The sequence below is a fragment of the Hibiscus syriacus genome, unplaced genomic scaffold, assembly GCF_006381635.1.
Source record: "Hibiscus syriacus cultivar Baekdansim isolate YM2019G1 unplaced genomic scaffold, ASM638163v2 tig00111248_pilon, whole genome shotgun sequence".
Lineage (NCBI taxonomy): Eukaryota > Viridiplantae > Streptophyta > Magnoliopsida > Malvales > Malvaceae > Hibiscus > Hibiscus syriacus.
Genome location: NW_024063034.1, coordinates 1 through 71095, shown reverse-complemented (window position 1 = coordinate 71095; position 71095 = coordinate 1). Strand labels below are relative to the sequence as shown.

The following is a 71095-nucleotide window of genomic DNA, read 5'->3' as shown; positions in this document are numbered from 1 at the left end:
CTTTTAAAAAAATTCAATCCGGTCGAGTCAGAATGGGTCAAAATCCGTCGAGTTCAGGTCATTCCCGTCCTTAGGCCTAGCCTAGCTGATACTTGGTAAAAACAAATAAATAAAACATTTTAATCTTTGGCACCTTATCTTAGAGTTAGTGGCTGAATAGTTATCTCATTAGCAATGAATTGGTGCATTTCGTTATACTTCACCACGTGCTGTTCGTCACTAACAAAATAATAAAATTAACCATAATGTAATTGGATAGCTCTCTCATTTTAACTTGCGAATATAAAATACATATTATTCATAGTGTGCCCAGACACACGTCATGCATCGGTGCCTTTTCTGTATATTTAAATACAAAGTACGATCTACTCGTGCTGCTTGCTTCGTCATCTGGTTCCAAATCCAGCGTGTGGAACTCTTGGGGGAAAAAAAGTGACATCCATTATCTTTTTTCCATTGGCAGTGCCAGCGGTAGAATAATTGAAAAAACCAGTTTTAGCAGCCGTCAGCTTCCAAAACCTACCCAACCGCACGTCACTCGTCATCTGACCAGTCACCACCATTACCGTTCATGATAATTAATGGAAAACCAACAATGTAAGATCCTCATCCCCTCGTGCATTGCGATATGATCTTTCCGCCGCCCACGACCGCCCACGTGGACGAAAAGAGAATCGGGATGGGCTGGTTCATTCCACCGTGCTGCATGATTTGATGTCAAAGTATAAATAGGGTTGGAAGAGAGGAGTTTCGTACAAGTAAAATCTAACCAGAAAAAAGATAGGACGCAGGCATATACAGCTAGGGAAACTAAGACGACGACGGTGAGTTATGAGGTCGAGAGTGATGTTGGCAACGTTTTTGGTGCTTAGTTGCGTCGTGTTCGACTCGCTCGGCGTCTCGGGTGATGTCGGGACGGCAGCTTCCTATGATCCTCCGTACATGCGTAAGTAGAAACACTTTCTTACTTAAATTAGGTTTCCATTACGAAACGAGTTAAGTTTAAACTTCGAATGTTGAAAATTAAACGTGTAATGATAAATTAATATCTACTATTTGTTTAAATTATTATTTTAGTCATTATTTTTTAATATTTTAACCTACAACATTTCAATTTTCAAAAAATATTCTACTTTGGATATAAGATATTAGTTGATTAACATTATTTGTATGTTACTAATGTAACATTTATACATATACTTAATTATTGATATATTATATGTCATTTCATTAAAATGATGATGTTTCATGTGATTTAAAATGATGATGTAGTATGTGTCATATCATTAATTAAATACATATAAAAATATCATGTTAATAACAAGAGATGATCGTTAATTAATTAAAGATTTTCATTTAATATATGTTATATCAACTGCTCGGATAAAAGAGAATATAAATCAAAGTAAATCCATTGAAATTTTGACAAGCCTTCGAGCTCGATAAATCATCTGATTTTTGTTCATATTTAATCCGTGAAGCGACGAGATGCGGCGGGAACAACGAAGATCAGTTCCCTCCGGGAGAGTTCTTTGCGGCGGTGAGTGACGGGTTATGGGATAACGGCGCATCATGCGGGAGGAAATACAGGGTGAGGTGCATCAGTGGCCCGAAGAGGCCGTGCAAGGCTAGGTCCATAGTCGTGCAGGTAGTGGATCTCTGCTCCCAGGACCCTTGCCGCGCCACTTTGCGCTTGTCTAACAAAGCCTTCGACGCTATCTCCAGGATCGATACCAAAGTCAACGTTGAATACGCACAGTACGAATCCTTCGAAAATAGTATTTGCTATTCTAATTAATTTAAGGGATAAAACAATGGATAAAGTACACAAATGGTCTCCTGACTATAAGACACTACTTTATTGAGTCTCTTGATTATTAAAAGTTACAAAATGGTCCCTCAACTATAGGGAGTTCCTCTATTGAGTTTCTCGACTATTAAAAGTTACAGAATGGTCACTCGACTATTCATTATGTTACAAACTCATTCTTTTTTCGTTGAAAAATTAACGGTCATCTGAGTTTGACGTTAACATGTTAACTAAAGTATGATAGAAGTTTGATATTATGAGATCAGATTTTATCATATCTCAGTCAACAAGTTAACGTACAGCTCAGACTGTCGACAAAATTTTTTAACATAAAAGTACGAGTTTGGAACATAATGAACAGTCTGATACTTTTAAAAATGTCAAATTTAAAAATTAAATGTTACTTTATCCTTTAACCTAGTCATATGTAATATGAGAGATTAATACATAACTTTCTTTTTGCAGGATTTGACACGGTCCACGGATACATGCTAATATTTGATGCCTACATCAACCTTTAGATTCATGAAATAAAATATTAGATGTATTTAATCATACTCTAATATGTTATACCAATAATAAATATATATATCAATGAGATTTACGAAAAAAATTATTGATATTCATCTTATACATAAAACAACAGACGTCTGTTTATAGTAGATAACTATCAATTTGTTTAACAATTTGGGATGAATATATCAAGCCCGAGGTTAATTGTATCCCATTATTTAAAAAATATTAATTTAATATATTGTGTTAAGGAAAATAATATATATATATATACCCATTAATTTTAAAATTATATTAAAATTTTATACTTATATTTTTAAATTTTTAAATCCGTCACTGTTAATGAGTGTAACCATGATAGTTGAGCGATGAACTATTTTTGTGTTGTGGATAACTAAAGAATCATTCAATATTACATGATTGTCTGATTGGGTTTTATCCTAATTTTCGGACCAGACATTGCATGTGAAATCATGGGCAGTTGTTTGATAGGCTAAGCTGGAAAGTTTTTGCCACTAGTGGCCCACTGTTATTTCACTTGATTAATATTATTTTGTGGCATGTAAATATTTTGTGTAAAATAAATTTTATAAAATATAAAGTTTTAATAAATTATTTATCTAAAAATTATTTGATGAACAAAACAAGGAGTAAATTTTATCCATCTGTTTTCACAGTAAGAAATGTGAAGATATTTACTAGAAAAAAATGAGGAGTCGATCTCATCAATCTATTTTCAGTCATCCAACAATCTTAAATTTGTGTAAAACTAAAGAGTCTTATATTGTGTAAGTGGATCTAATGAAATTATATATAAGTAGGGATGGATCAAGGGGTGGATGCATGCAATCACCCGTGAAATTTTAAAATTATCATTTTTATATTTTCTCTATGAATTCTCTAATGAAATTTGTTTTCTCTTCTGTAATTTTATAAGTTGATCACTTTCTAAATTTTAAAAAATATATCACCCTTAACATAAAATCTTGTATCAATCCTTGTATGTAAGTAGGCATGTAAACGAATCGAATAATAAACGAACCGTTCGTGAACCATTCGACGGAAAATCCGTTTATGTCCATTTATTTATTAAACGAACGATCATGAATAAGATTTTAAGTTCATTTAATTAAATAAACGAACACAAACAAAAGACTCATTCGTTCATTTGCGTTCGCGAACGTTCGATAATTCGTTCGTTTATGTTCAACTCAATCCCCAAACATGTTTAAAATATTAATACATAATAAATTTTAACCTTAAACACATTAATATTTTAAAATATAATTAATTTTATGCACCAATAAAAAATAGCCAAATTAATTAAATAAATTATGAACCCTAAAATTATTTTAAAAGAAAAAATATTATCAATTATAAACCTAGTTAATTTTATATTTTTTAATTATATATGTTTACGTTCGTTTGTCATTTTAATGAATTAATATGAATGAACACGAATAATTTTTTTTTATTTATTTCGTCATTCGTATTCATTCGTTTGTTCGATTAAAACTAAATGAACAGACATAAATATATCATTATTCGTGTTAATTCTATTTATTTACAAACCTATATATAAGTGTATGTATCTGGTCATATAATTATTTTAGTTTCATGATTGATTAAGCAAACAATGTGGACCTCGAGGATCCGACATCAGCTGGTACAAAAACGATTTCTTGCCGACTCTTCCCCGTCATTTTCACCCAAAAACTTCTCCTTTTTCCCCTTGTAAGTTTCACCTTTCTTTTAGACCTAAACTCTACATTTATTTATACATATATGTATAATATTATTATAAAATATGATATAAAAAAGAAGGTTTACGAGTCACATTTGTCCTTGTAATATACCTGATTTATCACTTTCGTTCCTATTATATTTTCACATTAATTTAACATTCAAAGTTACATAATTGTATCATTTTATACACTATCCCTACCTTAAAGCCTTAAATTATAAACCCTAAGTTAGAGTTTAGGGTGTAGGGTTATTGCTATAAACCCTAAACCTAAACTCCAACTTAAGGTTTATAATTTATGATTTTAAGTTAGGGGTAGAGTATAAAATGACGTGATTGAGCAAATTCGAGAGCTAAATTGATGCGAAAGCGATAGGGACGAAAATGATAAATTGGGTCTACTATATGGACAAAAGTTACCCTTTTACCAAAAATAAATGATCAATTATATTACATGTATGATACATATTAAAGTGTTATGAAAAATAAAGTATAAATATTATTCGTTCTATTTATAATTTGATGAGAGATATAATTGTAAATAGCTAAAAACTTATTCAATATTTAATTTCATAGAGAGGTAATGATTCTTAATAAATAAGTTAATTTGTATTTCTTTTATCTAGTAAAAAAGTTTTACACAAAGGAAAAAAATGTATCTTCTTAAAAGATTTCAATCTTATAAACGTTATCCAGTAATGGATTTAGGTATACCTCCACAAATCTATAATCTCATTCTTTATAATCTCATTCTTAAAAGTTAATATTGCATTTTAGTACCCTATTCAAAATTTAACGCTAAATTTTGATTTTTTTTTAAAGTTTAGGTACTAAAACGGATCAAAACTGATAGTTTAGGTACTAAACGAGTTGAATTTTTAACGGTTGGGTATTAAAATGAAACAAAGAATAAACGATAAGTAGGATTTTAAAAATAAAATAAAAATTTAGGTACTAAAACAGAACAAACCGATAGTTTAGATACTAAAAGCATAGTTTACATTTATATAAAATATTAAAACTCCCTCAAATAATACATCAATTCAAACCCTAAGTTTCATTTTTCATCTTTAATTGTCTTCAAAACAAATCATTCAATATAAAACAATCTCCTAAAAATAGTTAGATCATTACAATAAAATATGGTAACAAAATATTATAATCAAAACTTGACATTATCTCACTCATTAAATCACAAGAATCATTATTAAATTCAAGTTAAACTAGATTAGATCTCATTTTGAAGACAATTTTTGTATTTTTTGGGTAAAGTACACAAATGGTCCCCTGACTATAGGATAATGTTTTGTTGAGTCCCTTAACTATTAAAAATTATAAAATAGTCCCTCGACTATAGGGAGTTTCTTTGTTGAGCCCTTCGACTATTGAAAGTTACAAAATTGTCACTCGACTATTTATTATGTTCCAAACTAGTTCTTTTTCGTTAGAAAATTAACTCATCTGAGATGGATGTAAACATGTTGACTGAGATATGATGGTCGTTTGAGATCATGAGATCAGATTTTATCATATCTCAGTCAGTATATTAACGTACAACTCAGACAATTGTCAAATTTTTAACGAAAAATGATGGGTTTGAAACATAATGAATAGTCGGGTGACCATTTTGTAACTTTTAATAGTTAAGGGACTCGACAACAACCCCTTATAGTCGGAGGACCATTTTATGACTTTTAGTAGTCGAGGGACCTAATAAAGCAATACAATGTGGAATGCACATGTAACATCCCAAATCATGGTCAGTGACTAAATTGCAAATTTTGAAAGTTTTGTGTTCAATTTAGAAATGAAATTTAAAAGTCTTGGGATTTAAGTAAAGAATTTTAATATTGGATTAAATAGCAAAGATGGATGAACTAAAGGGGCAAAATGGTCTTTTCATGGGAAAGATTTTTATCTTCCCTTTTTGAGTATTATAAACGTGGGAAATATGAGAGAGTTCCAGACTTCTCTTCTTCATTCTATTCTTTTCCACCGTGAAGCCATAAGCAAAGGTAAGTTTCTTCATTAGTTGATTATTTGTTCAACTAAAGGTTTGGTTATGATTATTGGATGATAATTAAGCTTAAGGAAAGCTTAAATCATCTTAAAAACAAAGGATGGTGGAATTAGGAGGGATTAAAGATTAAGAGTTTTTGAATGGAATTCTGGAATAGAGTTCTTTACTCAAATTGGAAGATAAATTTGACTTGTCAATGGTTGAATTAAGAGATATGAAGTGATGGAATTGAATTTAGAACAAGAAGAAAAATTAGTGTGATTCTTGAATTCTATATAGAGAATTAGATTTTGAAGTTAAAGATGTATTGAATGAGTAGTAATGAGTTTAAGCATGTATATGTAAGTTAAGAATAAGAAAGGGGATGATATATGAAGTGTTTGAGAGGAAATGAAGTAATTTTCGTGCTGAAAAATGATTTCTGGGTTAGGGGGAATCGGTACCCATTCAAAGGGGTACCGATACCCTCTCAAACGACAGAATTCCAGAATGTCATGAGGGTATCGATACCCCCAGTAGGGAATCGATACCCCCTAAAGGAAAATTATGAATATGGGTTTAATAAGTTCGTTTAAGTTGCTAGTATCCAATTACAAGGTGTAGGTATCTAATAATTGCCTTAAAATGTACATTTATGTAGATTCTGAGCATAAGGCAATTCTGGAACATTTGGCAAGTAAGATTGATCAGGGGAAAGATTAGAGATCGAGATTGACTAATGAGACCAGGTGAGTGCATATTCAATAATATATGGTGTGTGATGGGAATAAGACTTGCGATGAGTCTATTTCCTGAAGTGTTACATATGAATTCATGATTAAAGGCATGGGTTGAATATGAGTGTATGTATATTTGATTATCTGAATTGATATGTTTTGTATGTGCCATGTGGTTTATGTAAAAACACGATTAAGTGTTAATGAGAAAATATAAAATAAGTTATGAAATTATAGGAATTTAGAAGATAAGTCAAGAGATGTAGGGAAATGGAAAATAGATGTTTATAAAGAGTCATAGGAGAACAAATATAAGTAATATGATAATGAAATATAAGACTATGTGAATACATGGTTATGAGATAAAATATGCAATAATAGGAAAATATGATGAAAGTGAGTTCATGAGAAGTGATATGAACTAGGTAAACATGGGTAACAGTATATGCATAATGGAAACATGAGTTGGACAAGTACATAGTGGTATGATTTATTATGAGAATTAGTATAATATAGCTTTTTGATTTAATGAGAGTTAAGGGAACTAAATAAGATTGAATTATAGAATGAAATGGAAATAGTATATCAATTAGGAAACTTGAATATAAAGGGACGATACGAATATGCAAGATAAGTTATATACTAAATAGCTATGGAGCGATATGAAAAGATTATAATGATATATGTTTAGAATACGATATAATTTATATAATCTAAAGGAATACAAAGAAATGGAGCATAAGGTAGATGATATGATATCAGTTATTATATACCTATATGATATATGTCATCAGGTAATATGAAAAGACTCTGAAAATTGATATAAGCTATGAGAAAGTGTTCTAGGTGTTTCTATGTGTTATATGAAGCATATATGATCATATGTGAACAAGATATGATAGGTATGTTTATATGAATATCTGAGAAATGATCTAAGCTATATGATATGATATATGTGATTATATGCACTTTGGGATATATGTTATATGATATGGATCTATGTAACTACGTGAGAAAATATATAAGCTATGTGACATGTAAATGTGACTCATATGAAAATGTTCTATGAGTAATTGAATTATGTGTTATGTGAAATGATAAGTATAAAAGAAAATGCCCATGTTATGTGTCTTGAGAGCTAGGGGTATAGTTGGCATACCAAGAGTCGAGGGTCTACGCGGTCCTTCAGGATATATATGTATTCTTTGGAACATGTGTGAAGTCTGGTGAGACACATACTTGATCCTTGGCATATGTATATGATTCTTAAGGAATGATATGTGGTCCTTCGGGACATATATGTATTCTTTGGAACATGTGTGAAGTCTGGTGAGACACATACTTGATCCCTAGTATATGTATATGATTATTAAGGAATGATATGTATTCCTTATGGACATTATTATATGGCACTACGGTGCAATTCTATGCGGCACTTTGGTGCAATTCTACGTGGCACTTCGGTACAATTATACGAGCTGTGGTGACAGTATAGTGCACAACCTCTATAGACTCATATATCTATAGTTCTCACATGTGTACATGGGCTTTGAAAAGAGAACATAATTTGATATAATGATATGTGTATTTCTCGTGACATGGTAGAAGTGTATATATGTCATGGTGATATGCGATGCTATATGTTTATATATTATATGATTATAGAAATTAGTAATGTATTGTGGTTTATTAAAATATATATATATTCATTATATGCTCATATGACGGAATTGAAGTAATGACAAGGGAATTAGTAAGGATAAACAGGTTGGTGATATGAGAACAATGTATGTGATATATGTATATGATGTGTGATATGATGTGTGCATGATATGATATATGTGTGATAGGGGTTATGGTATCTGTTACCTAATATACATGAATATATGTTGATGTATATGTAAATGAGTTGTATAATTTGATAGCATAAAATAGTCAAGCATGATTAGTGGGTATGAATTTCATTAGATGTGTTTTCTTTATGCCTCACTAAGTCATCGACTTAGCGTGTGAGTGTTTCACACGCAGGTTACAAAAAGTGAATATGGAAGCTGTGAGGAGCAATACAGGTCAGCATCTCCCTTACAAGATTTCAGATCAGAAAATAGATGAGTTAAATGATTTTTGTTATTTTGAATATAGTTGGCATGTACTAATTGATTGAGTTAAATATGCTCTGATCGATTTTGTATATTGTGGTCAAATTATGTAACTAAATTGCTTTTACTCTAAGGAAAGTTTTAAATTTTCTTTGAATTTTGTCAAGAGTCAAAGTTTGAAAAGTCAATGTGACACATCGGACTCGTATCCGGGTCGGGTACGGGTTGGGAGTGTTACATTTAATGGTATGAGAGCTAAGGTTTAGCCGATTCTCGGCATAAACCGAAGTCCAAAGTGTCATAAAATGTGTACATGCCAACATAAAGTGAAAAATTTCTGATCTGATAGTGTAAGGAGTATGTTGTCTTGCTAATAGAATAAGAATAGTTTAATACAGTAGAAATCTGATCGTGATAATTTTGAAGTAAGTGAAAGGTGATATTACTGACTGTGATAGCTATTCACCTGCCCTGGCCAAGCAGGATGAAGAGCGGACACCTCAGGAAATGCCTAGTAAGATCAAAAGTTGATTTCAGAAAGCTGAAATCATATCTGAATAATGATAGAAAGTTTTCATTGTTTTGAATCGGAAACACGATATGGAATAGTTTTGTTATTTTGTGGATAAGATAGAATATGGTGAAAAAGTGTCACTATAAGATTGTTAAAAAGATCAAAGGATGTGGTGAGTATTTGTATAAGAATTCAAGAATAGATGCATCAGTGACAAGTGTATAAGAGATATGGAGATAAAGTTTATGAATTTAAGGCAAAGGGATAATATTGTGTATAAGCAAGAGTGTGGCTATAATAAGGGTTTGCATTCTAGATAAAAAGAGTTAGCGTTGACTAACCAGATTATGTTATGGAAAATGTATGTGAATTATAAGATTTTGAGATATTGTCATAACAGAAAAACCAAAGATGAGGTGGATCTGGATACAGTTGTATATTTGGATCATAATAAATGTGGATTTGATAAGTTAAGTAAACTATTGCTGAGATAATTCCGACTGGAATGAATGTATATGAATGGTTCGATGAAGGTTTATGTTTTAGATTGGAATAATTGGTGGTGACTAACAGAATTATGTGATGGTAAGTGTATCAAAGGTAAATGATTAGAGGATGATGTCAGGGTAAATTAATTAAGTAGGGTGTGAATTGAGACACGATTATGTGTTTTGATCACGGAAATGTAAGGTAATAGAGGAAACAAGAGAATAATATTGTATATGAATAAGAGTGTGGGCTGGATAAGTGAGTAAATTGCACTGATTGGATTTCAACTGAGAAGATGAATATGATTAGTCTGATTAGGGCTTATGCCCTAAATTGGAAAAGTTGTGACTGATTAATTGTAATAGTATGGATAATAAAGTTCTAAGATTTGAAGAAAATATAAAGTTAAGTTAATCAAGTATGATGTGGATTTGGATATGGTTTTGATCATATAAATATGATGTAGGCAAGGAAATAAGTATTGGTATGTTTAAAAAGGATATTTGAGGAAGAAAATACAAGTACAAGAGATGGTAAAAAAAATGAGATTCTGTATAAGTAAAGCAGATTATCAAATTTATGAAGATGCGATGAAGATCAATAATCAGGGATAAGTATAAACGATATGAAAAGAGTATGAGAGCCTGAAGAAAAGATGTGATCTATGTTATAAGGAGATTGTGATGTTGGAAGGAATGAAAGAATAAAGAGATAGGAAAAGACAAAGATGGAGGTTAAACGATCAAGTAAGACAAGAGGTATATTGAGATATAAGTTATAAGTTGATATTGAAATAATACAATTTTCAATTATTAGAAGAATGAGAATGGGTGATTATTCTTTGAACAAATACGTAAGGGTTATATGAAAAGATTGGGTGTGTATAATAATACTTACAAGGATTAAGAAATGAGCAAAAGCTTGATTTATGTGCAAAGCACATAGAGAATGATGAAAAAGATCAATTGATCTATAATAGTGAGGATTAAGGATTTGGGGTTGCTATCTATATAATGAATAATATTCTATGAACTTATAAAGAGGTGGACGTATATGAAGAATTGAGTATGGGAAAATGGTAAGTTGTAGCGGTGGCAGGAAATATTAAGGGAAGCAACATGAAAATATTAGAAGACGTGATATTATAAAGGCATGCAGTGAAAATTCGAGGACGAATTTTCTTTAAAGGAGGGAAGATTTGTAACATCCCAAATCATGGTCAGTGACTAAATTGCAAATTTTGAAAGTTTTGTGTTCAATTTAGAAATGAAATTTAAAAGTCCTGGGATTTAAGTAAAGAATTTTAATATTGGATTAAATAGCAAAGTTGGATGAACTAAAGGGGCAAAATGGTCTTTTCATGGGAAAGATTTTTATCTTCCCTTTTTGAGTATTATAAACGTGGGAAATATGAGAGAGTTCCAGACTTCTCTTCTTCATTCTCTTCTTTTCCACCGTGAAGCCATAAGCAAAGGTAAGTTTCTTCATTAGTTGATTATTTGTTCAACTAAAGGTTTGGTTATGATTATTGGATGATAATTAAGCTTAAGGAAAGCTTAAATCATCTTAAAAACAAAGTATGGTGGAATTAAGAGGGATTAAAGATTAAGAGTTTTTGAATGAAATTCTGGAATAGAGTTCTTTACTCAAATTGGAAGATAAATTTGACTTGTCAATGGTTGAATTAAGAGATATGAAGTGATGTAATTGAATTTAGAACAAGAAGAAAAATTAGTGTGATTCTTGAATTCTATGCAGAGAATTAGATTTTGAAGTTAAAGATGTATTGAATGAGTAGTAATGAGTTTAAGCATGTATATGTAAGTTAAGAATAAGAAAGGGGATGATATATGAAGTGTTTGAGAGGAAATGAAGTAATTTTTGTGCTGAAAAATGATTTCTGGGTTAGGGGGAATCGGTACCCATTCAAAGGGGTACTGATACCCTCTCAAACGACAGAATTCCAGAATGTCATGAGGGTATCGATACCCCCAGTAGGGAATCGATACCCCCTAAAGGAAAATTGTGAATATGGGTTTAATAAGTTCGTTTAAGTTGCTAGTATCCAATTACAAGGTGTAGGTATATAATAATTGCCTTAAAATGTACATTTATGTAGATTCTGAGCATAAGGCAATTCTGGAACATTTAGCAAGTAAGATTGATCAGGGGAAAGATTAAAGATCGAGATTGACTAATGAGATCAGGTGAGTGCATATTCAATAGTATATGGTGTGTGATGGGAATAAGACTTGCGATGAATCTATTTCCTGAAGTGTTACATATGAATTCATGATTAAAGGCATGAGTTGAATATGAGTGTATGTATGTTTGATTATCTGAATTGTTATGTTTTGTATGTGCCATGTGGTTTATGTAAAAACACGATTAAGTGTTAATGAGAAAATATAAAATAAGTTATGAAATTATAGGACTATAGAAGATAAGTTAAGAGATGTAGGGAAATGGAAAATAGATGTTTATAAAGAGTCATAGGAGAACAAATATAAGTAATATGATAATGAAATATAAGACTATGTGAATACATGGTTATGAGATAAAATATGCAATAATATGAAAATATGATGAAAGTGAGTTCATGAGAAGTGATATGAACTAGGTAAACATGGGTAACAATATATGCATAATGGAAACATGAGTTGGACAAGTACATAGTGGTATGATTTATTATGAGAATTAGTATAATAGAGCTTTTTGATTTAATGAGAGTTAAGGGAACTAAATAAGATTGAATTATAGGATGAAATGGAAATAGTATATCAATTAGGAAACTTGAATATAAAGGGACAATACGAATATGCAAGATAAGTTATATGCTAAATAGCTATGGAGCGATATGAAAAGATTATAATGATATATGTTTAGAATACGATATAATTTATATAATCTAAAGGAATACAAAGAAATGGAGCATAAGGTAGATGATATGATATCAGTTATTATATACCTATGTGATATATGTCATCAGGTAATATAAAAGGACCCTGAAAATTGATATAAGCTATGAGAAAGTGTTCTAGGTGTTTCTATGTGTTATATGAAGCATATATGATCATATGTGAACAAGATATGATATGTATGTTTATATGAATATCTGAGAAATGATCTAAGCTATATGATATGATATATGTGATTATATGCACTTTGAGATATATGTTATATGATATGGATCTATGTAACTACGTGAGAAAGTATATAAGCTATGTGACATGTAAATGTGACTCATATGAAAATGTTCTATGAGTAATTGAACTATGTGTTATGTGAAATGATAAGTATAAAAGAAAATGCCCATGTTATGTGTCTTGAGAGCTAGGGGTATAGTTGGCATGCTAAGAGTCGAGGGTCTACGCGGTCCTTCGGGACATATATGTATTCTTTGGAACATATGTGAAGTCTGGTGAGACACATACTTGATCCTTGGCATATGTATATGATTCTTAAGGAATGATATGTGGTCCTTCGGGACATATATGTATTCTTTGGAACATATGTGAAGTCTGGTGAGACACATACTTGATCCCTAGTATATGTATATGATTCTTAAGGAATGATATGTGGTCCTTATGGACATTATTATATGGCACTACAGTGCAATTCTACGCGGCACTCCGGTGTACATGGGCTTTGAAAAGAGAACATAATTTGATATAATGATATGTGTATTTCTCGTGACATGGTAGAAGTGTATATATGTCATGGTGATATGAGATGCTATGTGTTTATATATTATATGGTTATAGAAATTAGTAATGTATTGTGGTTTATTAATATATATATAATATGTTTATATTCATTATATGCTCATATGACGGAATTGAAGTAATGACAAGGGAATTAGTAAGGATAAACATGTTGGTGATATGAGAACAATGTATGTGATATATGTATATGATGTGTGATATGATGTGTGCATGATATGATATATGTGTGATAGGGGTTATGGTATCTGTTACCTAATATACATGAATATATGTTGATGTATATGTAAATGAGTTGTATAATTTGATAGCATAAAACAGTCAAGCATGATTAGTGGGTATGAATTCCATTAGATGTGTTTTCTTTATGCCTCACTAAGTCATCGACTTAGCGTGTGAGTGTTTCACACGCAGGTTACAGAAAGTGAATATGGAAGCTGTGAGGAGCAATACAGGTCAGCATCTCCCTTACAAGATTTCAGATCAGAAAATAGATGAGTTAAATGATTTTTGTTATTTTGAATATAGTTGGCATGTACTAATTGATTGAGTTAAATATGCTCTGATCGATTTTGGTTATTGTGGTCAAATTATGTGACTAAACTGCTTTTACTCTAAGGAAAGTTTTAAATTTTCTTTGAATTTTGTCAAGAGTCAAAGTTTGAAAAATCAAGGTGACACCTCGGACTCGTATCAGGGTCGGGTACGGGTTAGGGGTGTTACAGCACACCTCAAGATTTCGTCTAATTCGAGTGTGAGTGTTTGATACAGAGATATTTTTCACATGGATATGTTTGATTTCTCAAGTATCTGAAAGCTTATAATCCCATGCCTATGAATATACATTAAACATTAGTACAGAACAGATACTGCAATAAAAATTAAGAGCCACATACTACAATTCTACCTCTCAAATCACATTACTAAGTAAGAAAAACAAAGAAACCTGATGAGAATGAAGAAGCATATATGAATAAATAAGAATCAAAACTCCATCAATGGAAGGAGTACTTACAGAAATACTTGTAAACATCTGAAAGAGAAGACACAACAGAAATGAATAAATAAACGAAAGAACAAATAAAATAAAGGGAATGGGAGATTCTTCTTCCTCTCCTAGCATACATCAATTGGTGCAATAAAGCAACAGATGTGAATCCCACCCCCTCTTTATATTACTAAGAATGGCCCTAAGAGCAGCATACCAAAACTCAAATGCATCCAAAAGAGAAAAAGAACAAAAAACCCCTTTTGATCATCATCCAAACCACTCTTATCTCCATTTATAATCCTTATTAGCAACCCTCTCTTTCCATAATGTTCATCTGATCAATTGCCCATTTGTTCTAAATTAAGGGACTCTTCAGTCTCACTTATCATTCCCCTCACCTTGCTTTTCCTCCAACAACCTGTCAGCTTCAACATCAGCTTGTGCAAGTTTCTTCTCTGCTTCTTTGGCCTTCAAAGCCTGTAACTTTGCATGGTTATAGTAAGCAACACCAAGAAAAGCAAGACCATAACCGAACAAGTTAATCGGCGTCACCGTGTCCTTAATAACAGACCAAGAGAAGGCAATCAAAAGCCAGTCCTTTACAACACCAGCTACATTCATTGTCAAAGCAGAAGTCTTTCCAACGAGAAGGAAAACGGCAAGGTTCAGAGCAAAAGCACAGAAGGAATTGGTTCCGAATACAACGAAATCGAATTCGAAACTCGACGTCCGTTTTAAAACAGGGTACTCAACGAAAATCCAAGGCACCAACAAGAAAACCAAGCAGCACGGTGCAACATAATACAGAGAAGTGATGGGGTTCAAGGTGATGCCTTTAGAAGTAAGCAAGATTTGGATCATAACCAACCTGGTGGCCTCGAAGGCAACCGCACCGAGCTGAAGCATAACACCACATGTATCGAATCTAGCTTCACCATAAGCAGCGATGGCGACCCCAAAAGAGATGGACACCATGTTGATCATCGTGTCCGTCTTAAAGCTCTCTTTTTTGAAAAGAACGCCGATGGAATAAACGGCCACGGGCATCAAGGCCTTGAGCATCTGAATGAAGGAGACGGAGAGGTAGATGTAGGCGGAATTGGAGAGCCAGAGGCTGAGGGAATAGAGGGCGCCGATGGGGACGACGGAGGAGAGGTAAAGGTGTCGGGACATGGAAACGGGCTCGACGCATTTGAAGAGGTTGATGAGGAGGAAAGCGAGGGAGGCGCAAAAAGACATGTGGATCATCGTGAGGGAGATGGGGAAAGGCCAATTGTAGAGTTTCTTGTCGAGGATGTATTTGTTGTAGACGATGACGGTGAAGCTGAGGAAGATCCATATGGAGACGTAGGTGTATGAGAGGATGATGTTCTTGATGACATTGTCGCTCAAGGAACCAACTTTGCCCATTGTTGGTTTGTGGGAGGTGATGGGGAAATGGTGAATGTGAAGGAGAAGAAGAGGGTGAAGAAGAAGAAGGGGTCAGAGCGGATTGTGCGAGTGAGTTTGAAGAAAATGGAAAATAGAATTATGGTTTGAATCGAGACGTATAGGCAAAGATGATAGCTTTAGTTTTGTTGGTTTTTGGCAAAAGTCCCACATTGGTTGTGTATAAGGAGGAGGGGAAATTCTTTTGTTATAAATAAAGCCCTTCTCCTCCTTAGTTAATCATCCCACAAATATAAGCCTTCTTCTATTTTAAAGGCTATTTGTATTCTTTCTCTCTTTGTAATATTTCCTCTATTAGTGAAATATTTTGGTGTTCTCTTTTATGTCTATTTAATAGCTATTGTCGGGTATAGTTGTTGTCAATTATTGTCCTATTAAAATTACTTGTCTTGGTAATTCTGTCTAAGGAAAGTGGGTTTTAAGAGGGACCATTGTGACCCCTCCTCTTTCCTGGGAATCTACCTTGGGGTGATTTTTAGTACAATCGTTTTCACACTAGTCACCTAGATAATAGTTTTCACGGTGAATCTGTTATTGGTGGAAATTAACCCGAATTTCACAACAATTGGTATCAGCGCTCTTGGTTTATTTTAGTATGCTCTGTGGTTGCGGCTTAGGCTGATCTTCCACATCAGAAAAATTTCCTTGGGATAATTGACATTCTGCATTGGCAGCTATTAAATAGAATTTGTAGCAGAAATGGCAGACGCTTCTTCATCTTCAATTTTGGCAAGAAATGCTGTGACAAATGTTAGATTTGCAGTGGAGATTTTTGATGGCACCGGTCATTTCGGCATGTGGCAAAGCGAGGTTCTAGATGCCCTATTTCAGCAGGGTCTAGACATTGCTATTGAAGGAGAGAAACCAGATGATGTTGAGGAGAAAGAATGGAAGAGGATCAATAGAATGGCATGTGGTACTATTCGATCGTGTCTTTCTAGAGAGCAGAAGTATGCATTTTCTAAGGAAACTTCTGCAAGTAAATTGTGGAAGGCACTGGAGGAGAAATTTTTGAAGAAAAGCGGTCAGAACAAACTCTACATGAAAAAGAGACTGTTCCGCTTCAACTATGTACCAGGTACCACTATGAATGATCACATTACTAGCTTTAATCAGCTGGTGACTGATCTGATGAATATGGACGTGACTTTTGAAGACGAAGATCTGGCTCTCATGTTGATGGGATCACTTCCTGATGAGTTTGAGTATCTTGAAACTACTCTACTTCATGGGAAGGTTGATGTGTCTCTCAGTGAAGTAACTGCTGCCTTGTATAGTTATGAATTGAGAAAGAAAGACAAACAAGAAAACACAAGTGTCGAAGCAGAAGCTCTTGTTGTTAGAGGCCGTTCCAAGAGTCAGAATAAAGGAAGCAGAGGGAGATCGAAGTCAAAGTCCAGATTGAGCAAAGATGAATGTGCCTTTTGTCGAGAAAAAGGGCACTGGAAGAAAGAATGTCCCAGGCTAAAGAATAAAGGCAAACCTGAAAGGGGGAAGGCTGTCTCAGAATCAAATGTGGTCGAGTATGATGATGGAGATTCAGATTTCGCATTCGCTGCTACGCCATCAACCAGCTGTTCCAGTTCATGGCTGTTAGATTCAGCTTGTAGCCACCATATGACCCCCAATAGAGAATGGTTCTTTGATTTTAAAGAACTAAAAGGTGAAATTGTCTACACAGCAAATAATTCCCCTCTTGACACACTTGGGATTGGTTCAATTCGCTTGAGGAATCAGGATGGATCAATCAGAACCTTAACAGGTGTCCATTATGTACCAGATTTAATGAGAAATCTCATCTCTGTGGGAACCTTAGAGTCAAAAGGTTTAGAAGTGAGGGCAAAAGATGGGATTATGAGGATTATCTCTGGTGCACTGGTGATAATGAAGGGAATCCGAAAAAGAAACAATGTGTATTACTTTCTGGGTAGTACAATTGTTGGGACAGCAGCAGTGGCAGCTTCTACTGATGAACAGGAGTCAGAAGCAACCAGGTTATGGCATATGCGCTTGGGGCATGTTGGTGAAAAATCCTTGAAATTACTGATAGATCAAGGATTATTGAAGGGTGCTCGGGCTTGCAAATTAGCTTTTTGTGAGCATTGCATCAAAGGGAAGAAGACGAGGGTGAAATTTGGAACAGCAATCCATGATACTAAAGGTATTTTGGATTATGTTCATTCAGATGTATGGGGGCCTTCCAAGACAACTTCATTGGGAGGAACACACTATTATGTCACCTTTGTTGATGATTTTTCCCGGAGAGTTTGGGTGTATCCAATGAAGACAAAGGACGAGGTGCTAGGATTTTTCCTTAAATGGAAAAAGATGATGGAGACTCAAACAGGCAGAAAAATCAAACGTCTCCGTACAGACAATGGTGGAGAGTACAAAAATGATCCATTTCTGAAAGTCTGTGAAGAGGAAGGTATTGTTAGGCACTTCACTGTCAGAGGTACACCACAACAGAATGGAGTGGCAGAGCGTATGAACCGGACATTAGTGGAGAAGGTTCGGTGTATGTTGTCTAATGCTGGGTTAGGCAAAGAATTTTGGGCTGAGGCTTTGGTCTATGCTTGTCACCTTGTCAACCGCTTACCATCGACTGCTATTGGTGGTAAAACACCATTAGAGAAATGGTTTGGAGTACCTGCTACAGATTATGATTCCTTACATGTGTTTGGTTCCACTGCATACTACCATGTTAAGGAGTCAAAGCTGGATCCAAGAGCAAAGAAGGCGATTTTTATGGGGATCACCTCTGGTGTGAAAGGCTATCGTCTTTGGTGTCCAGAAACAAAGAAAATAATCTTCAGTAGGGATGTTACCTTTGATGAATCTACCATGTTGAGAAAGGTGACTTCAGAAAAATTGGAGCAGACAGATGGAACTCCCAAAAAGGTGGAGTTTGAAGGAAGCAAATTTGTCCCAACCAGTAAAGAAAATGATGTTGACTCTCCTATGGTAGAAGAAGAGTCAGATGAAGAAGAGGTTCAAACCCAAGAACCTCCACAGCAACATGAATCAATTGCACTCAGAAAGGGAAAGAGGACCATTAGACAACCTGCTCGTTATGCTGATATGGTCTTTTACATCACCAATTGCAATTGATGACGTTCCTGCCACTTTTAATGAAGCAGTTCAAAGTTCAGAACATAAAAAGTGGAGGATTGCCATGAATGAAGAAATACAATCCCTTCAAAAGAATCAGACGTGGAAACTAGCTAGTCTTCCCAAGGGAAAGAAGGCAATTGGGTGCAAGTGGGTATATGCAAAGAAAGATGGATTTCCTGACAAGAATAACATCCGCTACAAAGCAAGATTGGTGGCTAAAGGCTACGCTCAAACGGAGGGAGTTGATTATAATGAAGTATTTTCTCCAGTTGTAAAACATTCCTCCATCAGAATTTTGTTGGCTTTGGTAGCGCAGTTGGATTTGGAACTAGTTCAGATGGATGTAAAAACTGCTTTTTTACATGGAGACTTGGATGAGGAAATCTACATGACTCAGCCAGATGGATTCAAAGTTGCTGAAAAAGAAGAGATGGTGTGCAAATTAGAAAAATCGTTGTACGGATTGAAGCAATCTCCAAGGCAGTGGTACAAGCGATTTGACAAGTTTATGATAGGGCAGAAGTACACAAGAAGCAAATATGATCATTGTGTGTATTTACGTGAGCTAGAAGACGGATCCTATATATATCTTCTTCTTTATGTTGATGATATGCTGATAGCTTCCAGGAGTCAGACAGAAATTGTGAAACTAAAGACTCAATTGAACAGGGAGTTTGAGATGAAGGATCTTGGTGAAGCGAAGAAGATTCTAGGCATGGAGATATCAAGGGATAAGAAATTGGGGAGGCTTTGTTTGTCTCAGAAAGAATATCTGAGGAAGGTACTAAAACGTTTTGGCATAAATGAGATGTCAAAACCAGTTAGTACACCTCTTGCTCCTCATTTCAAGCTCGGTGCATCCATGTCACCTAAGGATGATGCAGAACGGGAATACATGTCAAAGGTTCCGTATGCAAGTGCTGTTGGTAGCTTGATGTATGCAATGGTGTGTACGAGACCTGATATTTCACAGGCAATTGGGGTTGTGAGCAGGTATATGCATGATCCTGGAAAGGAGCATTGGCAAGCTGTGAAATGGATTCTGCGGTATATTCTGAACACCGTAGATGTTGGTTTGGTCTTTCAGCAGGACAAACAAGATGGTCAGTGTGTAGTTGGGTATTGTGATTCAGACTATGCAGGTGATTTGGACAAGCGTCGATCAACTACTGGTTATGTGTTTACATTTGCAAAGGCACCAGTCAGTTGGAAGTCCACCTTACAGTCAACAGTGGCTTTGTCTACTACAGAGGCAGAGTATATGGCAGTTACAGAGGCTGTGAAGGAGGCAATTTGGCTTCAAGGGTTGCTTGGTGAATTGGGAATGGAACAAAAGCACATCAAAGTGCACTGTGATAGTCAGAGTGCTATTCATTTAGCAAAGAACCAGGTTTACCATGCAAGGACGAAGCACATCGATGTTCGATATCACTTTGTACGAGAGATTCTAGAAGAAGGTGGAGTCATAATCCAGAAGATTCGGACCACTGAGAATCCTGCTGATATGTTGACAAAAGTGGTAACTGCGGTCAAGTTTAAACATTGTTTAGATTTGGTCAATATTGTTACAAATTAAAAGATTGTTTTTTTTTAGAGATGTGTGTGGAATTTGCCAAGGTGGAGATTTGTTGGTTTTTGGCAAAAGTCCCACATTGGTTGTGTATAAGGAGGAGGGGAAATTCTTTTGTTATAAATAAAGCCCTTCTCCTCCTTAGTTAATCATCCCACAAATATAAGCCTTCTTCTATTTTAAAGGCTATTTGTATTCTTTCTCTCTTTGTAATATTTCCTCTATTAGTGAAATATTTTGGTGTTCTCTTTTATGTCTATTTAATAGCTATTGTCGGGTATAGTTGTTGTCAATTATTGTCCTATTAAAATTACTTGTCTTGGTAATTCTGTCTAAGGAAAGTGGGTTTTAAGAGGGACCATTGTGACCCCTCCTCTTTCCTGGGAATCTACCTTGGGGTGATTTTTAGTACAATCGTTTTCACACTAGTCACCTAGATAATAGTTTTCACGGTGAATCTGTTATTGGTGGAAATTAACCCGAATTTCACAACAAGTTTGGTGGAAATAGACCATCTCTTCTTGGGCTTTTTCCCATGTTTCTTTCATGGGTTTATATATAGGGTAAATACATATTTAGTAATTAAACTATCAGTTTTAGTATTTAAATTTTTATTCTTTTCAAAACCATGTTTAATATTTAGTTTTCATTTCATTTTAGTACTCACTGTTAAAAACTTAACGTGTTTAGTACCTAAATTATCAGTTTTAGTCTATTTTAATACCTAAATATTTATTTTTTTTCAAAACTTAACGTTAAATTTTGAACAAGTATTAAAATAAAACAAAAAGTAAAATTTGTAATGACGGATACTAAAATGATTAAAAATTAAATTTTATGTATGGTTTTAAAAAAATTGAAAGTTTAAGTATTAATATGGACTAAAACTGATAGTTGATGTACGAAATGCGTGATTTACCCTTATATATATTATATTTCATTTTTATAAGGGAAAAGAAACTACTACATGCAAATTCAGCCCAAATCAAATTTTAATAAATTTACTTTAATTTACCAACTAGATTGGTTAAGTAATATGCAGTTTAATTTCATTTAAGTATGTCTCGAGTTCAAGTCATTGTGAATACAGAAAATCTCCGTTGGGAGACTCACCCATAAATACTAAGTGTGGGACCTAGAGCAATCAGATTAGTCAAGGTGAAGCCTTAGAAACCGGAAGGTTAATTTTTTTTTACTATAATTCAAGATAAAAGAGAGACATTTTGTGAGGTACAAATGGAAATTTTAATGAAATTCAATCATATGATAACATCGTCATACTAAAACTCTTTTATCGACAAAGGCAATGTTCGGCCTGTCATGTTTAAATAAAAGGACCAAGGTCATACGTGGGATAATATGGCTAAAATATTGAAATTCATTGGTTTTTATTTGATTTTATAGAGTTGGATTTTTTTAAATTAAGTTTAACGACTCCAATGGTCAAAGAGATGCTTATTATCGTTAAAAGTCTCAAGTGAATGATTATTATCAGTAGGGTCTGGAGTTCGAACACAAGCAACTATAAGGTATTTGAGCGTTTATATAAGCTCTTATATAACAAAACTAAACTAGAATGTGATAGCAAACACTATTCTACTTTTATTTCATTTATAATTAATCTTTTTAATAAAATAAAAATAAATTATATTTGACCTTAAATCAGATTAAGAGGTTAAGCTCCAAATTACATACATTAAGATTATATAATTCTAAAAACAAATGTCCTCAATTAGGCTACAATACTTCCTCAATTAGGCTACAATACTTCCTTAAGCAGCAACAGCACATGATATAGTGCATCTGCTGATTTTAAAAAAAAGCGTTCCACATTACTTCACACACATCGACCCTCCATTTATGATGGCACTACATGAACAAATTGATAAGCATTAGTAATTAGGTTTAACCTTCGACCGGGTCCGGACCAGTGCCGTGGCTGGGCGGTGAGAAATGGGCGACCGCGCAGGGCCCCAAAAAAGTATATCTATAGTGGCATTTTTCCAATAAACGCCACTATAGATGAACTTATTGCGTCGTTTTTCAAAAAAATGTCACATTGTTACGGCTTTTATTGAAAACGCTGCTATAAATGGACCTATTGCGGCGTTTATAAAAAACGCCACTATTGTTGCCCAAAAATCGAATATATCTAAAAAATAGAGGGCCCTTTATAAGAATTTGTACAAGGCCCCCGACAACCTAGCCACGGTCCTGGTCCGGACACGTCGAGGTCGGACACTTCGGGGTCGGAGAAAGTTGCCATTCCTAAGCAAGAACATAAATGTTCTACTACTTGTATCAAAAGCAGATTAAAGCATAAAAAGAAACATACTGTAAGTAGAGGTATCAATCTGCTCAGTATATCCACCTCGAACCTCTCCTGGACCTGCAACGGGTGGAAGATAATCGGTCTGAGGATGACAAATCAATGGACAGAACAATGGTTACAAGTTGTGGGCCTAAACCTGATTGAGCACTTCAGAATCTGAAGCAGATGAAACAAATGTAATTGCAAGACCCTTGGTGCCAAACCGGCCAGCTCTACCAACCTACCACCAATGAACCAAGAAACATCGTTCAGTATATGCAAAGAAAAGAAGCAAGATCGGTATGCGATCGAAACAAACAATACCCTGTGCAGGTATGTATCGGCAGAATCCGGCATGTCATAGTTGATGACGATGTTAACACGTTCAATGTCAATTCCCCTTCCAACCAACTCTGTAGCCACAAGAATTCTTTTATGCCCCTCCTTAAAACCCTTGTAGCGAGTTAACCTACATAGCATTGATCAGCATTACAACCGAGGGTAAGAGATTCGGATGCTTATATTTATAAACAAAAATAATATGAAAAGCCAAACCACATATCATATTTATTCAAGAACCATTAACAAAACAGAAAATCATGTTATAGAAACATCCACAATTCTGATATACAGCATCCATCATAGAAGAATACACAAGCCAAGCAACTGAACGAAATCTTGAGGGATGATTGAACGAAAGAGGGTCCTTATGTCACTAGTTTTACAAGAATATAAAATACACAAGGGGGCAGAAATTAATTATGCATGACATGTACAATTTTTAAAAACCTTTCTTCCTGGGACATGCCAGAGTGGATGCATATAGAAGGAAAATTGCACTCCACAAGTAACTTGTTTAACTCAGCTGCTCGGTTCACACTTTTGACAAAGATGACGACTTGGTTGAAGTCCAATGCATCAAGGAGGTCATTCAACTTGCGCTTTTTCTCCAGTTCACTCGATTTGATGTAGTGCTGTCATTAGAACCATTTTGGTGTTTAGATTAAAATAAACACAAATGAAGGCTTGAAAATAAGCCAGCTTCTTAAAACATACCTGCACAAGACCATGAAGGGTCAACTTGGCCTCGTCGTCTACATAAATTTCCATAGGCTGAAAGGAACAAATGTCACAGTAAATCAAATTAGGGAGCTAATTCTTCAAGAAAAGGGAATCCAGTATGAAATGAATTATGGATGCAGATCCCTTGAATTGAGATTCCAGTCCATTTGCTTTGCCTCCTTGGATATTGTTACTTAGAGCAAGCGAGTGTAGTGCTCCCTCAAAAACAACGACTCTATTACATGATGACGCTGCACTTCAAACAAGTAAATACCCATCCCTTCTTTACTACCCAAGTCCGACTCTAAAAGCCCAAACCCTAAATAGAAAATAATTACAAAATTAAGCCAAAGTAACAACCAGCTTGTACAGATCCACTACTACAGAAATCTAAACACTGCAAGCCTAGACTTCACACCACTAACTTTCCCCATTTGATCTGCAAAACCAATAACTTTTAACCGCGTTTTAGTATAACGAACGCCGCTAAATATCATAGTATATAGCGTCATTTTGTTCACAAATTCTGTTACATATCATAGTATATAGCGGCGTTTTATACACAAACGCCGCGAAATATCATGGTATATAACGGCGTTTTTTATTTACAATTGTCACTAACTTTTGCGGCATTTTTTTACGCCGAAAAACTTTGTCTCGGCGCTTATAAACCCCTCTATAGAACTAAAAAAACACCGCTATTAAATTGTTCTGATAATGGAATGGTTCAAGTGGAAATGCATGAACTTCCAAATTTGATGAGTTGGGCACCATTTGAAATTACGTGGAACCAGAGTCCAAGTGGATGGGTTCCAGCGCGATATATTGCTATTAATTATTGCATGTTATATGCACATGTTATATTACGTTTGTTAATTACCATGTATGTATGTGTTCATCATGCATGCACATGCATACATGCTTTTTAAAGGGGGAATTGTAGAAGGAACAAAATGAAGGAAACCCACATCCATCTTGTTGCATTAATATCACTACAAAATAGGGAGAACACTGCATGCATGCATCATAACGTTTAAGTACAAATAAAATTTGTTTCGAGTCAAAAGATCAACTCGACTCGATTCAATCAAACAAATTAAAAACCCTTTATATTATCTTCTATATGTGGTATTTATTACTATTTTATGCTCATGGTACATGGGACATGATATACAACTGGATCCACCGGTCAAATATACGTATAAAATACCAAGTTGGAGCATTTAATTATTGTACATAATATATAGTAATGTTTTTGCTTAGAGAATTAAGCAAGATGAAGTTGGCAATGAGTGCAAAATGACTCGCATCACACGTGCATTTCATGGTTTTATTAATGTCATCTTAATTTCATCACGTGCATTCCCAATTCAACTTGTCTCTTATCAATTTCCCGTTTTCTTCCTAACTTAACCCATAATTAATGCCAACAAACCATGTAATATATTTTATTCCTAAATTGCATAATACTTATGGTGCAGCACATAATTTTTTCTGGGTAAATTAAAAATTCCATCATTAAACTTTATTCTCTCTCCTATTTGCTCACTAAACTTTAAAAGTTTTCAACTTCCTCACTACAACTTAATACATTGGGTTTCTTCGGTCATTCCGCTGTTAAATAGTTAACAACGTTAAAACGATGCTATTTGAAAATAACAAAATTTTCACAAAAACAAAAGCTTTTTTGCATCTATATAATTTATAACGTCGTTAGTGAGAAAACGACGAGTGACCAAAAAACTCGATATATTAAGTTTAGTGAGGAAGTTTAAAAGATTAAAAGCACAATGAGTGAAATATGAGAGAGAGCAAAGTTCAATTACCAAATTTATAATTTCTCCTAATTTTTTTGTTACTACAATTTTAAAAATTATAAAATGATCATTAAATTTATCAAACCATTACAAAATGATTATTGCACGTCATAAAATAATAATAAATTTTAAAAAGTTTGGGGATTATTTTGTAATAGTTATGCAAAATTAATGACCATTTCTGTAATAGTTATGCAAGTTTAATGATAATTTGCAATAGTTTGATAAAGTATAACCATCATTTTGTATTTGGTAGAGAAGTTTAATGATCATTTTGAAATTTTTGAAACTTAAATGATAAAAAGCCACTTTAACACAATTTGATGACCATTCGTATATTATACTAAAATATTTAATACTCCTAAATTGTAAAATATAGACTAGGAATGTATATTCAATTTTACTCCTTAATAATGACCAATGGAACTTTAACTTTTATTATTAGGTCAAATTATGATTATGGCCATCAACTATGCTCAAATTTGAAATTTAGCCTCTATACTTTTAATAATGACCAATGAACTTTAACTTTTATTATTAGGTCAAATTATAATTTTGGTCCATCAACTATGCTCAAATTTGAAATTTAGCCTCTATACTTTTATAAGGGAATAATTCTTGTACTTTTTGGTATAATTTGAGTTTTTTTAATTCTATGACTTACTTAGTTAGTCTAAACTCTAAATAACCAACAACGTTGTAGTTTTTTTTGTATAACCATTGGCATTTGATTTATTGATCGACTAATCCGGATCAGGCACTACATACCCTCCCAACCCAATTTGCTCCATTCACAATCGCCAAGATTCGAACCCCTGACATTGCTTAAGAGATCTAGTGTCTCATCCCACTAGACCAACTATTTAGATTTAAATGTTATCATATATTTTTTCTTAAAAATAATAAAGTCTAACTCATTTATATCTTTATATGAATTTTCTACTTTTATGGAAATTCATATTAATATTTTAACCGTTTAAAATAATAATCGGTATAAAATATTTGAATTAGGTAATGATATTCTGAAATAGAGTTATGGAACAGTATCAAATTCAAATATAATGACTGAATCCAAAATTTGGGTATAATAAAGGGATCAAAACTAAAATTTGACCTTATTTTTAAAATAATGAAACAGAGTGGTTTATTCCAATGCAGGATATTCTGTCATTGCGAAGGCTAAGCTTAATCTAGTGTCCAAACACTTGGGGATAACGAAAGAGAAGGGTAAATTACACTATCAGTTTTAATATCTAAATTTTTAAATTTTTTAAAATTATATTTAATGTTTAATTTTTTTCTTTTAATATCTCACCGTTTGCATATAACATTTTTATGGATAAATTATACTATTCATCACTCGATCATCTTCTTACTCTTATTTTAGTTATTAAAGTTTAATTTTTTTAATTTAATTATCTAACTTTCAAATTTATTTTTTATTATATATTAATAAAATAATCCATGCCACAAAAATTATTAATAAACTAAATTAGAATGATTAAAATAGAAATAATTAAGTTGAGTAGATAAATTAAAATTTTTAAAACTTTATTAATAAAATAGAAGTGAAAAGATGATTAAGTGATGAATGATGTAATTTAACTATAAAAATATAGTGTCATTCAAATTTTAATGCAATATATAAAATAAAAATTAAACGTTATGTATAGATCTGAAAACTTGAAAATTTAGGTATTAAAATTGATTAAAATTAATAGTTTAAATACTAAAAGTGTAATTTATCCGAATGAGAAATGCAAAACCATCAACGGACAAAAGCAGTAAAGTAAGGGGGATTGGGAAGGAAGGGGACAAGAGAGAGAGAGAGAGTCCCCACAAGGAAACCAAACCCCAAATTTTTGGGCCAAATACAATGCATTCGGTTTCTCTATGGTGTATTATCACATACCCAAACCTCTCTCCTCTCATAATAAAACCGACCCTTTCTCCCTCTATCACCATCTTTCATTTCTTTTTTTTCCGGCTGTTTTTCCCCTTTTCTCTCTTTCTCCACCTCTTTTTTGCCATATCTGATAGGGTTTCCCATGTCCTTCTAGCTCCAATCTTTCTCATGCATTCCTGTTTTCAAGCCACATTCCTTGAAGTTACGACTGTCTTCCTTGTTGGGTCTCTCTTTTTCGCTCTCTTTGGAGGGTTTTTGGGCGAGGAACAGTGCGGATTCGACCTCCCGGGATTTTTTCAGCTGTACTCATGTCAAAGATCTTTTCTTTTAGTGGTAAGTTCTTTATCTTTCTATTTTTTAGCTTTTTTTTCTTTCTGGGTATCTTTGGTTTTCGTTTATGATGAATTTGATCTATGGATTGGATGTTGCATAATTATATCCTTTTGTGTGATCAAATTTTAGATTTTTCTTGGATGATTAATATCTTTCGATGTATTTCAATATTTGGGTTTGAAGACTTGGTTGTGAGTTACTGAATCCATGTTGATTTAGGGAAATAACTTTAGTTGCGTTTAGTTTATGTTGGTTTTTGTTAATATGAAGATTTGGGGGCTATGAAGATGTTCTAGATGTAGATCAGGCTAACTTAGAACTGATCCTCTTATTGTTTGAGGGTCTGTGTATTTCTCTAATTAGTTTTGCGCTCATGGGTTGACCTGTGCAATTGAATATAGAGTATGGTGTTGTAGGGAAGAGCTCGGTATGTTTCTCAGTTGAATCCGAGGACGGATGCAATATTTTATGTTTCTTTATGTCTGTTGGGCATGATATTAGTAGAGATGTGGTTTTTGATTGTTGTATTGAGAACAACTTCTGCTTAATCTGAAATACTTGTCAAGCTTTTTAATCCAGTTTTCCTGTAGTGTTGTGTTGTGTTTGATTGCTCTGTTGCTCTGTTCTGATCAGCAGTTTTAATCTTGGTTCTCAGGAACTGATAATTTTTTCCCGGGGTTTCTATTTACCCAACCCCCAAGGAATCGAGTCTCTTTTTCTCCCTTGGACTTAACGGGGATGTATATTTTCCTCATCAAAAGAGGTCGCGCTTCAGTGCCCCGATTGTTTTGTCTGGAGAAAGGTTTGAGCAGAAGAAGCCATCGATTGAGATTCTCCCTGATGAATGCTTATTTGAAATCTTCAGACGACTACCTCGAGGCCAAGAGAGGAGTTCCTGCGCTTGTGTATCCAAGCGCTGGCTTACACTTGTTAGCAACATCCGCAGAAATGAAATAAATGACAAGGATGGAGTTGTTTCTGAGGTTGTAGATCATGATGTTGAGGGTGATGGATTCCTCTCTAGGATTTTGGAAGGAAAGAAAGCAACGGATGTTAGACTTGCTTCTCTTGCTGTTGGAACTGCTAGTCGTGGAGGATTGGGGAAGCTTTTCATTAGTGGAAGCAATTCTACGCGTGGAGTGACTAGCGTTGGGCTCAGGGCCATCTCCCGTGGATGTCCTTCTTTAAGGGTTCTTTCATTGTGGAATTTATCTTCTATTGGAGATGAAGGTCTGTGTGAGATTGCTGATGGGTGTCACCAGCTAGAGAAGCTTGACCTTTGCCACTGTCCCGCAATTACTGATAAGTCTTTGCTGGCTCTTGCAAAGAGCTGCCCTGCTTTGAAAGATCTGACCATTGATGGTTGTGCAAACATTGGAAATGAAGGTCTCCAAGCTGTAGGTCGCAGCTGTCCAAATCTAAAGTCCATTTCAATAAAAAACTGTCCCCTTGTTGGAGATCAGGGAATTGCAAGCATGTTGTCTTCAGCCTCATGTACCCTGACAAAAGTAAAGCTACAAGCCTTGAACATTACTGATGCCTCTCTTGCTGTTATTGGACACTATGGCAAGGCAGTGACTGATCTTTCTCTCACCAGCCTTTTAAATGTGAGTGAAAAGGGCTTCTGGGTGATGGGTAATGGCCATGGGCTACAGAAATTGAAATCTTTCACAGTTACATCCTGCCGTGGCGTAACAGATCTGGGACTTGAGGCTGTTGCAAAGGGTTGCTCAAATTTGAAACAGTTATGCCTCCATAAATGTGCTTTCTTATCTGATAATGGGCTGGTGTCTTTCACCAAAACAGCTAGTTCGCTGGAGAGCTTGCGACTAGAGGACTGTCACAGGATCACCCAATTCGGGCTTTTTGGTTCTCTCCTTAACTGTGGTGCAAAGTTGAAGGCTTTATCTTTTGTGAACTGCTTGGGTGTTAAGGACCTAAACCTGGGATTGCCCACTGTATCCCCTTGTCAATCCCTTCGATCACTGTCCATCCGTAACTGCCCCGGTTTTGGTGATTCCAGCTTGGTTGCATTAGGGAAGTTGTGCCCTCAACTGCAGCACTTGGAGTTGAGCGGGCTTCATGGCATAACCAATGCTGGGTTTCTTCCATTGGTTGAGAGTTGTGAGGCTGGTTTAGTGAAGGTTAATCTCAGCGGTTGTGTGAATTTGGATGACAAAGGCATCTGTGTCATGGCTGATCTGCACGGATGGACTTTAGAAATGCTGAATCTTGATGGTTGTAAGGTCAGCAATGCTAGTTTGATTGCAATTGCAGAGAACTGCCAGTTGCTCAATGAACTTGATGTCTCCAAGTGTGCTATCACCGATTCTGGAATTGCAACTCTGGCCTGTTCTAATCAAATCAATTTGCAGATCCTTTCTGTGTCAGGTTGCACTAAGGTCACCGACAAAAGCTTGCCTTCACTTGGAAAATTGAGTGAGACCCTCTTGGGGTTAAACCTACAGCACTGCAAGGCAATCAGCAGTTGTGCAGTCGACCTACTTGTAGAGCAGCTATGGAGGTGCGACATCCTTTTCTAAACTAACATATATTGGCCACTACACCGCTCCACCTACTGCCGAGTATCGATTTATTAGCAAAACAAGGTTTGATCAATCAAGAAGCCTATATGAATACCCTCTGTGAGTAGCCACAGTTAGTTTAGTTTTTGGGTCCATCAATTGTGGGTCTTCTATCTTCCAGAACTTGGCCCCTTTTTCCAGGGAACACGGCCATTCTCCCATTTTTTTGCAGGTATCCCTTCATCAGAGACCTGTTACTAGATTTTGATTATCCCAATAACGGGTATCGTTTTCTTGGTCAAACTTCCCTGAGAATACAGTTGCTGGGTTCTGGATTTTAGGGTGCCTTTTGCTTAGTCATATGGTTCTGATGCTAAGCTTTTCCTTTGCACTTTAGTTTGTTCATTGTTGGGTCCTTTGTTTTCCTCGATGGCGGATTCAAAGTCTTCGAGTCATCGTAGTCAGTTCAAACTTCCATGAGAGTTGTTTTTCTCCCATCGTTTTTACTAATCTCATTTGGTCTTTTGAACTTTTGTCGTCTGCAACCTGTCAAACCATGTTATGTGAAGTTGCATCCGCCATTGGAGGTAGTCAATGTTTCTGTTCCCACTATGGTTATGAAAAAAATGGTCAAACTTTGATGTGAATGATTGCTAATTTGATTTTATGTGATCCATGGAAATTGTGCTGTTTGGAACTGTTGGTTGATGTGAAAAGACCAGAAGAAGATGAGAAAAAAATCTAGAGAAGGGTAATCAAATAAAGTGGAAACTCTAAATTTCTTTGTCAACATCTTTCACCATACTAATTATATAAAGGTCGACTCTGGATTCCAATTCAAGTCTTTAAATAATCGCCATATGTGGCTATTTAATCTTATTAAATTTAGGATTGCATTACAATAAGTACTTAAAGTATACTATCTTTTTCGTTTAAGTATCTAAAGCATTTTTTAGTCAAATAAGTACCTAAAATTCTTTTTTTTGACATAAAATACTCCTATTTTGATCAAAAAGATAATTTTAGGTACTTAAATGAAAAGGAGGATACATTTTAGGTACTTGATTGTGATATAAACCTTAAATTTACAGTCACTGACTTTGTAGAATAAACAGAGCAATTTACACAATGTAGCAGACAGAACTTCAATTCACAATTACTTCAGCAGGTTTGATTATGGATTCTCTAACACAAACAGCAAATGACTTTAGAGACTCAACTGCCCATCGTTAAATAACAACATAAATAAATTACGCCAAACGTTGTAAATGATTGACATATAGTACTGTAAACATGCTCGGCGATCTGTGCAAGCTACATTGCCGTGCTTATTGCTTATTGCTCCACCCGAATTGGCTCTTGTTCCAAGTCCAGCTGCCCCTGCTCTCCGATCACTGGCCCTTGGTCCATGTCGGGCTGACTTCCATCTGAATCAGCTGTCGAACTAGGAACTGCCTCTGGCTGTTGGATTGGAGATAATTCCTCCTCCATCAAATCAGATGACGTGGTATTCTTCGCGGTTGTTGCTTTTGATTTAGTCACCTTTCTCTGATTGGATGCCTTTGGTTTCGGCTCCTCATGCTTTGCACCGGACAAAGTAGTTTTCTGAGAAGGTAACTTGGGAAGTGATTTCCTCTGTGGCTTCTTTGCATGAACAGGAGAAATCACTTTGGCAGATAAGCTTTGAGATGCATTCTCATCCAGACTTAGCCGACCTGATTGGTGACTGTTATTGCTGTTACCATCTATGTCTGAAGAAGTCGAGCTTTTCCTTCGACCAAGCTTTGGAGATTTCGCTCTTGTAGTTGGTATCTGCACCCAAGTAATAGGAAGACATTAATGTTGCAAATCGAGAGAAACTCATCGTCAACATATAGCAGATAAAGAAACAAAAGAAGTGTAATGCATGTATACACACACCAAAGAAAGGAAAAACGAATCTGCCTATGTAGATTTCTATACTCAAAGCACCATCTAGCCTTCTATATATGTCGGAACATGCAACCAACCTTCTTTAATTCCACCTTTGGAGGTGGAGGTTCCTGATAGAAGATTGGCATCGGAGTTGCTTTGAAGGTCAAAGTCTTCCTAAACATCTTAATCTCAGCCTCTTGTGTTTCCTGCAGAAAAGTTGAATATCCTTATAAGAAATGATTTTGGACATATGACATAACATTCACAAAATAATACCTTAGACTTGGCCTGCAAGTTGCTTTTTCTACTTCCATTGCATGAATCTTTTCCTCAAGTTTGTTGTAGAACTGCGCAACACAGTAACGAAGACTTAAAAGTTGAAGTGAACTTGCTGCAATAATAGACAACGTAAAATCTGGGGAATATCATATAAAGCACCAACCTCTTTCCTCTTCTCTGCCCGTTCACCACACTTGAAACTGAAACCATAATTTGGAAGAGTACCATTCTTATGAGCTCTAGCATCAGCTGGTGTGGGGCTTCAATGCAGCAATTAAGGATAAACAGATACATGCCAGTGAAAACTTATAGACAACGTTGGAAAGAAAACTCAAACCGTGACCCATTTCAATGCATAGTACCAGACAGAAAGTAATAACAAAATGTTCAAACACACAAGGATATGATGACTCAGCGTCTCCTTCAGCTTTTTTTGGAGATCCTTTCTTCAGAGGCTTTAGCTTGGGTTTCTCTCTGTAATAAACAGTAGAACATTTGTGAGAATGCAGGAGAACAGATCTTTCATCATGCAGCACATAAAGTCCGATACTCCAATTTCAGGGGAAAATAAGAAGATAAAAAGTGGCCAGTTAGAGCTTCCCCTCTTCGTTTATAGAATCAATAAGAATGGCAGAAGGTTGCATAAAGAAGAGAAAAGAAATTAACAAAAGAACAAGTAGTACATACGTATTGCCTTCAGAGAAGGCTGCATCAGGTTTTCCAGGTTGCTGTTGGAAGCACACAGAGAGGAAAAAAATCAGAAAGGCAGAAACAGTGATAACAAAAGAAAAGCAAAATCCAAAGAAAAAGAAATTAGTCTTATCATTGTGAACCCTGACCTGGGATACATTAGCTTGTCTTTCATTCAATGATCTACTTTTAAGAGGCTGTTTCACACGTGAATTTGCAGCACCAGAACCACCATCAGGAGCTGTTAATGTTGCCTTTGTAATCTTTCCATCTTTACTTTTCTTCAATAAAGATGGCGAAACCTTTTTGGGACCAGAGCGCTTCTCAGTCTTGGTCTCGCCTTGAATCTTACGAGGTTTGGATTGCTTCAAATTATCTTTGGCTTCCCCTTCCTACAAATAAAGACAGTCATACACGTGAAATTAGTCTCATGGTAATTAATAAAAGACTCAAACAGAATAATAGGACCTACTGCCTCGGAATCAATCAATCCATTGCTTTCAACATAGTCATTTGACCCTTCTTTAGCCTGCTCAGTTGTTCCATTGTCATCCATTTCATTATGCAAATAAGTCTCGAAGGTCTCCTCAACACTCCCATTCACATTATCCGAAATACCACAGTCGTACTCGTCCCCACACACCTGAGGTTGCCGATAAACACCATTTTGACTGGCAACCTCAAGCTCACCCGCAGACGATAGATTATCTGAATCCATCACACACTGTAACAGGAACAAAACAAACTAAGAGGAAAGACTAATTACAGACAAAGCAAGTACTGGAAAGAAATTAACACGTAGACACCATTTGAAAGGGCATTTTCAAGCCAATACTCGTCAATAGAATATCCAAATCCATCAAGATGAGTAAAACTAACGAGCAATCCTAATTACAGATAAATTAAAAGGAACCAGCACTTGCAGTATTTTTAAATTCTCAACCTAACAGCTTTAAATCTTATAATATTTAATAATTTTCATTGATATAAACTATCCACATTTTTCAGCGCAAAAGGATAAGGGTCGAACATGAACTTTCTAAAAATATATATTTATCACATTCATAATGTTCTTTGTCGATATAATTTATGAAGCAAAGGAAAAAGAAAAACTCAATTAGATCTCGTAGTAGCAGATAAACAGCAAATTAAAATCGAATCCAAAGCATCGGTAGTTCATCAAATGATAGAGATTTATCTTTGAACAGATACTAAGGCATTTTGCTTCGCATTGATCTACTCTTTGAAAGAAATTAAATGAAAAATTTCCCTCAGTCTTTCTGCTGAACCAAACTAACAAGATTTTCCTTTAAAAGAAAAAGAGTTTTACTAATCTCTTTCTTACCTCGTGAAGCGTGCGATGAATCAAAACTCCATCACAGCTATGAACCTGAGAATGAAGAAGACTTATAACAGAATTAGTGAAGAAGATGAAAAGGAACTGAGATAAGATAGTGAGATGAACAGTGAATATTGGCAGATCCAAGCAGTTAACAAATAATAGAATAATAGGAATTTAAAATTTGGACTTATTTTTCTATTATTGCTTTGAAAAATGTCTTTTACTCGAATCCATTCCATTCCAACTCACTATCATACACCTTACAAGTCAAAATGAAATGATTATGTCCGAAAATCTCCAAAAAAAATTACAATTTTATACATTTTTTAAATACATGATGATGATATAAAATATCCTTCAATTTTATAAATTTATTTATTTTTTAAATAATAAACTTAGATTTGATTTTAGAACGAAAATGTTTCAATTTGATTTGAGATATAATATAATTATTTTTATATATTTAAAGATAATTATAATAATATTTATTTTATCTAATAAAAATAATATATATATTAAAATTTGAAATTTTACTTTAAAGTAGGATCGAGTTTGGAGTTAAAAGAATATTTCTAAACTCGAGTCTAATAAGATTACAGATGAAGAAGTAAAATATTTAAGTCAAAATTAATTGACTTTTATTCCCATATGTAATGGGATAAGGGGGAGGTAAGATAGTAGGTTGCTCTCAATGCCAGGTTGAGAGCAGCTTCTGTGGGAGACCTCTGAATTATGAAATGCCCTCCGTGAGACTCGATCTCACACCCAAAATTAAAGCCTTGTTCACGGTCACCTAATCTTTGGGGTAGGATGTTGCCGTACACGGTCACCTCCTTGTCTTTTTATTCACCTTTTCCGTTAATTCTTTTTACTTTTACTAGCTTTTCAATTTTAGTTTACCATAATTTGATAATAATATTTTTCTTACCCTTTTATAAAGGGTATCATGTCTATCGGTATTTATAGATTTTTTGTGTAGATTTATTTTATTGATATTCTTTTTGGTATGCGATTCTACATGATTCATTGGTTGCTTTCCCGATGCCAATGTCTCTATTCGTTTGTACAAGACGATACGTTGGTTATTGCATATATGTGCTAGATGAGATTGTTGTTAAGGGGAGATCGCTTTTTCTATTAGTCGTTTTGGCTCTTCTTCAAGTTTTTCTCTCCATGTTTGGTGTTCAGAATCGTTGGTGTATTCGTTTATATATGTCGTTGTTTCACTTGTTCATGATTTTTCTTATCAGGTTATCACTAGGCGATCGTTATTATATTTTATTTATGATAGTCATGGCTATATTTGTTCAGTCTGTAATTGACAAGACATTATTTATGCGACTTTCGACAAATGAATATTTCCTAATATTACTTTCACACACACAAAAAAGTCAGATTTGAGTTAACAAAAGACTCGATCCAACTCAACCTGGGTATATCCTTAAACTCGAGGTTAGATACTAGTAATATAAAAAGGGTAAATTAAATGTTTAGTACTTAAACTATTAGTTTTGGTCTATTTTAGTATTTAAACTTTCATTTTTTTATCAAAGTCTTACATAATATTTAGTTTTTGTTTCATTTTAATACCTAGCTGTTAAAAATTTAATGGGACTGCTTTTTTTATGGTAAATTACACCATTCATCACTTAACTATCTTCTCACTCCTATTTTGGTACTAAATAAAAAATTCAATTTAATTACCCAACTTTCAATTTTTTCTTATTTTAATCACTCTAATTTATTTTATTAATAATTTTTGTGACATGGCATTTTCATTATTATTATTTTAATATATAATTAAAATTAAAAATAGATTTGAAAGATAGAGTGATTAAATTAGGAGTAATTTGAAAGTTAAGTAATTAAATTAAAAAATTTAAACTTTAGTGACCAAAATTGAAGCGAGAAGATAGTTGAGTGATAAATAATATAATTTACCCATAAAAAGGTGTCACGTGCAAATCACCCGTTAAGTTTTTAATGACGATATACTAAAATGAAACAAAAACTAAACGTAAGATATGATTTTGAAAAATTGAAAGTTTATGTACTAAAATTAACCAAGACTAATAGTTTAGGTACTAAACATTTAATTTACCCTTTTATATATACGCGGTGATGATATAAAATATCCTTCTAATTCGATTTATATATATTTTTTATAAATTATTAACTTAGATTTTTTTATAATGAAAAATTTTAAATTTGATTTGAGATATAATATAATTATTCTTTATATATCTAATAATAATTATAATAATATTTTATCTCTATAATTTTTTTATTAAATTTATTTTATCTAATAAAATTAATATATATATGTTAGATGCAATCTAATATAATTTTTTTTATTTTAAAATAAGATTGGATTTTCGAGTTAAAAAGAATATTCCTAAACTCAACCCAACATGTGTTTTCGCAAGCCCAGACTCAGTCCCCAAATTAGGCACGATAGTTAATTTGGTCAGATGAATTAATGAAAATCATTCGATGTATAGGTGGTATAATTCTTAATTTATATAAGTATGTTTATTATTATATTTTTTGTTAAAAATTTAAGGTTTTAAAATTTAAAAATTAGATTGGATTTCGGATCGATCAAACTTGAATAATACTTATATTAAATCGAATTGGGATCGGATCGAAATTAAGATAAAATAAATACTCTTTATGTTTGAAGTGAAATCGGAGTGGTAAAAAATTTCAACCCGTTCCGATCCATTTTATTCATAGAAAAGATTGATATTAACAAAATCATGTATTTATGGTGGATTTTAAAGAATGAAATAAACTATGGGAATGTAAATGAGTCGAGTCGAGTTGAATTTGAGTATTGTTGAGTTAGATTCAACTCAAAAACTCTAAAATGGAGTTCAATTAGGTTTGAAAACTAGTGAGTTTATAAATTTTAAATTCGACTCGAACTCGAAACTATAAATTAAAACTCGTAAAAGTTTGAAATGAAAAAAATCTTAAACTTAACTCGATTGAATCTCAAACTTAAACATGTATTTAACTTAAACCTGAACTTTAAATAGAAAACTTATACTATATATATATATATCATATACATATATATATTAAAAAATCTAACACATAAATATTAATATTTTTAATATTTTTTTTTAAAAAAAATTTAATAGGTTATATTTTTGAGTTGGTCACGAGCTTTTTGAATCGAGTTCAAACGCGAATCAAATTCATTTGAATAAAGTATTTATCAAGCTTTGATCAAGTCAATCTTAAATAACTCACGATCTGTCTCTTACGATTCTAATAAACAAAATCAACTTCAAATCTATAGCATTAACAAAAAAAAATGAAAATTACATTAGGCAAGAGTTAAAATGTTAACCCACATGCCTTATCAACTTCAACAAATATTTCACACAAGGCCAGAATCTTCCTTTGTAAAGACACGACCCTAAAACTACAACACAAATATGAAATAATATTACAGATAGCCAAAAGAAAACCCTATTCCAGCTTTGGAATGTACCGATTAAAAGCAACAAATCAAGACGAAGAACGGCAATCTGCAAACACCATAATGAATATACGAAAGTAGAGTAAACCCAGCCAGCGAGAACCCATTTTTTGTGGTACTTCTTTATGAATCTATCAGCATTTGAAGCCTGCAGGGACTTCCTTCTGGCATGCACTAAGGAGTACGCTGAGAGTGACAGGGACGTTGAGGTTGATCCCAAGTACGTTGGCTTTAATGGCGGTGCAAAGGCAAAGGGCAGCCTCCAGATCAGCCAAGCCTTGGAGCAATCCACAGCATTTGCTCGAAGCGGGTGTTCCCACCACGATGTTCACCAGTCCAAGGACGTCGGCACAGACGCCTAGCTTCAACGTATCCTTAGGGCAAGAAGCAGGCTTTGCCGGTGGAGTGCATGCGGGAGGTGGGATGGGTTTCGGTGGCTTGCATGAGTTGCAAGCGCTGGTGAATGATGATGAATGGAGAAGAATAGAGAAAACTATGAAGAGGGCACAGATTTTTGTGGAGGCCATTGCTGCTCGAAGGTTGCTCGATAATTGACTGATGATATGCTCAAGAGAGATACTGGTGCCTTTACTCGAGAACCAGAAGTGGGTTTTTTAAAGCAAATTTGTGAGATTGCTGAGCTGGGATCTGATTGAGTGGAAGGAAGGTTAGTAGTTGGATTTTTGTAAGCTTCTGGGGAGGAAACTTGTGAGTATCCTTTTTCTTTCTTCCCTTCTTTTGTAAGCAATTTTGCCTAACTCAGTTGAACATTCACCATACATCACTCAAAATGAAAATATATGCAGTGTCAAGATAACCATCCATGGCCCCTCCTCTTAACTTAAGGTAAAAATTCCATCACTTTCATCTACACTATATATATATATATATATATATATTATATATATCCAAATTGATGAAGCATCCAAGAATGATCTTAAAATGTCATGTATTAAGCCAACTTGCATTGTTGTGACTGGTGATTTGTGATGGTTATTTAGACAACTGTGAGTGGCGTGTGATATTTTTTTTTCACTCAATGCATGGATTCCAGCTTCTTGAGGGTGGTGACAATACACATGAATGATTTTTGTCTACTTGTGCTGTCCAGTATTGGTTCATAATTTGTTTGCAATAATTGATACAGCAATAAGAGTATTGTATTGCATCTCAGCCCACATGCTATCAAATCTCATTGCCGGACCAATGATATCCGGGAATGGTGTGGCCATGCATGGTAGGCATTCTATTATTTCATGCCACCATATGCATGATTAGTGTACGTTAACCCCGTTTTATTTAGTTGAACGGTGAGTATTAGTTCAGTTGACATCGTTCTTAAATCATAAACTTTTTTTAATAGTCTAGGGTGATTACAAGGTTATATCATTCAGAATTTCTCTTAGTCATTGATAACATACACACCAATTGTTCGAACTCAAGACCTTAGAGAAACAACACTCCTTTTGACCACTGATATCTTTTGATGATTTCATATCATAAACTTTTAAATGTTATGGATTCGAGTAGACTTATAAAATCCTCATGAAATGAGTTTCCGGTTCAAGAGTTAAAAGAGATTTGAATAATACATAAAATAAGTAGTAATAAAAACAAACCCAACTGTTTCAACTTCTACATATATCTAATTGGCCTACCCTTTCCATAATTATTTTTGCATCTGTTTATGTATGTGTTTGTATATCTCACTTTGTTGATTGATTAGTTTGTTTGTATATTATTAATTCCTTCACCAATCCTCCTGCTTAATGACAAATATCTATTATGCACCAATAGGTAAAAAGTGCAAGGCTCTAATCTCCCTCTCCCTTAATTGCTTCATTTCACTAACTTGTTAAACTTATTCACACAAACACAATCTTTGTCCCTAAATAATAAAATTTAGGGTACTACACATTTAGTACTTAAATTATTAGTTTTTGTCCGTTTTAGTACATAAACTTAATTTTTTCAAAACCATACATGAAGTTTAGTTTTTATTTCATTTTAGTACATTGTCATTAAAAACATAATGCATTTAGTACCTAAACTATCATTTTTGGTCCGTTTTAGTACCTAAACTTTCAAAAATTGACGTTAAATTTTGAATAGGTACTAAAATGAAACAAAAACTAAAGTTTTTAAAGGTGATGTACTAAAATGAAACAAAAACTAAACTTTAGGTATGATTAAGAAAAAATAAAAGTTTAGGTACTAAAACTGACCAACACTAATAGTTTAAGTACTAAACACATAATTTATCCTAAAATTTAAGACACAGTAAAATTTACTATGTTACTTATGCTAAATAATAAAACTATTATGTACACAGTAAATTGTTAAACTTATTTGCACACACACAAGTTTTTTGTGACATAATTACTGAACTTATTTTTTGAAGTGAATGTAACCTAATAAAATTTGAGATGTAATTGTCCCACATGAACCAAGCGGCCTTAGGGATAAAGGAATTGTTATTATTTTTGAGGTTTTAAGTTCGAGCATCGGGATGTTAGGGTGTGAGCGTTCAATGTCAAATAATTGATAATTATTTTTGAACAATACTGCCTTGAACTTGTCCTAAATTAATAAAAAAATGTAATTGCCCGAAAAGAAATATGGAGGAATTATGCTACTTGGTGGCCTTCAGAGGCCTGTATTAGGTGACAAAAAGAGCTGAAATGGGCTTGTAAAAAGTTGAAAGTCGAAACATTGCTGTCTATTATTTTGATGGCTTAAAGTGCTTTTATAGGCGTAAAATGGAGGGACAGAGTGGACGATTTCATGGAAGAACTCAAAGAGTTGAACAAACGATTCTTGTTGAGAAAAAAGAGACTGTCCGAATAAAATTTTCTGATATAAAATTTAGACTTATTGATGTTGTCAATATACAACTAAGCTTAGCATAGGGTATAGCACAAAGGTGGGATTAGATCTGTAAATGGTTCTGTATAGGTGATTATACTATTTGATTCTAGTAATTGTATGCTTTTCTATTTTGAACTATAGGGAGAATTTCGACTTTAGATGGTGATACGGTAAGTGCTGGTCACGCTGGATCGGAGATGCTGACGGAGTTCAGGGCAGCGCCGACAAACGCCAACACAGTCGCCAGGTATGGCTGATGATGGTGCGGGAGGTAGGTCATTTCCCTATTCCAGTTTATGTTTTCCTTAAACCGAACTTATATTCTATTGATGCGGCATTCTTAAGTTTCAATTCCAGTTGTTTTGTAACGTACGTGTTTATGAATTAAAAGGGGACATTTCAGGGACGAAAATAGTCAATTTTGAAGAAAGTTGGACCTTTATGCTTGTTTGACAATCTAGGGTTCATTTGAAAAATTGTATGTGCCATAAGGGCCATGTTTTGTAAAGTTATAACCCATCTTCTCCTTTTGAAAGAATGCTTCCTTTTGATCATTCTTTAAATAGTAATAATGTTAAAAATGATGTCGTTTTAAAAAATAAAATTTTCACCAAAATGACGTCGTTTTACATCTATATAATAGTTTATTTTAACGTTGTTAATTATATAACGGTCAAATGGCCAAAAAATAATGCATTAAATTCAACGAGAAAATATTTAAAGTACAATGAGTAAAATAGAGATAGTAAAATTCAATTATCAAATTTGTAATTTACCCTTATTTTAGTAAAGATAAGACAATTGAATTAATTCATTGCCACTATATTTATGGTCCAAGCGAGTCAAAGATAATATGCTTTACGTTGATATTTAATTTAGTTAATTAAAGTATCCCTGCCGTTCATACTTTATCCAGTACAAAATTTCAACTAAAAGAAGAATTTTAGCCGTCGATTACGAAAAATAAAAAAAATAAAAGAGAATGTACTGAGGAGTATGGGTCCCCAAAGTTCTGACAATGTGACACGTTGCCCAATGGACTCTAAGCATCCATACGTCATGTGCGTTCTCTGTGGGCCCATAAACCAGCGAAAATCCTCTTCAGCTGCACCGCACCGCAGTGGATAATCACAAACATTCGCTAAACGCAGCGTACAGGGTAGGAAAAAAGAAAAGGGCAGAATACACCCTCATATCACTCAATTATGTGACAAATGATTCAATTTTTTATAAACATTACAATTTAGTCCTTAAAATAAAATATTATTATAAATAAGTCATTGATTGTTCACTCTCAAAATTTATATATTATATTGATTTATTATTATTTGAACAATTCAATGAATCATCTATTTTTCTTAAAATTTCTATAAATTTAATTTTTATTCCTACTTAAACTACTTGTTCTCCTAAAAATGTTATATTACTTTATTATTGAGTTTTTTGGTATAGTAACAATTTATTTTATGAAAAAATGTAAATATATATATTAGGTACTAAACTATTATTATACCAAATCATACTAAATTTTTATTTCAATTTTAATAGTTAATGACATATTTGTAATATATTTTAAATGAATTGACTAAATTATAACTTTAATAAAAATAATTTATTTATTACTAGACATATAACTGAGTGACCTTCTTGTATTTTACCCAAAAGAAGAAAGGGAAGGTGAAAGGTACGGCGAGGTGCAGGTTAGAATACGGTGCACCCCTCTCTTACCTTCGAAACACCACATACAACTATTTTCTGCTGAGGTTCTTATACTGAAAGAGACATCAACAATGCAGGATTTAACTGGTCAGGATACTGAGTCAGCAAATACTGCTTCCCAGATAGGAAGTATTGGAAAGAGAAGTGCAATCACTTGGAAGGTGGAGAACTTCTTATCTTTCAAGGAAATAATGGAAAATCGCAAGATTTTTAGCAATTTTTTTCAAGCTGGTGGATGTGAGCTTCGGATTGGTAGGTGATTATTTCCTGTCAATTCTCCATTGAATATGTCTGTGTAACTGTTTGTGTTGATTAATTGATTGTTTCTCATGACTCAGGTGTATATGAGTCCTTTGAAACTATATGTATATACTTAGAGAGCGACCAGTCAGTTAGTAGTGATCCAGACAAAAACTTCTGGGTTAGATACAGAATGGCCATCATGAATCAGAGAAACCCAGCCAAGACTGTCCGGAAAGAATCTTCCATTTGTATAAAGACATGGAATAATTCTGTTTTGCAATTCATGAAAATATCGGATATGTTAGAAGCAGATGCAGGGTTCCTTGTGCGTGATGCCGTTGTTTTTGTTTGTGAAATACTGGATTGCTGCCCTTGGTTTGAGTTTTCAGATCTTGAGGTTGGTCACATTTAGATCTCTTCCATTTATGTGATGTTTATTATTCACGGAATAAGTTTTTATTTTTTATTTTTCAGATTTACATGTTAGTATTCTGTTTTATCGCAGAAATTATGGTAGAGAAACGAGATATATATACTTTTGTATTAAATGCCCCTACTAAAGTGTTTATGGCTTGCCCTGAATGTTGTGTAAACTTGATTCTTTCCCAAATATTGTCCTCTGATTCTTCTGAGGTACTCTCTCGCGTGCAAATGCTCTTTTATGTTTACTGAATCACTCTCTTGATTGCAATGCCCTGAATACTTTCATTGAACCTGGAAGGAACTAGTAAAAGCTACCATAAGTTTCCCCATTATATCCTTTTCTTAGCAGTGTGGAATGGGATTTATTTTCTTAGCATATATCTAATGAGCATTTATTATTTTCTCTCTCCACTATGCCAGGTTTTGGCTTCTGAGGATGGTCAGGATGCTCTAACTACTGATCCAGACGAACTCATTGCTTCTGAAGACAGTGAAGGAATAAGTGGAGATGAAGAAGATATCTTTAGAAACCTTCTTTCCCGAGCTGGATTTCACCTTACCTATGGAGAAAATCCATCGCAACCGCAGGTTACTTTACGAGAGTAGCTTCTGATGGATGCTGGGACAATTGCTGGTTTTCTGACTGGGCTTCCCGTTTACCTTGATGACCTGGCTAAGGTAAAACGTTGGCTGCTTCCAACAAAGCTTTCTGGTAGTGGTGATGGGAAGAAGGTTTCAGAGACTGATGAATCTTCACCGAGTTTGATGAATTTGCTAATGCGTGTTAAAGTTTTGCAGCAAGCAATTATAGATCTGCTTTTGGATATAATGGTTGAATGTTGACAGCCCTCAGAAGGAGGTGCTAATGCCGATTCTTCAGATGCAAATTTAAAACCTTCTGATGGTGACAAAGCTGCTAGAACATTTCATCGCGAACGGGAGAATGGATCTGCTGAATGTTCTCAATTTCCTATGTACGAAAGAGTCGATTCTTTTGTGAATGATGGTAGCACTACCTCTGCTGTACAAAGTTCTGACATGAATGGGATTGATTTCTCTGGAAAAGCTGTTCCTGGTAATCCTACTTCTCCACCAGAAACCTATGCTGGGAGTTCTTTTGAGAATTACTCGCTTCGGTCAAAGGTTTGATTTGGAAATAACATTGGCTCACTTGATTATTAATCATCTATTGACTACTTGAATAATTTGAGTTTCCAGACCAAGTGCTTGGAGCAATTTGAGGAGCTTTTAGGGTTGATCGTCAATTCATTGAGAGCCCTAGATGGAGCAGTTCCACAAGGCTGTCCTGAGCCCAGGCGGAGGCCGCAGTCCGCACAAAAGATTGCCCTTGTACTGGATAAAGCTCCTAAGAATCTGCAACCTGACCTAGTCGCATTGGTGCCTAAATTGGTAGAGCATTCAGAGAATCCATTGGCTGCTTTTGCTCTACTTGATCAACTTTAAAAGTCAGGTGCTGATCCAGATTTGCAAATACCTGTAAGATTGTTGTTGTTGATGACTTAATTTCTTTACTGAAGTGGTATTTATGGGTTGTGTCACTTGGATGCACTCTAAGAAAATAAGGGAGTTTCTGAACATTGGCCTTTTGCGGATTCAGTCTGGTGCAACAAGGGCTGCCTAATTTTGGAAACTGATTGTGCTAAAGTTGTTGAGTGGATAAAGAATCCGGGGTCGTGTTCTCTTTTCTGCTCGTCGGTGAAGGAAATTTCAGCATATATCTTGGAAAAAGGTTATTCTGAGGCCCACTCCGAGAAGCGCGAACTGGGAGACGGATGAGTTAGCCAAATTTGGAATTGGCTAATGGGTTTCAGGGGTGTTGCCTTCTCTTGTTTGTGTGTTTTGGTCGTTGTGTTTGGTGTTTGGGTTCTGCTTTGTAAGGGATTGTTGTAGTTGACATGTTCTGTTTTCTGTTAGGAGGTAGTTTTTCATGGTTTAAGTTGTGTTGTGGATTGTAAGGCTCCTGTAAGTGTACTTTGTTTTGTTTTTGTAATAAAATCTCTGAGGCACTCTTTTCCTCTTTTCAATGTCTGTTGAGATACTATGAAGGGTTTTTTTAATGAGGACTCCCTTTCTTATAAAAAAATGTAGTATTGTTTCCGAACAGTTCTTCGTCTGTAAAATTTATATGTTTACATTAATAAGTTGATGACGATTCTTCCATTTCAGGTATTTGGACCCCTCAGTCAACTAGAATGTGATGGCGAAGTGTGGGAACGTGTCTTATTTCAATCTTTTGAGCTCTTGGCTGATTCAAGTGATGAACCTCTGGTTGCAACCATATATTTCATCTTTAAAGCTGCATCCCAATGCCAACATCTTCCAGAAGCAGTACGGTTTGATTTCTTTGTTCATCATTTTTTTCAGCATGTCAACTTAACTTTGGGAGGCATATATAACTACTACTGTTCTCTTCTGTAGGTTAGATCTGTTCGTGTCAGGCTAAATAACTTGGGCCTAGAGGTGTCTCCTTGTGTTCTTGATTTTTTAAGTAAAATTGTAAATAGCTGGGGTGATGTTGCTGAGATTGTTAATAACTAAGAGATATTGATTGATAAGAGATATTGATTGTGATGAAGATTTCATTGAAAATAGCTCAGCAATGCCTTGTGGGTTATTGTTTGGTGAAAATGGATCTCCTCCTGAAAGATTGAATGTGTCGGATGAGCAGGCCTTTTGTGATTGTCAGCATTTTTCCGATTTTTATGTCCTGGTTGAGATGCTGTCCATGCCTTGTCTTGCTGTTAAGGCTTCTCAAACATTAGAGAGAGCTGTGGCTCGAGGAGCCTTTGTGGCTCAGTTGGTAGACATGGTTTTGGAAAGGCGTCTAGCCCATGGGCTCAATCGTAATGCCAGATACGTTGCTGAAAGTTTTCAGCATGAGGATGCTGCAGTAGAGGGAGAGGCCAGTGAACAGCATAGTGTTCAACAGGACGATTTCACTTCACTTCTGGGTCTTGCCGAGACATTGGCTCTCTCTATAGACCTTCGTGTCAGGGGCTTTGTGAAGATGTTTTATACAATAGTATTCAAGTGGTATGTCGACGAGTCCTACCGAGTGAGGCTGCTGAAGAGACTTGTTGATTGTGCCACCAGCACTACTGAAAATAGTCGTGAAGTAGACTTAGATTTTGATATTTTGTTTACTTTGGTTTCTGAGGAGCAAGAAATTGTTAGACCTGTTCTCAGCAATATGCGGGAAGTTGTTGAGCTTGCAAATGTTGATCGGGCAGCACTTTGGCATCAGTTATGCTCTAGTGAAGATACAATTATCGGCATTCGTGAAGAGACAGAGGTTGGAATTTCTAATATGGCCAAGGAAAAAGCTGCTCTATCCTAGAATATAAGTGAATCTGAAGCTGTAAATAACCGACTCAAGGTACATGTCTTAAACTAACGATAAGGTTTATTTTTTATCTTTTATTTTCTGAAAGGTTTATGATTCAGGAAGTTCGTAAAATTAACCTATTATGTAAATTGACAGTCCGAAATGAAGGCTGACATGGATCGCTTTGCTCGGGAAAAGATGGAACTTTCTGAACAAATACATGAGGTTGAAAGTCAACTTGAGTGGCTCCGTTCAGAGAGGGATGATGAGGCAAAACTCACTGCTCAGAAGAAAGCACTTCAAGGTCGTCTTCATTATGCAGAAGCGCAACTCTCCCACTTGAAGTCTCGGAAACGTGATTAGTTGAAGGTACTTGCTATGATTAATGTGTTCCCTCTTTGCTATTGTGCTGGTTTGTGTTGACTGCTATCTGACAAGTTTTGTTATATGATAGAAGGTAGTGAAGGAGAAGAATGCTCTTGCTGAAAGATTGAAGAGGGCTGAAGCTGCAAGTAAAAGATTTGATGAAGAATTAAAACGGTATGCCGCAGAGAATGTGATTCGAGAAGAAATTCACCAGTCACTTGAGGATGAGGTTCGAAGATTGACACAAACAGTGGGGCAACCGAAGGTGAAAAGCGAGAAAAGGAAGAGCAGGTTGCTAGGTGTGAAGCATATATTGATGGCATGGAATCAAAGTTGCAGGCGTGCAAGTTTTTTCCTCACTCTACACACTGCCTTTTCTATTTCATAATCATTATTGAACTTGTCATAATGTGTCTAGTTTGCATCTGAATCCATCATTTTTGGGCTCTCATGAAAAGTTGCGACCTTACAAAGTCTAACTCGAATGATTTACGTTTCTCATTTGTGTCTCTTCTTCTGCAGCAATACATTCACACCCTTGAAGCCTCACTTCACGAAGAAATGTCACAGCATGCCCCGCTCTATGGTGCTGGTTTGGAAGCTCTGTCCATGAAAGAGTTGGAAACATTGTCAAGGATTCACGAGGAAGGGCTGAGGCAAATCCACGATCTCCAGCAGCATAAAGGAAGTCCAGCAAGTCCGCTTCTGAGTCCGCAGACCATACCACACAGTCACGGGTTATACCCTACAACACCACAGTCACCAATAGATGTTGGTCTGCCGCCTTCTCTGTTCCCCAATGGTGTAGGGATACACAGCAACGGTCATGTGAACGGTGCCGTTGGGCCTTGGTTTAACCATGCTTGACAGAGATGTCCCTTTTTTCGAAATTCTTTTGGGTCTTCTGTTACTGGTACATCAGTTGGATACCAGCTGAGTGGAGAAAGAGACGATAAGAGAAAGATAGATCCGTTTCCCACTTCCGATAGGACTAACAGTTGGAAATGCCTTTTACTTAACTCTTTGCTTCAATTTTCATAAAAAAAAAGAAGGAAAGGTAACCATGCAAATGCATGTTTGATATAAGGATGACATGAAGGAGCAATTTGGGTTTGAAGAAAATACTTCAGTTTTTCTTCATTTTCAAGAATGACAGTGCAAGATATAAGAAAAAACCTTCCACCGGAGTTTTATCCACCTCGGGTCGTCTTTTCTCAACGCCGGAAGTCAAGTTACATCTATATCCAGTCCATAATATTTATTAACTCTGTACTCCATTGAAGGTATTATCTTATGTTTTAACTTGCTCATCTAGGTTGATCAGTTCCCTAGTTTTGGAGCTGTTTCATATTCCTTGAGAGAGGAGGCAAGTATGAATATTCTTTTTTATGTTTACCAATGGTTCAATACTAATGAACAAGAATAAACTGCTGATCATCTCACAATGTATACCTCACAAATTATGCGAAACAAGAAGCTCCAAAGGATAAAATATGTTGTAACGAATCTATTTACTATTGCTTAGAATCTGTTTATATGAATTTATCTGTTCGCATGAAGCCACTAAATATTATTTTGATATCATAATCATATGCTTCTTTCTACAGAAAGATCTTGATTTTACCCTTAAAGCGATGTCTGATGCTATCAAGGTTGGCATTTCTCGAATGAATATACATTCCATTCACCCCGATTTTTCATTGGGGTCATCAGAGAAACTGCGACTGCCGAAACGGAGGTTGTTGACCTCGACAAGATTACAAGTTGTTCAGAAGAGTACTATCAGTAACAATTATATCAGCTGAAGAGTTGCCGGCAAATGGTTTTATGGTATATAATATATTTCCCCCATTAAAGCAACCACAACTGTGTTTAGGTTTGCGTTTGTTTTTGGTTATTGCCGGTTGGCCCCTAAATCACTATCCTCTGCATAAGCATTTGCAGGTTTATTAGCAAGATGATCGATTAGCAGGTCTCGAAGAGCTTTATTTCACTTTTCTTTCTCAGGGTGCTAATGAGACCTTGAATCCAGTTTGCAAGATGAATCCATCCTTTGTGAAGCAGAGCTCATATAATGATACCAGAATTGCATACAGGGAAATATTAAACAAGTTTGATTTGCAGAAATATCAGAACTAATTCAACTTAGACACCATAATAACCTCCCACTACACCATACCCCTAACCTCAGCAAGGAAAAATTAAAAAAAAAAAAAACAAGAGAAGCTCCAAGCTCATTTCCGCTTTTTAGCTGGTGGCTGAAGCTCTTCGTCCTCATCCTCTTCCTCCTCTTCCTCTTCCTCTCCCTCGTCGTCGTCATCTTCGTCACCATCATCGTCGTCGTCGTCGTCCCCATTATCATCTCCACTGCCACCATCACGATTGGCCTCGGGTTCATCCTCTGGATCCCCTTCCTCTTCACCAGATTCATCTTCCTCCTCACCTGCATCCTCATCTTGTTCATCCACAGCTTCATCTTCATCCTCATCATCGTCGTCCTCAGTGTCACTGGCATCCTTGTTCTCGGGACCAGGTTTAGTCATTCCGATAAGCTGAGTAAGCGGAAACCTACAAAAGAAAATTCACCATTTGCCCCATTCCACAGAAGAAGAACAAGAAAGAGTTAGACAAAACAATTAATGCAACTAACCCTGCATATGCCTCAGGCTCTTGATTGAAGACACCAATTCCATTAGGCAGAGTTCCCATCTGGAGAAAAACACCCAACTCATGCTGAGCAGCAGCAAAACAAAAGTTTTTCGAGTGCAGTTTGTGATCGGAAACACGATTTTTTACCCATTCCACATGAATTACAAATATACTTCCCAAACAAACAAGTACTTTTTAAAATTTCATTTTAACTCACCCGATGCTTTCACAAACTTATAGTACCTTTAACCTTTTACAGTCTTTTCCCCTATAAAAAACCTAATTAAGTTCTTCCTAAGACATCTCACTATACTACTATACTAAGAAAATATGAGAATCAAAATACTCTAGACAAGCTGTTAGGCAAAGTAACAAAATTTCTAGCATTTAGAAAGATTATTAATCAAATTATCACAGAAAAATTGCCAATTTCCCAACAATTCAAGGAAAGTAATAAATCCTTATAAAGCAAAGACTCCTCAAACCATTGATCCGGAAAAAATTGAAAATTCGAAATTTGAGGTAAATTAGAAGGGGGAAAAGGGGAAAGAGAATTTTACCATCATGAGCAACCAAGCGGCAGACTTTGTAGCAACAATGGCGGTCTGAACAACCATAGCTTGCAGTACAAAGCCCACGGAGCTGCCGAAAACGGCACCTTTCCTGGGTAAACTTTCCGCTAGCATGACCTTTGACATATCGTAGGCGGAGAAGCGAGAAATCTTGAGAAAGGAACCCCAATTGAAGTGATAAAATTATAGACTGAATTAGGTTTTTGACATTTTGGGGGTTTAAATTAGGGTTTTGAAGATATTATTAATTATTATCCAGAATATGGCTCAAATTAAAGTGCTTGAGGTCAGTGATAAAATGACTGTCGGTCTTGGAGTTATGGATGACAGCTAGATTTGACACCGATAGATTCCCTTGGCTTGTCTCCTTTTGAGTTATTAATCAGGAAACATGCATGATTTTCCTTTACTTTATTAAATGACTAAAATTTGATTATTTGTGAGCATTAATTTCTTAACTTAGATATTACTATGACATAAATAAAAAATAGAGAAAATTATCTCATTGACCAAAAATGCCTTATAATATACGATTTGTTAAAATGATTAACTAAATCACAATGCGATCGATAATTCGCAACGACTGGTGGTATTACATTTGTTTCTTAAGAATTTTTTCTAAAAAGATAGTATTCGCGCGGACGTTTCGAAGACACGTATTACCACGACCACGACCACGACCCGAGACAAGACGGACGGTGACGGCGCGCGAGAGTCCCCCTTGTTCTCTATCACTAGGGATGGCAATGGGTCGAGTCGGGTCGGGTTTTTGGGCCACCCGACCCGACCCGAGAAGAAAGGGTTCTCCACCCGTGACCCGACCCGACCCGACAAAATTAATGTTTCACCCGACCCGACCCGACCCGAATATATGACTTAGAAACCCGACCCGACCCGAAATAAAAAAAAATTTTAATTCAATGAAAACAGTGACTTAATTGAAAAAATTATATATGAAGGGATATTATTATTGTAATTATCCCTAAATATATAAGATAAAATTATATATATTTTTCAGGTCGGGTCGGATTTTTTTTTACCCTAAACCCGACCCGACCCGAACAGTGCATTAAAAAAAACCCGACCCGACCCGACCTGAACCCGATTTTTTTTTTAAAAAAATCCGACCCGATCGGGTCGGGTCGGGTCGGAACCCGTCGGATTCGGGTTGAGTTGAGTTGCCATCCCTATCTATCACTCAATAAGGAAGTGGGAAAGTCATGCCTTAAATACCATTCCCAATAGTGTTTCCAATACTATGTGGGATTGAGCATTACCAACACTTATTTCCAATACAATGTGATTATTCAAGAAACAATTAACAATCATGCACCTTAAAACAACTGAATCAGCAACCAATTGCATTAGTATTATACGATTAAATATGTCATAATTAAATGTCAATCTACAATCAATCGTGATTATTGCAATTTTAAGCAAAACATTCAAAAGTAATATCACTATTTAAGGCTCAATCCCACATAGTATTAGGGAACAAGTGTTGGTAATGCTCAATCTCACATAGTATTGGAAACACTATTGAGAATGTTATTTAAGGCTTGGCTTTCTCACTTCCTTGTTGAGTGATAGAGAACAAGGGGGACTCTCGCGCGCCGCCGCCACCGCCGTCCGTCTCGTCTCGGGTCGGGGTCGTGGTCGTGGTAATACGTGTATTCGACACGTCCGCGCGAATACTATATTTTTAGAGAAAATTCTTAAGAAACAAATGCAATACCGTCGTTGCGATTTTGGACTATCGCAACGAACTTGGAATAAATCGCAACGCGAACTTCGACTATCGCAACGAATTTGGAATAAATCGCAACTTGGAATAAATCGCAACGAATTTGGAATAAATCGCAAAGCGAACTTCGACTATCGCAACGAACTTGGAATAAATCGCAACGCGAACTTGGACTATCGCAATGCGAATATGTAAATCGCAATGCGATAGTCGAAGTTCGCGTTGCGAATATGGAAACTGATTTGCGATACCGGAGATCGCGTTGCGAATTATCGATCGCATTGCGATTTAGTTGGTCATTTTGGCAAAACCAAAAAAAGTTGGTTAAAATCGTATATTATAAGGCATTTTTGGTCACTGAGATTATTTTCTCTAAAAAAATATTATGAATTAATAATTGGGTAAAATACACAAAAGGTCCCTCAATTATAGGATATTGATTTATTAAGTCTTGACTATTAAAAAGTTACAAAATGATCTTTTTGACTATAGATTGTTGTTTTGTTAAGTCATTCGACTATTAAAAGTTACAAAATGGTCACCAACTATTCATTATATTTCAAACTCATCCATTTTCACTATAAATGACGGTATTCTGAGCTTAACGTTAACTTGTTGATTGTGATATGATAAAATTTGATATTCGAATCTCAAATGACTATTATATCTCAGTCCAACTTAAACAGCTGTCAATTTTTTAACAAAAAATGATGAGTTTAAAACATAATGAATAGTCGAGTGATCATATTGTAACTTTTATTAGGTGCATGACTTAACAAAGCAACGTTATATAGTTAGATGACAATTTTAAAACTTTTAATAGTTGATTAACTTAATAAAGTAATATCCTATAGTCAGGGGATCATTTGTGCATTTTACTCTAAATAATTTAGAGATCAATTTTTAGAGATCAATTTTTAAAAAAAAAATAATTTGAGAGACTATTGATTTAACATAAAAATGATTTATAGTTGTTTATTAACTGATAAAAAATTGATAATATTTTTTAATTTTCAAGTAAAATATGGAGTTGAAATTTTATTTTGTAAATGAAAGAACATTGAGAGAGCTTTGCTCTTTATTTAGGAGTCTAACCTAATTGGACTTCAAATAGACTTAAATATAAAAAAGGTGTCCAATGTATGTCTGTTTTTATAGTTTAGAGTTTAATTTTTTTTCGTTTCAGTTTGGTGTCTAACGTTTATTCCGTTACTCAAAATGGGTCACGTCGTGACATATCGTTAGTTTTCTCCGTTAAGTGACACATGTCACATTTTGGTAATTTTAAAAATTACTTTTTAAAAATAAATATTATATTTATAAAAAAAAACCATATTTCGTTTAAATTACAAAAAAAAAAACCCAAACAGCGGACGGCAAGAACAACGACTACGACACTACCAACCGGTTGGGTTTTGAGAGGATGACGACGAGGAAGCTAAATATGGTGGCGGTGAGGCGACCGAAATCGTCCAAAATCCGAGACATTTGGGTGGGTTTTTGGCGAAACTTCAATGGCTCGATTCCGACGAACCGCGACGGCTATCCACAAATTGATTAAATCAAAAAATATTCTCAAAATTATAATTAAATTAAAATTTCAAAATTGTGATTAAATAAAAAAATATTGCCAAAATTATAAACTCTCGGAAAAGACTAACTTTATATTCTCCATTGCTGGTGAGCCACAGTTGATGCAACATAGTCTAGCCGAGAATTGAGTTTTCCAAAAAATATGAAGAATAAGATAATTTAAACCCCATTTGATTAAAAATGTTTATGATAATTAATTTAATCACAATTTTAAAATTTTAATTTAATTCATATTATTTTAATTATATATTAATAAAATAAGAATAATGAATGTCATATCACACATAAATATTAATAAAATAAATCATGATGATTAAAATATAAGTAATTTGAGGGATTAAAATTGAAAACTTTTAAAGTTTAGTGATTAAAAGGGAGAAAGAAAATAGTTGAGTGATGAATGATGTAATTTTTCCATTTATAATAGCATTAAACATAATCAAAGGGTCACATTGAGTTATATTGTGAATTGAAAGATCAAATTGATCGCTAAAAATATGATGTTGAACTACTTGATGTGCCAGCACAAAGTAAGGGAGATATTGGTCAAAGACAAAAAATATTGATCAAAGGATTATATTGAATTCTTTCTTGAAGGTGGAGGGTCATATTAGTTTTTTTTAAAGTTCAAGGGCCTCTGTTATCTTTTTGCCTAAATATAATCACCATATTAAGAACGTAAATTGTTACTTCAGCACCATAAAACGATAAAAAATATTAGTAAAATGACGCATTGAGTTTAGTCAAATGACACATTAAATTTATTTTTTGAGTTAAAAGTTCAAGAAAAAGTAAAACAAATATCACATTAACTTTTTTTCAAAAATACAAGGACCTCTAATGCATTTTAACCAAAATAAAATTACAAAAGTAAAAAAATTGGTCTTTAAAATTTGTAAATATTACGAAATAGTCATTCAATTTCTTTTTAAAAATGCCTCTTAAAGTAGAATGTAGCCGAGGGTTCAAGACGCTCCAAAAATGGAGTAATCGGGCATCCTACGAATCGGCAAAAATGGATATGCGAAGGCATTTTCGGATAATTTGTTAGAGAGGAATCAATTCATAAGAGTTCCCACCTCCCTGCTGGGACCTTCGCCACTCAAATTCCCATTTTGGTTCAACATCTATGAAATATTGGAAAATCGGACCCAAATAACATACCGACCCGAAAATGGAATCGACCCGGATCGTCCAATCTCAACATCGATTTCCGAAGGCAAACTTGGATTTGAGTGCATCGTTTTCGCACTCAATCCATAGGTCCTTCGATTGTCCAACCAGAAAATTGATGTTTGAAACCAAATAAATTAACAGAACAAAATAATAGACCGAAAGCGAAAGGGGAACGATGCTCGGTGAATACGAACCGGAAATATAAAGGAATCATCTTGCTGATTTGCTATGAAACAAATCGCGCAATCGAATTCCCATTGCAGGAGTTATCTTCATAGCATAGATCCCAGTCTTTTAAAGATACAAAAATGAAATTGACGGAAGAGAAAATGAAACAAGGTAGCTGAATGAGACGCCGAATAAAAGAGCTTTAGAGCTCAAACCCTAAACCGCGTGATACTCTTTATAGAGAATGAGCTCGACCCAGATTTTGGCTAACATAGAAGCCCACTAACAAACCCTAGACTGCGTAATACTCTTTCTCGTGTTTTAAATGGATTATGGATAAATTACATATTTAGTATCTAAACTATCAATTTTAATCTGTTTTAGTATCTAAACTTTCAATTTTTTTAAAAATCATAGTTAATGTTTAATTTTTATTTCATTTTAGTACCACACCGTTAAAAAGTTAACGTGTTTATTACCTAAACAATAATTTTTTTACCGTTTTAGTATCTAAACTTTCAATTTTTTTCAAAAAGTAACGTTAATTTTTAATCGTTGTACTAAAATGAAACAAGAACTAAATGTTATATATGATTTTTAAAAAAATTAAAAATTTAAACAATAAAACAGATCAAAATTGATAGTTTAAGTATTAAATGCGTAATTTATCCTAACAAATTCAGTTTATGATACTCTGAAATGAGTTGGTCTCAGTTTCCCTCACCTAATAAAAGGGTTAGGATTTGGATCTAACGAGCTTTGAAATGATTTGATTTTATTTTATAGGGTAATTTAACAAAAAAATAATTAAATTTGGGGTTGAGTTTAGAATAAATAATATTCAACCCGAACTATAATAGTATAAATTATTCCCTTATATATTTAGAGACAATTGTAACAATATTTCTCTTTGTATTTTTTTCAATTAAATCTTTATATTATCAAATATATATATTGATCAAGTTAAGTTTTACCTAAAAAAATAAGTTGCATTTTGGCTAAATAAAATTTCCCCTAATCCAGATTGTGTCGGATTATAAGTGGAGCCAATAATTTTCATAGATTAAGTCATCAAAAATCCGATCCACGTTCATCCCTAACCCATTTCTTAGATTAGGTCATCTAAAATTTGATCCACTTATATGTTTAGGTAAGGCTAAGTGCGATGAACATTGAAACAAAGTGGATGGTAAAATATCTTCTTTAAAGTAACTTTTATTCTAAATTTTACTTTTTTAAAAAAAATAAACCACAATAATAATAAACTAAAAAAATGAGAAAACCCTAAACCCCAAACAAAATCTAAACAATTTTGGTAAATTACACCAATCATTATTGAATTTTACTCTATCTCTCTTATTTTATTCATTGTACTTTAAATCCGTTCAATTTCCTCACTGAACTTGATTCATTTGATTTTTTCGTCCCTCCGCATTTAAATAGTTAACAACATAAAAATGACACCATTTTAAAAAAATAAAATGTTTAGCAAAACGACATCATTTTACATCTATATAACAGTCAATTTATAACGTCGTTAGTGAGAAAACGACGGAGTGGACAAAAAATATATATATTAAGTTCAATAAGAAAATTAAACAGATTTAAAATATAATGAGTGAAATAGAAGAGAGAATAAAATTCAATAATGATTGGTGTAATTTACCCAAAAAAAATTAGCCGACTGAGGGCACTAAAAGTCCAAAACAAATTTATTATTAATATACCATAAGAAACGTTCAACCAACAGTTTAGAACCTGTAGAAACTTGTCATGTACAAGCAAAAACAAGGCAATAACCAGTATGAAACAGCATGCAAAGCCCCAAGGCAAGGATATGCAGGCAATATACAAACATGGAACACCTCTTAAGCCCATCCACCTTGTATAAATTCATGATTTGCAAAAGCTTCTGATCACGATACATACTGATGAATAAACCAAATTGCCGATATACCCCACTTGATTAAGTAACCGATAATGCCTCCACCGGCAGGTATTTTCCCGGCTTCGGATCACAAGAACATTCTGTAGCTGTGACATAAGTGCAGCTGATAACAGGTTCAACAGTTGAGACACCAGAGGCTCCTTGGTTGAAGCAAATTCGATATGTTGAAGTCCATCATGTTTTGACCTGTCCAATGGCGCTCTCATTTGAACAGTTCCAGCAGCAAGATAAAAGTCCCGAGATTCCCGACTCCACGGGTTGAGCGATATCCCTTTCGCGCTTGCGTAAAACTCTAACAAACTCATCTGAGCTTAAATGCCCATCGCGGTTCGAATCAAACAAATGGAAAATGATCTCAACAATGCTGTCTGTAAGAGAGATGCCACAAACCTGTAAATGCATAGATCACCTACCTGATCAGGACCGTTACCGCAAAAAGTCTGGTATTCGGAATTGGCAATCCTTGTGCATGGCAGATTCTCAAAATTCAAACTAAACAGCAATGTTTCTTACTAAGAAATTTTGAAAAGAATGTGATAAAGGATAATGATGGAACAAGGTAAGAATATAATGTTAGAACACCTAAAGACTTACATGAGATGCTGCTCGTTTGAAGTCATCCTTTTTCAGTAGACCGTTAATTTCCCCATAACTAAAAAGTGCCAAAGAAAAAGGCTGCAACTTTCTACGCAGCTCAGCAAATCGTTTGAATTCGATCAAGTTGATTCGAATCTCCTTAAGATGCGGCTTGTCATTTAGTTCATCGACTCGCTCAAGCAGCCTATCTAAATGACTCATATCAGCAGAAGCAACCATGGACAATGCAAAATCCTTGGCCGATATGGTTCCTCGGCCTTTGTAGTCATAATGATCAAACTCTAATCTTAGCATCTACAAAACACAACTACCATTAACGAAAATGATTACGGAATCGTTAAGACCGGGAAGAAGGGACCTCACCTCATCCTGCAAATCTCTCATGAATTGAACAAATTTATCATGTTTGAGGCGTGTCTTTCCATCCTTTCCAAAGAAATATTCCACCAGACCTCCATCCTCCACCGGACCAGCAAGTTTTAACGAACCAAAGCGAAGTCCATCGCAGTGGACTGCCCCTAGTCTGTTATTAGCTCGCATCAAAGCCATCACTTTCTTAAATTCCTCCTTATCAATCTCACTGCATGCATGCATTTATAGTCAATCACTTACATGTAAAGATAAAATCGAAAAGGAAGCAAACATGAAACACCACTAGTTCATCATATCACCCATTGTTGTCTGCATCAAACATTTTGAATGCTATGGAGAAGCTCGACTCGGGAATGCTGAGTAATGTTACAAAAAAGATATACCTGCTCCATAGAAATGATTCAAGAGCTTGTATCATCCAAATAAAGATATAAGTCCATGTAGATGCGGGATATCAACCTCACTTACTCTCTGAAAGATATAAGTCCATCATTGTTCATATCGAAAAGCATGAAAAACTCCGACGGATCGCATCGTAACTCGCCGGGACTCCGTTCACCAGTCAAATAACCATCTCTAACGAGGTGGGATTCAGATGGAGGGAAAACAGGAACAACTGCTCGCATCAGATCAGCTGGTCTCATGAGTAATTCCCCTTCCGGGGTTTGAAAAGAGGCGAAATACTGGAAAACCTGCAAGCATGAAATATACTATGAAGAACAAACAAAGGATAACATCATCAAATGAAAACCAAATGAATGCTATTACTATATCAATGCAAGAAGCAGTAAAAACTAGAAGAACAATCATAATCTGCTGCATTTATTTACAATATAAAGACAAAACCAAATATTCAACTTAAATAACTAATCATTTACCTTTTCCGGTGGACTGCGCAATCTTAACCGCTTCTCATAGTTGAAGAAAACTTTCCTTCTATACACCTCTGCAATGGAAAATTGAAAAATGTAAAATCAAGTATTTTCACTACAAATTAAAACGAAAAAAGGATAGAGAAACTTGACTGAGACTAAAAACTAACAACCTCCAAAGATGAACTTAGAGCTATAGTCAGGGAGGGCTAGTTTGCGAAACAAGCCTTGTGAACCATCGGAATCGGCACTTCCCATTGACCATTCATCGAGAGACAAAAAGGGTTTCTTTAAAAGAGCGGAACCCCAATCCGCAGCTGAAGTTGAGTACCAGTAGAGTGTGCCTAAGCTGGAACCAGCAACGACACCGGAGACCCATTTTATGAAAGTTCTGGCAAAGGAACCATTTTTACTGTTGGGGTTGATGTTTGAAGCTTCGGGAAGAGGCTGAGACGAGAAATGGCGGTTTTGGAGTCGTCGCCGGATGAGGAGAATCGACGGCGAGGATCTTTTGAGAGAGGTTAAGGTAGGCATGGTTGGCGGATGTGGCTTTTTCCGCGTTTACAAAGGCGGAGATGGGAAAGGAAGTGACTTTTTTCAGAGATTCAAAGTAGAAAGTGGAAGATGCTGGGAAAGGGATGAATTTATCGAAGACTTTTTGGGATCTTTTGGATATCGATAAACAGGTACCGCAGTTATTAATTATCAGTTGGGAGTGGGACACAAGGAAGATCCGAATCACAGCCGCCTAATAACCCTACAACCCGAGGGGGTATTTGGGCCTCTACAGTTATTTTGTTGGGCTTCATGTTGTCTATTTTATGGTTCGATAGGTGATATATTTTAGGCATTTTTTACCCAAAAAGCACTCAACCAATCAATAATTAACTGTCAGATACTCATCGATCAAATTTTACCGATTTAATAACCATTTGTTGATATGGACGGAAGGCGCGTTTGGTGATCCGCGCCTGGCATTATTCACCTAGAATTATTGGGTACTCTATTATTACTCGAGCTTTAAAGCTCAGTGACTCACTCCTCTCACTCCCCTATAAATACCCCTAAATCAAACGTTAAACCACACCAAAATTATTTTCACATTCTTCCTTCTATCAAGCTAAGTAGATTTTATTATAGTTCTTAGAAGGTAAAATTATTTCTTATTATATTATATTTATTTTATATTTAATTATTTTATCAAAAAAAATTTAGTAATGATTTTGTTTTATTTTGTATTGATATAAAATGGAATGAGGGATCAAATCTCGAGACATTTTCCCGATATGGTAATAATGTTAAATTGTGTTATTAAATTTATTATGATTTTTTTAAATGTTTTAGCATTAGTTTATTTTTAATTTCGTATATTATTTATTTAATTATGCGTATTTAATATATTGTTTTTGAAGATATAAGAGTCTAAATCTTTCATACTTTCAAACTCTACAACTAAGGTGTATTTCAACTATTGCTTACTATGATGGAGAAATTAGGGAACATGAAACAAGCGTTGTATTTGTATCAAATCATTATGTCATAATATCCTTCAAGAGAAACACCACTCTTGAGAAATTGATCACTAAAATTTCAAGGAAGGTTCATGTTGGTAGTACTAGAAGATTGTCCTCACATCAGTACATATTTCCAACATCAGTATTTCTATTAACTTATACAGCATTCGAACTCTCAAACGATTACAATGTTGTTATGATGGTTGATTCTCAATATCAAATTCAAACATCGATACACAGATGTACGTGATATTTGTTGAAGTGTTTACGGTTCGTGGTATGTCATTATGCTCCCACTAAGGGATGGCTCAATAAGCTGATCAAGTTGACAACCTAAATACAATAATGTGTAATAATTTTAACGCTATAATGGGAAATTCACATCATGGTACTATCCCATCAAGTTCAATGAGGAGACATTCATCAACAACTTGTTACGATATCTATCGAGGTGGCTCCGCGAACAATCCGTATGACAACGTTGCTTCTTGTTCAAAGGGAGGGATTCATCCGCCAATTTTTTTTACTTCAATATGGGGATGTCATCGACACAACAATCTGTTCAGTACCCATTTGACATGATACCTTTAAGTTATAGGGGAGACATTCAACTGCGAGTTTCTTCAACCTTAATGTCGAGATGTATGCGACACAACACTAAGTCTAAAACTCGTTTGACACGGTGCCTTCAAGTTCAAGGGGAAGACAATCAACTACCAGCTTGTTCGATCTAAATATTAGAATCACAAAGGAACCCTCGTCTTCACTAGAAGAACTCTTTGTGAGTCAGGTGTAGATGGTGCTGAGACTGGACTATTCGTTGAGTCAGAATCACCGCAGCTCAATATAAACTACGATGATGATAATGTAGATGAAGTTCCCACAACTACAGTACACACCGAACCTCCAACACACATGTATGAAGCTAACTATGGTGCAATGTACGGGCCATAATTTACGGGCTAGAATTTACGGATATGCTAATGTTGGTGACTATAGATTTAACTCATTAGTAAATGATTGTGAGTTATATAATGGAATAGAGTTTATATCGATATAAGAAGTGATAATTGGTATTAAGAATTACAACATTCATAATTTTGTTCACTCCAGAGTTGACCGATGCACTACCGAAAAGTATGTCTATTATTGTGTTCAACGTGATAACGAATAACTGGATGGTTTGTGTATCGAAGATGAAGAGAAAAAAATAACATATGAGAATTAACAGTATATTGCCAAGCCAGAACCATCCCAACTTGGACTCCGACATTATTTGTCATCATGCCCATGGTCAAAGCAAGTTCCCATATAACTATTGTTGTGTTGATCAACTATACAGTCTCAATATGGGTACACTGTATCCTAAAAGAAAATATAGAAGGCAAAACAGAATGCCATTAAAAATTTGTATGGTGAGTGTGATTCATCCTACAATAAACTACCAAGTTGGTTTAGGATAGTACTCAGACTGAATCTGAGACAATAGTGGACTTTGAAACTTGTCATGCGTACAAAAATGATTAAGTGCTTCGCGATCGATGTCAATTCTACCATCTATTTTGGACTTACATACAGTTCATTAATATTGTGAAATACTGTAAGTCCGTGGTCCAGATTGATGGGAAATTCTTGTATGGAAAATACAAGTAAGTTCTACTATTGATAATTGTTCAAAATGGTAATCTTGATATTCTTCTAGTTTTTACCCTTGTTGAAGGAGAATATACAATTTTTTTGGCTTTTTCATCAAAAACTTACGCTTACATGTTGTCACGAGGGAAAAATATGTCATTTCATATCATGGAGTTAGAATCAAAGCATCAATGGACTCCAATGTGATAACCACCCTATAACATTGGTTTTAGTGTCCGACATATTGTTACGAACTATCATGGAAAGTTCAAGAAGAATGATGAACATCAATTACTTGTGCACATGGGTATGTCATATTTCTTAATTTTATTTCTGTAAAATTTTTTTTATGTGAACTTAACAGTAAGTACTACATAAATCGCTCAGGTTACTAATTACTATATTAGACATTTAAGTTCATGCTTCAAGAATTCCTAGGGAAAACGAGCAAGGATACAATTATATCAGCATCATCAACAAAGAAATATGGATAAATACATATGATGGTGGACACATGACAACCAGCTTGGTAGAGGTTATCAATTTAACCTTAAAGGTAACACGTCATTTACCAGTTACAACTTTGGTTAAAACAACATTTTTTCGTTTGGGAGCACTTTTTGCCAAGCTCAGTGGACAATCTCAAACTTGGATGCAAAATGGTCATGTATATCACCCAAGATTAGTTGTAGATCTACAAAAAAGAATTGTTGCTTTAAACGGATTGTCTTTAACTAGCTTTTCTCGAACCCGTAAATTATTTTGTGTCACATAAATGCCACAACCTCTTTAAGAGATTGAAGCTAACTCATTTAGAGTTAATCTATAAGACAAGTGGTGTGACTGTGGGGTTTTTCAAGCTCTGAATTATCCATTTTGTCATGTCATAGAAGCTTGCTCTCATACCCGGTAAGACTTTAATCATTTTGTGGATCTCGTATACCGACTTTCACAAGTATTTATGGTATATGAATTTGAGTTTCCCCTCATAGGTAATGAGAAAGACCCATATGAGGTTTAGAATTGGCTTTCGATTATACCATAACAATCTTTATTAAGGGAAACATGTCATCCAAAATCCACTCGAATTCACTATGATATGGATATTCGAGAGACGTCCAAAGAAAACAAAAGATGTGAGCATTGTAGAAACCTAGGTCATAATAAGAAAAAAAATTCATATCTTTTTTCATCACGTAACAATTGATGTTGTGCCGATGAAATTGTTTTTTCTGAAATATCAGCTTGTGTTATTTCATTTCCATTTTTGTTCAAGTAATAGGCTACTCAAGTGAAGATTGTGTTCACCAACACTTCAAGGTTTATACCCTAAAACCTTGAATACATTCTCTCCCAGAGAGTTACTACAAATTTATCAAACTAGAGAAAACCCTTACAAAGGAAAATAAATTTGCACTAATTAAGCTCTTACACAAATTACACTTGAGAAAAATAAACAATGTAGCTCACAAGTGTGTTTAAAACAAAGAATTTACAAATTAAACAAAAAAACTAAGCTTTGATGTTAGTAGATTTGTTCAATACAATTCTTGATGACCTCAGGAAGCTTTGGCATTCAATTTATACATTCTCCATTAATTATAGTAGTTTGGAGCCGTTGGGGATCGTTGTAGTCGTTACCTACAACCAAAAACAACATTTAATGCATGAGGGATTGATATTTTTTCAAAACTTTCGATCGTTGTATCGATCCTTTAAGGTAAGGGATCGATCATTTTCATCAAGGGATCGATCCCAAACTCACTTTTGTCCAAGGGATCAATTCTTTTTAAATAGGATCGATCATTTGAGCAAAAATCCTTGGAAATTCAACTTTAAAGCGCGAAAAGGATCGAGTTTATATTTTAAAAGGTTCGACTAAGTAAAAAAAACATTTGAAACATATTTTTCAAGTTAATTGGGACTTTGAATTATTTTTTTATAAAATTTTGACAAATTCAATAAAGTCCAAAAATAATTTTTTAATTTACTGTTATATCAAAATATTAATTCAACAAAAACATTACGAACTAAACAAGTTTATTGATATATGTGTCTCGAATGTATTCCACTGGGCTGTGGATGTCTATTTCGATGAGGGTTTCTTCGTATAAGTTGTTATTCCTATAATCATCATCATCATCAGTAGCAGAACATTTTGTTGATTAGGGACATATAACGATGTACCACCTTCATAGAATAAGAACCCTGGAGATGTATGACTAACCATCTCACCGCTTATAGAAAACTGTGAAAACATAGACATCGGTGAATGCAAAAATTGGGTTAGAGGTGTCTGAGTGCGTGGTGCTGCATTACCCACTAAATATGATGCATATGAAGCCCACGCTGGATCTACAAGCATAGAACTGTAATATCCGTCTTAAGGGGTCATAAAACCCTATGGTGATTAAATCAGAACATGTTTGTGGTGGCATCTAAAATAGAGGTGATGGCGTCTGAAACAATTATCACTCGTCAATAGCATAACATATCATATAAACCACTGCCATCCATACATCTAATGGGTCACTCATATTAGGTGGGATACAATGCCTCATTTTGTCAGTAGTATAAGGACTCCATTGAAACTACAATAAATATATATAATTATTTTCAAAATAATATTTTAATTATATATCGATAATTAAATGTAAATAACAAAATTTAAATACATACTCGTGTACTAGTTTTTTAATCAATGAGTAGTCAAATTTCTTCTAATTCGTATGGTATTTCTCGATGATCTTTCCTTACACATAAACACGTATTCAGTGTTAAAAAATCATTATACATTTAAAAAATTAATTATATAAGAATTTAGTATTGAAATTACCTCAACAATAACGAGAAAACTAACGGGTTCTTCACTACCGAAGATAAAAAGGGCATGTGATACCACGCCATGACTGAAAAAGCATGAGACATCAACCGATAATTTTTTTTGATAATCAGTTGCTCAGCACATTTCTCTATACAGAGATGTCAATTACGGAGCCCCAACTGAATAATTCGGTAACTCGAAAACTGGCTAGGTGACACAACCATATACAATGAACTTGGTTGTGAGATTTATCGGGCATCCAGATCCCTTTTATAAGTCGTAATATACAAGCTCGGGCAAATATTTTAGCTTCTTCCTCGGAACTGTCATCGCTCAATGGTCAAAAATTTGTAGTCAACCATGATAACGATATTTGACCGCCGTTGAAATTTGATGGGATACCTCTAAGATACTCCTCGCAAAATGAATGTCAATCACCATCCGCCACACGAGAAATGACATATCCATCTACCGAAAGCCCCAAATATAAGGAAATATTCTCCAATGTGATAGTGTACTCCCCACACAGTAGATTGAATGTGTGTGTCTCTGGTATCCACCTCTCGACTAAAGCAGAAATAAGGTTGGATTCAAGGATACAATGCTCTTCATATCTATCTATGTAACTAAATCCATTCTCGGCTAAATACGATCAAACACGATTTGGTATCTCTAACTTAGCATTACGAATAAATAGATCTAATAAAGACTCATTCCCCTAATTAAATAAATAGTATACAAATTAAAATATAAACTAATACTAAAAAAATAAATCATTCAAAATAATTAACATAATACAATTTCAAATTATTATCGTATCCACGAAATGGCTCGAGATATGATTATATAAACACAGCAACCCGCCTTCCATTTTATAATGGCAAACCATTAAAAAATTAGCATAATCAAATATAATAAAATAATACATTATTTAATGATTATAATACAATACAAATATTTTTACTTTCTAAAAACTATAATAGAACCCACTTGAAACTTGTTATAAGGAATAATAAAAGTAAGAAGGAAAGTGTTTTTTTATGGTTTGAGAGTTGTATGAGGTGTTTTTTATAGGAGGAGGAGGAGGTGATAATTAAAGGGGAGTGACGACAGTTGGGGATATTTATGGAAGATAAGGATGGTGATCTGCGCCTTCTGTCACGTTTCAGGTTTCCCTGAGAAAGCGTGGATAGTGATCCACACTTTGCCTATGTGGCGTCAACTCGGACGAAAACCTAGGGAAGCGCAAATCATCCATGTCAGCAAATGGGTGTTAGATAGGTAAAATTTGGTCAATGGGTGCTTGAAAGATAATTATTAATTGTTTGGGTAAAAACGTCGATATTTTAGGTTTTAACTAAAATCAACTTTTAATAACTATTAAATATTTTTGGCGTAACGCCAAAAAAAACCCCCAACGTTTACTAAAATTGTCATTTTAACCTATATTTTTTTTTTTGAAACATTTTAGCCCAAACATTTCACTTTGGGGCGAAAACTCCCTCTATAGATGAAAACCATCAGTTAAAATATAAATAACGATCTAAAATAAGAGCCCCTTTTACCTAAAATATAATGTTGATGGCTAAAATGCACAAGAAAAAAATAAACAAAATGATTATTTTATCAAATGTTAGGGGCATTTTTGCCCTAAAATGAGTGTAGAGGGCCCAAATGCTCCAAAAAAAAGTAAGGGCAAAATGATCATTTTGGTAAACGTTTAGGGGCCTAATTTGGTATTATGCCAATTTATTATATATACTTTTTTTTATATGAATATATTATATATAAACTAGGGTGTATTTGTCCATACATTTGATGATCAAAATCAAAATATTTGGTATTATGCCAATAATATGTAAAAAATTGAAAATTATGTTAATTAGGTAGAAGTTAAATTTTCAACTAGATTTTTTTTATCGTTTTCAGTTCAAAATCAAAATATTTTAAATTCAAATCAATTTTTTTGTCATAGGTTAGGGTGACTCCACAAGTAAGGAAAGGGCGCACATAATACGCAATTGAAATTTACATAAGAATTTATATATTATTCTCCAAGAGTGACGATGGTATGATTTAAACTTAATCTTAGAAGTTCAAATTCTGAATACCACACTCGTTGACAGATCAAATTTTATTATAATAATATTTTATTAAATTCAAATAGACTAAAAATGTACCTAACTCAACTCGATCCCCTCTACCGGAATAGAGGGTCATGTTTCATGTAACTATAATTTGTTTCCATGGCAAAAAAAATGAAATGAAGAACACCAAATTATGGAAACAAAAGGGAAGACAGCAAGGAGGTACAGTCTAATTTAAGGTTTAAAAAAACATAACTAAAAATGTTATAAATAAAATAAAATATTTTCGGTTGAGAATGACCTAGAATGTTAATTTTTTTTCTTAATAATTTTTAGTTGAACTAAAAATATTACATTATTCATAACGTTTTAAGTTGTAGCATTTAAAGTTGCGTCGAACTAAAAATGTTAATTTTTTATAACATTTTTAGTTGGTTTATTTATTCTTCTTTAATTTTAAATTAATGTGCGGTACGGCATACTACCCGAACAAAGGGCTATTTTGCTGTACCGGGAAACAGATAGCCCCACAACTTACCCAGAATACCATAAACTGCAGCTTTTAGATTCATTCTTTCCATTGCTTGTTCTTACAAGCATGCCTTGTTCACTCTTTTTGCCACACAATTATAACAAAAATCATAATCCGTAAAATGGATTCATCCAATGAAGTTACTGTAAATACAACTCCTCTTAAATTCTCGACAACATATAGCATTTGCATTGCTTGGCCAACAAGAAACAACTCCCTTCCTCCTCTGTGCTTGGCCCTTTAACCCTCCATTTACATGAACCTGTCGCCATTGTTTTCACCTGCATTACTTCTTTCGAAACAGGTTAGTGCCGAAATGCGCGTTGTTTGCAGTCATGGACAATTTTATTTTAGATTATTAATAGAAAATACGAAGGAAAAAAATATCGTACTTTTTACGTTTGCTCTTCGAGACGCTGGAAGTGGACGGATTGCTGTTCCAGTTCCTCTTCCTCTGGTTGATGAACCAATTGTTTATCTGCTTCAATTGCAGACCAGTTTCCTGAACCAATCTCGCCTTATCTTCCTCCTGAACATTTAAAACCAAATTCATCAACAAAAACAACCACTATTTCGTCTTACATAAGCTTTTTTTTTTTTCACAATGAGCTTGAACTACATACAGTAGGGTATGGCCATTTGGAATGTGATTGCCACCAAGCTTTCAAAACCGACGTCGTGTCGCCGGGCAGTTTTCCGGCCCTTCTTTTCCGCAAAATCTCCTCTCTTATGTCAACAATCTTCTCCTTGTATCCCTGTAAAGGAGTGTGTAAAAATATATACAAATGCAAAAACATGTACAAATGTATCAAGTTCCATCAGTTACCTGCTTCAGTTCATGTTTGAGTTCATGTCTCACTCGTTCCATCAAAGACTTTTCACTGTCTGTTAAGATCAGAGGACCGAACCCCATTGAATCTGAACCATCCATGCTTCCATCAAACAAGTTGGCATCACTGTCGACTTGGTCGTCGTCGTCATCAGACATCGTCGCGCCTGTGCCTTCGCCCGGAGAAACACCTGTTTTATGTCCCCGGCAGAGATTATATCAGAGCCAGCTATATGGGAGAGAATCGGTGTAGATCAGTTTTACCTGTTAAGCTTTGTAAGGATTGTTCAATTTCCCAGCAAGCCATAACAGCTTCCATTGCATGAACTCGAACATGTTGCTGCAATTGTTCTTTGAATGAACACAACAACAGAACATAATGTGTCTGCATTAACAAGAAAGAGACATCAATGTCTAAAACATGAGATTTGGCTACAATTGTACTGTAAACATAAAAATTTTAAGTTCTTCATTGCTACTAGAATTGTACTAAAAGTGAAATTTACAGATCATGTCGGTGAAATTCGAACTCTAATATTTATTACATTAGTAAAAGAATTGTTGGCGAAATTCGAATTTTGATACTAGTTAGAGTGCTAATGAGTAATCAAATTATTGAACAGTAAAACCAGTCTCATTTGTGGTGGTAGCATACCAGGAACTGATCGAGCTCTTTGTCATCGGCGACCAGGCCGTGGGCTCCACCGCCGAGGGTTGAATACTTAGCCACTACGTGCTGCGACTGAGCAAGCTGAGCGTCGATCCTCGGAAGCTGATCCACGGGAGTGGCGACCCTAAGGCACGCCACGTGCGCAGACAAGAGCTGCTCGCACAAAGGGTGGGCTAGTATCTCCGCCTTGTACCTTGCATTCTGCCAATTCACGACCCCATCTCCACCGCCCCATCCGCTCTCCACCACAACAGTACCTTCGCCCTTGTCTCTGCTCATGATATCGTTGCCGCCGTTCTTGAAATCACCCGATTCCATGGCGATCATGGATTCCCCCACGCCTCCCCTCGCCGCTTCCGCGGAGGCACCAACGTCGTCTATGACGTCGCTATGGTTTCGATGAAGAAGCGAAGAAGATGTACGGGAGAGCCACTGGTTAGGAGCTTGTGAAGCCGTGGTGGAGTCAGAAGCGGCAGCTGTAGTAGTATGAAGATTAAGAAAGCTCGGCTCGGATGAAAACTGAGAGTGCGCCTGCGGCGTTTCAGTCTGCTGGGAACGCAGAAGGGCGGAGTTTAACCAGTTGGGGCCATTAGTTTCAGGCAGTTGACTCGCCTGCTGTTGCTGATGTTGGTCGGAAAAGTGACGGAGAGGAAGCTCTTGATGATCAGAAAGATTATTATGATGAAACGCCATGTATATATATTTATACGCTTTGCTTGTCTTCTCTAACCTTATCCTACAGGCAGATTCGACGACGATGATGAAGATTATAGTTTCATGGTTTGCTACTTTGCTATGTAAACGATTGAAAAGATTTGGGTTTTTTCAATACAAAACTGGGATTATTACAGTCTCTGTGTTCAAATAGAGAGAAGGAACGTAAAAATTCTAACAAAGGTGAGACCTTTGATGATATATGTTGTAATAATAAAAGAGAGATTTCCAGAGAAGAAGAGAGGAGATGACAGTGGTTTTCAGGTGAAGAAATCTGCATACCATGACAATGGTGAAGGTTTAAGAGATAGAAGGGGGACCATTTTAATTATTTTTATTTTTATTATTATTAATTAGTATGACGATGACATTATTTATTATTATTACTATTATTATTAATTTTTTAAATTGTTATATATTTTAATATTTTTTAAATATAAATGTATCTAGTGACCTTAATAAAGTATGAGCAATAATGTTTGATCAAAGATCGACAACGTCATTTTTCGGGGGAAATAAAATTAATAAAATTTGTAATAAATTAATTAGTACTCATTTTCTATATATATTGATTTTTTTAATAAAATGTACATGAAAAAAACGTCATTATCAAACGTATTATTAAAATAGAGCTTTTCAAATGGATTAACGGCAAATCTATTAATATTGAAACAGAATTTGTTTCCCTAGTCTCGATAAAAGTAATTTAAACTTTTTTTTAATAATGAGAATGTAATTTTTTAACCTATTAAATTAAATTTAATTAATTTTTTAAAATAATGGGATGCACTTAGTTAGTAGGGACGGAATTACTTGATGGTTGGAACGGGTTGTTTCCATCCCAAATTTTTTGGTATAATGGCAGTTTAAGTCCTTTTCAATTTAAATATTAGTCAAATAAAACCTTTGTCCCTCCTAATTTTTAGATTCAAATATTTAATTGATCCTCATTATTTTTCTTTAAAACAATATGTATCCCTCAACGTTTGATCCTAGCTCCGTCTCTGCCTATGGGAGCTTAGTGCATCTGCCCTTAGTTACATGGGTGGCTTCTCATCCATACAGGATGGATCGAAGGAGGCGAGTGTAGACAATCGTCTCTAAAAATTTTAAAATTACTATATATTTTAAATTTTTTATATATTTTAATTAAAAATATTTTTTCATCTCCTGAAATTTTATAAATTCAACTTTATCCCTCTAAAAATTTAAAA

General features: G+C 34.7%; 9 protein-coding genes, 1 non-coding gene and 2 pseudogenes across 12 annotated transcripts; 4 read left to right on the top strand and 8 right to left on the bottom strand.

Moving 5' to 3' along the window:
• The first annotated feature begins 780 nt into the window (after positions 1-780).
• Positions 781-1798, top strand: LOC120157364 (EG45-like domain containing protein). Its single transcript, XM_039168513.1, has 2 exons — positions 781-946; positions 1482-1798. The coding sequence occupies exons 1-2, from the start codon at positions 832-834 to the stop codon at positions 1796-1798; spliced, it is 432 nt and encodes a 143-aa protein (XP_039024444.1). The 5' UTR covers positions 781-831.
• A 13048-nt stretch (positions 1799-14846) lies between these two features.
• On the bottom strand, positions 14847-16120 carry LOC120157367 (probable sugar phosphate/phosphate translocator At5g25400). The gene has a single exon (XM_039168515.1). The coding sequence runs from the start codon at positions 16026-16028 to the stop codon at positions 14997-14999; it is 1032 nt and encodes a 343-aa protein (XP_039024446.1). The 5' UTR covers positions 16029-16120; the 3' UTR covers positions 14847-14996.
• Positions 16121-22953: 6833 nt separating this feature from the next.
• LOC120157363 (DEAD-box ATP-dependent RNA helicase 15-like) lies at positions 22954-24574 on the bottom strand. The gene is made up of 7 exons (XM_039168512.1): positions 24549-24574; positions 24119-24175; positions 23852-24036; positions 23387-23531; positions 23220-23303; positions 23087-23140; positions 22954-23019 (listed from the first exon to the last, which is right to left on the bottom strand). The coding sequence occupies exons 2-7, from the start codon at positions 24170-24172 to the stop codon at positions 22954-22956; spliced, it is 588 nt and encodes a 195-aa protein (XP_039024443.1). The 5' UTR covers positions 24173-24175; positions 24549-24574.
• Positions 24575-28845: 4271 nt separating this feature from the next.
• On the top strand, positions 28846-31381 carry LOC120157369 (EIN3-binding F-box protein 1-like; the record flags this gene model as incomplete). Its single annotated transcript, XM_039168516.1, has 1 exon — positions 28846-31381. A coding segment is annotated over one exon (1878 nt), but the record flags the coding sequence as incomplete, so codon positions are not given.
• Positions 31382-31920: 539 nt separating this feature from the next.
• Positions 31921-35069, bottom strand: LOC120157368 (annotated as a pseudogene).
• A 3170-nt stretch (positions 35070-38239) lies between these two features.
• Positions 38240-39201, bottom strand: LOC120157372 (pEARLI1-like lipid transfer protein 1). The gene has a single exon (XM_039168518.1). It carries the CDS (start codon positions 38945-38947, stop codon positions 38555-38557), a length of 393 nt encoding a protein of 130 aa, XP_039024449.1. The 5' UTR covers positions 38948-39201; the 3' UTR covers positions 38240-38554.
• A 2336-nt stretch (positions 39202-41537) lies between these two features.
• On the top strand, positions 41538-47382 carry LOC120157362 (annotated as a pseudogene).
• A 110-nt stretch (positions 47383-47492) lies between these two features.
• On the top strand, positions 47493-48446 carry LOC120157371. The gene has a single exon (XM_039168517.1). It carries the CDS (start codon positions 47836-47838, stop codon positions 48250-48252), a length of 417 nt encoding a protein of 138 aa, XP_039024448.1. The 5' UTR covers positions 47493-47835; the 3' UTR covers positions 48253-48446.
• Positions 48447-49520: 1074 nt separating this feature from the next.
• Positions 49521-50886, bottom strand: LOC120157360 (glutamic acid-rich protein-like). Its single transcript, XM_039168509.1, has 3 exons — positions 50595-50886; positions 50036-50094; positions 49521-49953 (listed from the first exon to the last, which is right to left on the bottom strand). The coding sequence occupies exons 1-3, from the start codon at positions 50730-50732 to the stop codon at positions 49620-49622; spliced, it is 531 nt and encodes a 176-aa protein (XP_039024440.1). The 5' UTR covers positions 50733-50886; the 3' UTR covers positions 49521-49619.
• A 4004-nt stretch (positions 50887-54890) lies between these two features.
• Positions 54891-55044, bottom strand: LOC120157373. The gene has a single exon (XR_005519130.1). It is a non-coding gene; the product is annotated as a small nucleolar RNA snoR145 (small nucleolar RNA).
• Positions 55045-56987: 1943 nt separating this feature from the next.
• On the bottom strand, positions 56988-59776 carry LOC120157361 (calcium uptake protein, mitochondrial-like). Its single transcript, XM_039168510.1, has 7 exons — positions 59250-59776; positions 59083-59150; positions 58673-58896; positions 58504-58587; positions 58196-58412; positions 57830-58126; positions 56988-57625 (listed from the first exon to the last, which is right to left on the bottom strand). Exons 1-7 carry the CDS (start codon positions 59608-59610, stop codon positions 57410-57412), a joined length of 1467 nt encoding a protein of 488 aa, XP_039024441.1. The 5' UTR covers positions 59611-59776; the 3' UTR covers positions 56988-57409.
• A 7934-nt stretch (positions 59777-67710) lies between these two features.
• Positions 67711-70144, bottom strand: LOC120157359 (homeobox protein knotted-1-like 3). 3 transcript variants are annotated; one of them, XM_039168506.1, is made up of 6 exons: positions 69153-70144; positions 68762-68882; positions 68495-68688; positions 68292-68423; positions 68061-68197; positions 67711-67960 (listed from the first exon to the last, which is right to left on the bottom strand). In XM_039168506.1, the coding sequence occupies exons 1-6, from the start codon at positions 69858-69860 to the stop codon at positions 67921-67923; spliced, it is 1332 nt and encodes a 443-aa protein (XP_039024437.1). In that variant the 5' UTR covers positions 69861-70144; the 3' UTR covers positions 67711-67920. The 3 variants fall into 3 exon arrangements, with proteins under 3 accessions (XP_039024437.1, XP_039024438.1, XP_039024439.1); XM_039168507.1 differs by having other exon boundaries at positions 67711-67957; XM_039168508.1 differs by having other exon boundaries at positions 67711-67949.
• Between the last annotated feature and the right edge of the window lie 951 nt (positions 70145-71095).

Coding starts and splice junctions, on each gene's coding strand:
- LOC120157364 (XM_039168513.1), top strand. CDS start 832: ATGAGGTCGAGAGTGATGTTGGCAACGTTTTTGGTGCTTAGTTGCGTC. Junction 947..1,481: donor CTATGATCCTCCGTACATGC/GTAAGTAGAAAC, acceptor TAATCCGTGAAG/CGACGAGATGCGGCGGGAAC.
- LOC120157367 (XM_039168515.1), bottom strand. CDS start 16,028: ATGGGCAAAGTTGGTTCCTTGAGCGACAATGTCATCAAGAACATCATC.
- LOC120157363 (XM_039168512.1), bottom strand. CDS start 24,172: ATGGAAATTTATGTAGACGACGAGGCCAAGTTGACCCTTCATGGTCTT. Junction 23,532..23,851: donor GGCATGTCCCAGGAAGAAAG/GTTTTTAAAAAT, acceptor AATGCTATGTAG/GTTAACTCGCTACAAGGGTT. Junction 23,141..23,219: donor ATTCTGAAGTGCTCAATCAG/GTTTAGGCCCAC, acceptor CACCCGTTGCAG/GTCCAGGAGAGGTTCGAGGT.
- LOC120157372 (XM_039168518.1), bottom strand. CDS start 38,947: ATGGCCTCCACAAAAATCTGTGCCCTCTTCATAGTTTTCTCTATTCTT.
- LOC120157371 (XM_039168517.1), top strand. CDS start 47,836: ATGAAAAGTTGCGACCTTACAAAGTCTAACTCGAATGATTTACGTTTC.
- LOC120157360 (XM_039168509.1), bottom strand. CDS start 50,732: ATGTCAAAGGTCATGCTAGCGGAAAGTTTACCCAGGAAAGGTGCCGTT. Junction 50,095..50,594: donor CCGCTTGGTTGCTCATGATG/GTAAAATTCTCT, acceptor GTTTTTCTCCAG/ATGGGAACTCTGCCTAATGG. Junction 49,954..50,035: donor GAGCCTGAGGCATATGCAGG/GTTAGTTGCATT, acceptor TTTCTTTTGTAG/GTTTCCGCTTACTCAGCTTA.
- LOC120157361 (XM_039168510.1), bottom strand. CDS start 59,610: ATGCCTACCTTAACCTCTCTCAAAAGATCCTCGCCGTCGATTCTCCTC. Junction 58,897..59,082: donor TGCGCAGTCCACCGGAAAAG/GTAAATGATTAG, acceptor TCATGCTTGCAG/GTTTTCCAGTATTTCGCCTC. Junction 57,626..57,829: donor TCAAACGAGCAGCATCTCAT/GTAAGTCTTTAG, acceptor ATGCATTTACAG/GTTTGTGGCATCTCTCTTAC.
- LOC120157359 (XM_039168506.1), bottom strand. CDS start 69,860: ATGGCGTTTCATCATAATAATCTTTCTGATCATCAAGAGCTTCCTCTC. Junction 68,689..68,761: donor ATCCTTACAAAGCTTAACAG/GTAAAACTGATC, acceptor GACATAAAACAG/GTGTTTCTCCGGGCGAAGGC. Junction 68,424..68,494: donor TCAAACATGAACTGAAGCAG/GTAACTGATGGA, acceptor ACTCCTTTACAG/GGATACAAGGAGAAGATTGT.